This window comes from Sceloporus occidentalis, unplaced genomic scaffold (assembly GCF_023333645.1).
Source record: "Sceloporus occidentalis isolate IW3139 unplaced genomic scaffold, rSceOcc1.0.p SCAF_144, whole genome shotgun sequence".
Taxonomy (NCBI): domain Eukaryota; kingdom Metazoa; phylum Chordata; class Lepidosauria; order Squamata; family Phrynosomatidae; genus Sceloporus; species Sceloporus occidentalis.
In genome coordinates, this window is record NW_028317124.1 from 2,182,191 (window position 1) to 2,254,279 (window position 72,089).

At 43.0% G+C, this 72,089-nt stretch overlaps 1 protein-coding gene and 1 pseudogene across 6 annotated transcripts; both read right to left on the reverse strand.

Annotated features, from left to right (window-relative positions):
- Nucleotides 1–16,329: 16,329 nt before the first annotated feature.
- Nucleotides 16,330–32,856, reverse strand: LOC149280898 (SMAD family member 2-like). 6 transcript variants are annotated; one of them, XM_089499996.1, is made up of 10 exons: nucleotides 32,621–32,856; nucleotides 28,189–28,278; nucleotides 26,809–27,002; nucleotides 23,399–23,533; nucleotides 22,698–22,772; nucleotides 19,208–19,261; nucleotides 18,524–18,736; nucleotides 18,282–18,419; nucleotides 17,012–17,156; nucleotides 16,330–16,453 (listed from the first exon to the last, which is right to left on the reverse strand). In XM_089499996.1, the coding sequence occupies exons 1-10, from the start codon at nucleotides 32,854–32,856 to the stop codon at nucleotides 16,330–16,332; spliced, it is 1,404 nt and encodes a 467-aa protein (XP_089356122.1). The 6 variants fall into 6 exon arrangements, with proteins under 6 accessions (XP_089356122.1, XP_089356123.1, XP_089356124.1 ...); XM_089499997.1 differs by lacking the exon at nucleotides 28,189–28,278; XM_089499998.1 differs by lacking the exon at nucleotides 28,189–28,278 and having other exon boundaries at nucleotides 19,208–19,252; nucleotides 22,692–22,772.
- An 11,954-nt stretch (nucleotides 32,857–44,810) lies between these two features.
- Nucleotides 44,811–49,577, reverse strand: LOC149280899 (zinc finger and BTB domain-containing protein 7C pseudogene; annotated as a pseudogene).
- Nucleotides 49,578–72,089: the final 22,512 nt, after the last annotated feature.

Consider the following 72,089-nt stretch of genomic DNA (forward strand, 5'->3'; position numbering starts at 1 on the left):
TCGTGACTGATAATATTACCGTAAACCATCTTTCAGGCCCCTCGTTTGATGACAAAGTACGGCTTCCATTTCACATCCATTATTTGCTTCCACCCCTGAGGCAAACGCATCAATAACAGTCCCTCGTTCTGCGCTTCTGCCGTTCCACCCCTACGTGGAGAGAGAGAGAGAGGACGCCGCAGCTAGCTGTTGGCCATTTCACGTTTACAAGTGAACCTCATTACGGCCTACATTCTTTTTTAGAATCCTAAACATGGCCATAGCTTCTGGTAAGAGGACCGCTCTCCGCTATTTCGTGACCTTTAAATTGCCCTCCGACGGAGCTCGAAAGCCTTTCCACCGGAGTCCTTTATTCCGTCAGCACCTGCTGTCCACTTTTCTGAGGCTCCTGGGTCCTCGTCTCCGTCTCGAACGTTCCCCACTAGTCTTAAACACTCTTTAACTATCACTCCCAGCTATTCGTCTCCATACTTATTACCCTTAATTAATGAGAGAGCCACGCTCGTCTCGCTTCCATCGTGGTCCATCTAGGAAACAAATGGCCTCGTTGTTTGATTGTAGATGTAAACATTGAAAAACATCTGTTGCTATAATTTGAAGATTAATAGACTGAATCTTGCCAAGCCATATGCTCCCCGACGGAAACTCGGAGAGAGGATTCCTATAACTCAAGTATTGATGGAGTCTTTGTTTCTCCGGATGGGTATTGCTTCCTTGTCTTGTTTGCTTTTCTTACTTCTTGAAATCGGGGATTTTTAGCTCCTTTTTTTCTTTCGCTTGCATTTTTCCACCAAAAACCCCCGGTCTCGTCTTAGATTCAGGAGCCATCTGCCCAGGCCCGGACTGGCCATCGGCAAACCGGGCGTTTGCCCGGTGGGCCGGGCCGGATTGACTTAGGGGCTAATTGAGCTGCAGCTCCAGGCCCCTACCTTAAAATAGGCCCAGTCAGCACCTGCACCTTAAGCCCGCCGCAACTGCGACCGGGTCCGCCACTCTAAGGGGTCGGGAAGCCCCCACCAGGGCCGGCCTTACGGGTGTGCGGCCGCACAGGGTTTAAATTAAAACATCGGGGTTTTTTTTTTTTTACTTTATTTAACATCCTCCAGTTGCTGCTTGCTCCGGCAACAAGGTAAGTAGGGTGAGGGAGAGGGGTGCAGTGAGAAGGATCAGAGGGGGGTTAGATAGTGAGAAATGGGGAGAGGGGATAGATAGTGAGAGGGGGTACATAGTGAAAAGGGGTACATAGTGAAAAGGGGGAACAGTGAGAAGGGGCAGATAAGATGGGGAGAGGGGGTAGTGTGAATGCATATGAGAATGAATGAATGAATGAATAAATGTGTGGATGAATTGTGTGAATGCGTATGACAATTAATGAATTCATGTGGGGATGAATTGCTTGAATGATTTGTGAGACTGCATTAATGAATGTGTTAATGATTTGTGTGAATGAGTAAATGCAAAGATGGTACATGAAGGGTGGGCTTTAACAATAAATAAATATGGGCTGCTCGGGCTTAAATGCCCGGGCCTATTTTTTGTCCCAGTCCGGGCCTGCATCTGCCTATCCCCATGCATGTTTAAACCTCTATCACCTCTGCTGGGAGGCTGTTCCACTTATCTACCACCTTCTCCGTAAAGTAAAACCTACTCCAATTCCCGATAAGCCCCTGACCCTCTAGTTTTAGATTACGGTCTCTTCTGTACTTTGTTAAATCCCATTAAATATATAAATGTCTCTCTCCCATCACCTCTCTCCAAGCCGGACATATTGAGATCTCTTGGTCTTTCCCCTCTATGTACCTGGCCTGCTTAGCTTTGCCTTTGGTGGGTTGTTTAGACATACACCTGAAGGTTTTTTTTTTGTTTTTTTTTGTATTCTCTCGTTTTCTACGGAATCTTCTGGCATTCTAAAAATAAAGTCTAGTAATAAAAAGAATAAAAAGAATAATAAATATTGTTTAGTGTTGTTTACCTGACTTAAAGAACATATTATTCCCATAATATATAAATATCTATAAGTACTTCGTGGTGCGGAAGCGAATAGACATCATCGCGGCCGATGAATTCACTTGTTGAGTTCGGCTTAACAAAGCCTTGTTTCAGGACTAGCTCAGGAATCTATTCAGGAGAAGCTATTGATGGTGCGGGTTTAGCATCTGCGTTACCGACAATGCAACAACAATTAACAACAACATGTAATTAACCGGCTCGGCTCTTCTTAATTGCTAGGTTCGTAACTGTTGTGCAGCTCAACACCTGAGACGGCTCGGATCCGAACTGATGACATCACGCTGCCGGCAATGAAACCCCAGGTAAGTGCTTACAGAGAGGATCGTCTCCTCGGACGCTCTTCTTGTCGGGGATTATTGAAAATAAGCATGTAAGTAAAGTGAAGAATATAAGAATATGAGGAAAAGAGGAAAAATATAAGAAAAAAATTACAATAACAAAAGTGCTTCTAAATTAAATAAAAAAATGCGGGAGGTGGACAGAACGACAAGCTGGCCTGTAGGCTATATGTGTCTTGCAACACAGCCTGTTGTAACCGCGCCGCGCATCCTTAAGAGGCAGAGCACCGAGATATGACATCATATCCCAGCGGTAAGAAGGGGTCTAGAGTACCCCCTGACTCAAAATATGCCCCTGTCTATAGCCACAGACATTTGTTTTTCTCTCTCCTTTTTTTGGGGGGCCAAAAGTGTAGGAATTTGCATCTAAATCTCAACAGATGACTTATATAGCTTGGTTTTTTTCCCCAAGATTTCTCTCAATTTCCAAGATTCATCGTATGTGAGGGGTATGGCAAGCTGTATGTGCTTATTGAGCTAACCAGGATTGCGCATGCACTCTCTGTATTACAAAACTAGGAACTCTATCTTCTCGTGAAGCTCTGGGTATCATGGCTGGTTAAAGGCCTCTTCCACCCCAGCTGGAACATTTACGTAGACAACTGGAAACCAACTGAAGACACCTAGGAGGTCCCAAAACCTTATTTAACGTTATATCTTTTTTCTACGTTGGCCCAATAAAAGGTATCAACTCTGACTAAAGACTCAACTTTCTCTTGGGCTAATAAGGCTATATCCAACCATTAAGACGCCATACGCGTTGGGAAGGGCAGGTCAACAGCAGGGCGTATAGAATGAGCGATACGGAGAACGCGGCTTGGTGGGCTCAACTGGTCGACCTCAAAATGTTACCAACAAGTAACGGTTAGTCCACCGCGGCGCTTCGAGTATTCCATGAAAATATTCCTCTTCTTCGCTTTTGCCTGCAAAACAATAAGCGCTTAGCCACTCGTCGCGGAACATGGCGTTCTTCATAATAGAAGAGCAGGTTCCGAACTGCATGGTGTTTAAGACATAATACATACATCTAAACACCTGCGACCAAGCCCCTTACGCCAAGGAATCACCGGTCACATTCACCGCCTCGCCGACAGAAAGCCTTTCATGTTTCATTATTCCGCGGCGGACTCCGTTTCCATTTCTAAGTTGAAAGGCATCGTCTCCCGTCTGAAGACAAAAGCCAGTACCTTCCTAACAAGAGCGCTCCTCAAAAAAGAATGTTTGTTTATTGCCGGCTCTCGACGCCTACAAAAGGATTTGTGATTGATCCCTTTTTTTTTTTTTTTTTTTTTTTACATTATTATTATTATTATTTTATTTTTTATTGCCGTTTCAAGCCTTTTTTCGAGACGCCGGCGGGGTTAAATGTTGTTGTATCGCTATGAATTGAAAACGTTCCGTTCTTAAGATCTGAATTTCAATTGCAGAGCGGAGAGTCGGATATAACGGAGGAAAAAATATAATTATTTTTGGTATAAATCACATGTATTTGCCTTTTGCAATTGAAAAAAGCGAGTTATGGAAATCAGTTGTCGGTTTTGCATTCCAAAAGTAATATTTTTTTACTTGAAATTGCCATTTTTTTTTGTATTTTTCATATGTAAATGTATATTTTAGCCACCCCATTTACATTCTACAGCGGAGCTTAATAACTAAAGGATATTAGTAATAAATTCATTCCATGTGAAGAGAAGATCTCCCGGATCCAAAAATCTTAATTCATTTTATATTTTAGTCCATTTTGGCCCAATAAAAGGCCTCCTTTTTTTTCTTCCCAAAATTCTGAATTACCGGCACAATAATTTCTGTACTACAGCAACATTTGTAGCAATAACAACGAAATACAGAGAATAACTTTTTACAAATTGTTTCTTTTTTGCCAGGTATTAAAAATTGTATTTAAAAAATTGAATTTCATTCAAGATTCCAGAACGCCCAAGAGATGACTTCGCGATTCCTCAAATCAGAAACGTATTTACCTCTTTGCTGGAAGATGTAGTAGATACATGCAGTTGACTTCCTGTAGGGTTGGCAGGGGTTAATACAGTTGTGCTTATATGATTATGGATTGCAATGGACATGTATCTCTCTCAGGATCTCTATTACACTGCCTATTGATTGGCAATTAAAACACTAGCCAATATAATGATGTTTATAGAATAAAATGAACAATAAACGTGTTAAAAAGCTTTTTTTTGTGTATTCCATGGAAGCAGCCATCTTAACGCCCAGTTCGCAGAATCTGCATGATTATTCCTCCCCATTAAGTTATCTCTGCCCTGTTGTTATGTTGCTGATTGTGGTTGATTGGTTGAGGTGGGAAGAAGAGAACTCAGAGAACTCCAGGACAGGAATCTGATTGGCTAATGCTAGTCTGTCTTAATAAATGAATTAAAATATAAAAAAAATATATATATATATAATTTCAGAAATTATTTCACAAATTCTCCAGATTCTTTAAACGAATATTTCCTTTTTCTCGCTTCCAGAGGGGAGCGGGATGGTATTTGTCACAACCTTATTAATATCATGACAGCGTTATGATCGTATTTAATTTAGAAGCACGCAATGTGAACTAGTTTCGGCAAGTAACCTCTACTGTGTTATTTAAAAGGAGGAATTCGTGAAACTAGGCCATGAAATAGGGGTAATGTTGTTTGAATAATTAGCAATTATGATTGCTGAATTATTAATTGCATATTTCTATAGCAAAATTTCCCCCCGAGGCCGGCGAAGAGCGGTGCTTAGAGACTGATGGAGCCTAAAAATGGAATTGTGTAGAACTAAAAAAAAGAAAAATAGAGCCGCAACAATTGAACTCTTCGCGTTCGACTAAATTACTACAGGGATTGTTCGGAAAACCTTTAATTAGGCTTAATCAGTGTTAACGTTGATTGGTCTTTATCTCATCAATTATTAACTCATACATCCTCGTCCTTTTGGTGAAACATCGTGGGCAAATCTTTGCTAATGGAACCCCAAATATATATATATATATATGTGAGCTCTTCCTGGGAGGGTTAACCATAAGCAGGGGTGGGGCTAGTCCCCAATGAGGTCAGAAATAGATAAGATTAAGGTCAGGAATAGGCAGGACCTGGCAGGTGGGGTCAAATACCACTCCACCGCCGGTAGATTTAAAAGCTCTGGGTGAAATCAGAAGAGCATGTAAGTACGTTTGCAAGCACGTAACCAGAAATGTTAGGGTTTGCCCCTGAGTCTCAGAGTTTTAACCCTGACTACATGTTCTACTTTGATTTAATGATCATCCCAACTGGTGCTTTTCTCACTGATATATCACAGCTGAAATTTCTGCTTGAATACAGGTGAGAATTCTGTTACCTGACCCCCAGCACTCAGCTGGGCTTCCTTTACTAGAGGACCTGCTGCCCTTTTTCGCCAAGGCATAGATATTATGTACAGATACAGTAATATATATATATATATATATATATATATATATATATATATATATATATTTATTTATTTATTTATTATATATGCATATACAGTACTGTGCAAACATTTTAGGCAGGTGTGAAAAAATGTTTTAAAGTAACAATGCTTCTAAAAATAGATATGTTAATTGTTTTTTTTTTCATCATTTAACAAAATACAAAGAGAAAAGGTGAAAAATGAAATCAAATCCGAATTTTGGTGTGACCCCCCCCCCCCTCCTTTTTGCAGCATGAGTTCTTCTAGGTACCCCTGCACAAAGTCTGGGGCTTTGTAGGCAGATAGTTTGGTGTTTATTATATACCAAGCAGGTGCTAACGATCGCCAATTTAAGATGTAGGGTGAAACACAATCATTAGTTGAAAAGGAAACAGCTGTGTAGGGGGAATAAAACCGGGTGAGGAACAGACAAACCGGCTAGCAAGCTTGCTGGAGACAGTTTAATGGCAAAAGTCATACGCCGTGGTAAGACTGAGCACAGCAACAACCCACAGGGTAGTTATACCGTGTCAGGAACGTCCCTCCCAGGCAGACGAGTTTCCAGATGTTCTGCCCAAGCTCTTTTGAAGAAGCACAAAAAGACGGGCGATGTTGAGGACCGTGGGCGCAGTGGTCGGCCAATGAAGTTTAGTGCAGCAGATGAAAGACACATCACGCTTACTTCCCTTCGCAATCATAAGATGTCCCGCAGCGCCACGAGCTCAGCATTGGCAGAAAACAGTGAGACTCTGGTACACCCATCTACCGCCATGAGAAGTCTGGTCAGAAGTGCCTTCAACGTGGAAGCCAAGCGACTCAACTATACACGGAAACACAGGAACTGGGCTGCAGAAAAGTGGCACCGGGACAAAAATTTGAAATATTTGGCTTTAGCAGAAGGCAGTTTGTTCACCGAACGGCTGGAGAGCGGTACAAGAATGAGTGTGCGCAGGCAACAGGGAAGCATGGGGGAGGCTACATTTCTGCAGATGGAGTTGGGGGTTTGGTTAGAATCAATGGTCTCATCAATGCTGAGAAGTACAGGCAGATACTTATCCACCATACAACACCATCAGGGAGGCATCTGATTGGCCCCAAATATATTCTGCGGCATGATAATGACCCCAAACATACAGCCAAAGCCATAAAGAACTATATTTAGCCATAAAGAAGAAGTGATGGTGTGGCCCCCACACAGCCCTGATCTTATCATCGTTGAGTCTTGCTCTACATATACATATATATATAATATATATATAGCAATTGTTTTAGAGCTAATTAGTTTAAATGTACACCACGAAGAAGGGTGTCTCAATCGGTTCCATATCAAGAAAATATATATTTCAAACCTTTTTAGTTGTAGAAGCAAAAAAAAAAGAAATGTGCTGGTTCATAAGACCCATTCGGCCCAACCAGTGTCCAAGACTAAGCCCTTAATATATATACCTATCCCACCTTTGCTGGAAGGCTGATCTACCTTCACAATAAAGGAAAATGTCTGTAGGTTTTTTTAATGCTTATATATTGCTTATTTTATACTGGCAACATTTTTGTTTTAAGTCACAAGTTGGCAAGTAAATATAAACGTATTTAAATATTCGCTCGCTATAATCTCCATACTTTTTAGTAACAAACTGAATTTTTTCCCCTCCTCTGTTGTACCAAGAAGAAGCACTTTCGGAAAGGAGTAGGTTTAACACACTATCTTTTAAGGAAGACATAAAGCTGGTTAAAAATTAATGGCAAATGTAACAAAGCAAAATTAATATTTAATCAATGCTCTTATGCTAAGGCTTTATAACAAAACGTTGTTGTTGTTTTTTTTTTTGTTTTTTTTATAAAATATATAAATAATGTTTAACCAAATCTAGAAGTGAATGAGTTAAGCTGTCGGCAGCAAGCGACTTCTAATAAACACTTAGCTAATTCTGTAGGAAAAACACTAATTAGAAAAGCAATAATAATTGGTGTAATTGTTCTAAATTACCCTCCTAGCAGAGAAGTGTACTTATATGCAGAACACACAGCTGCTCCATGGGAAGAGACCATTCCTCTCGGGTGCCATCTAGCGGTAGATTGGTGTAATGACAGCCTGACAAAAATGATGCATTTTAGAATTCCGCAGCTGTTTCCTAGCACCCCCCGGTGTCCAGAAAAATCCATTTAACATAAGAAAAAAAAGTGAGATTAAGATTTACAAGTTCAGGTCACATCAGCAACCGCAACTAAATGTACAAATCAAAAATGGCTCATAAACCAATTGGACTGATTTCTCTCATGTATTTTCATAGGAACATATACTTTGACAGCCCATTCGGCCCCCGTCTAGTCTGCTCATTTTCCTTCTGTAAAGGCTCAAACCTTAATCAGTCGTTGGTTTTGTCTTAGACTCAGGAGCGATATGCCGATCCCATGCATGTTTAAATTCCGTCATTGGATTCACCTCTACCACTTCTGCTGGGAGGCTGTGGTTGTTTCTCTTATCTACCACCCAAACAAAAGACGTGATGGCAGGATCGTAATATGCTATTTCCACCAAGAGCATCACAGATCCAAGGAGTCCCTTCCACCGAGACTACTGTCTCTGCAACCTCCGCTCAAAAAAATGGGTAAATTATGGTAAAAAAAAAAGCAGCACATGGTAATTGTAACATGAAGATGCTTAATATTTTTAATAACAGAGATGTAGGTGCGAAGGGTCTAATCTCTGGTATGAAAAACAGAGACCGCTCTGCAATTAGATGTTATTTCACATGATATTGACCCATATCCCCCAACATTTGGTGCCTAAAGTGGGGCACATTACGGAGCCTGGTTAGAGGGGTGACAAGCACAGAAAGAACATTTTCCTGCGTCTCTTGATCTGCATGAACATAGGGACTGTTTCATATAAAAAAAGACAGCTGGGAGCTATGTTGATCTACATTCCCTAAAAAAAACCAGATATCTTATAAGTTGCCTGTAACTTCAAAAAGTGCGGGCATAAGTGCGACCGTCGGCTGGGTATGCGCGGCCGTGCATCCGGAGCACGGCTCTGTCGGCCAGCAGCCCACCAGGCATTTGCCCGGTTTGCCAGATGGCCAGTCCGGGCCCGATTAGTACATTATTCTCGGTTACCCAGGTACCGGTCGGTTGTTTTTTGTTCCGTATCCAACATATGGCTCTTAATAACACAAAGAACCAAGAGAGGCAGGAGAAATATACAAAGACAGCGAGGTGGAAATCCCCGACCGACACAACGTAGCAGATGCTGTTTGTTGCAAACCACAAGGCCACTTAGTACTTCTCATTATGTGCTAAACATCTCGTCTTAAGACCGGCACACCGGGGAATACGAGGAAGACGGAGCGGAAGGAAGTATGTTCGGATTAAATAAAAAAAATAAAAAAGATATATTTAGATTATGGACCGAAAACGATTCACTCAGTCGTCGTGGCGACTTACATTGGCTTTGGCCACCGTAAGGGCTCGAAACAACTTGGTATTACCGCAGGTATAGACTGGTTGGAGGCTCTTATAGGAAAAGTATTAAAATAAAAGGGCTTTTTGTACATTAAAGAGTTAATGACGACAAAATGTGGCCGGGGTAATTTACAGCGAATTACGATTAACATGAATACGCATTAAAATAGATATGACTACACTTTTAGTGATTTCCCATGATGCTGCATTTTCGCCATCTTAATAGCAGTCTCACTTTACGGCCTGCTGTTCGCTGGGTGGAACCCAAGTGATAATTGACAACATGATGTCATATCTTACCTGGCATCTTGTTACATCATGATTTTCACAATAGACAGTGAAGGCAGGGCGGCCCCCACATGTTGGACAAGGAGGGTTTATGGGGCCCTTATTCCTTGGGCAAGAGGGGCTCCAGCTTTCCCTTGCTCTTGCGGTCACTGCATCAGCGCTGGGTTATGAGGTCATAGAATGATGTGGCTAAATAATAATAATAAATGGCAGCACAATCTGTCACTTTACCAATTCTTACATTTGTCAGTGCTATAAACCGAAAATAACCTTGTGGGTTTACAGAAAAACCAATCCATGTACATAACAGGGAAGAGAAAGCGTGTGTGTAATTGCTTAAAATGACCAGCTTTTCACTTAGAAATCCTGTTCCATCACTGCTTATAAACCGAGTGTCTGCCCCCCCCCCCCGGGGGTATCCGTGCGTGCGTTTACCCCTTTGTGTGCCCGGGGGACAGGAACTTTAAGAACTTAAGAACGTGTTGCTGCTCTTTGGATCCAGAAAGATCCGGAAGGTAAAAGATCTTCGGGCTCACGTTAGGACACCTGCTTGTCATCTAAGAAGGTTCTCCATCCCAACGTTGGTCAACGCACCATTCGTCTCCACGCCGCGGAAAGTATTAAAATTCGCCCCCTTTAATAAATCTCACCCACAAGAGAATAACCTTGCCTCCATTCTCAATTCTAACCATTCATGGAACGTTGGTAACTGAGCTTTCTTCCATACAACAAAGCAGAACTCTAACGTAAGCTCTCCGAAACCTCATTAGGTGTCTTGTCCCCCCCCCACCACCACCATTGAATGAGATCTTTGGGTTGACTGCCTTTTGCCGTCTTGATTAGTTCTAGTCATGGGTTTCTCAAAGAAAGCCACTTTCTTTTCTCAAAGGTCTCGGGGATTTTAAGATGGCCTCGTAATTCTTGATCTGGAAGAGTGGAAAATTAATTTTGAACTAATTAGTCTGACATTGGTGAATATCCTCAGGTTACCAATGGCGCCGGTAAAAGCCGGCCGTATAGATATCCAACACTTGACACTGGAGAAAAGAAGAAACCCTCAACAATGAACTAAGGGCCAACCATTGTCTTGAGTGAAAGGTCAGTAGATTATAACAATGTTCTAATTAACAATTGATAGCCGACAACGGTCTCCTTTGTTGGACTTTATTTATTATTAGAATCTATGCTTTGAATGAACAAAAAAAAAACCCCATATTGTGTCTTATTCAAAATAATTTGTTATTCTTTTGTTGGCCAAATCCCATTTCTGTTTAATCGGAACTTGGAGGACCATTTGTTCTCGAGGTCTACCTATGAACGTAGCCTTGGCCGCCATTTCTCAACGCGCGTACGGGGTCATTCTTGTGTTTTCAGGGGTTGCTTTGGAACTGGTTAAATTTTAAACGTTGATGGTATTTTGACAGGAAATTGTGAAAAAAGGGGAATTACCAGAAAAAAAGTTGTATTATGGATTGTGGTTGGATGGCAAATGGGCCTCGGCCATCCCTCCACGGCCACCATCCTCATTGTGGAGCTCCGGGATGTGACTTTATACTCTGGTGCCTTGTGTCTTAAATAATGTAAAGGGGCTGTTTGGGGGACAAGGGGGCCACCTTAGGCCCAGGTTCAGGCCTTGTACAGAATATATTCTTGGTTGCCATGGTGATTAAAAAAAAATATATATATATATATTGTTTTTTTGAAAGTAGCCAAGTTTACGTGTAATCCTGATTGTATTTTGCCACATCTAATGCGTTCCTGGTAATATCCGATGATACTATTATCGTAATGAAGGAGTTCCAGCTGCGGGAATCTGACTGCAATATATATATACGTCCCCGAGCAAACATTTACACCCTACCTTTTATCTAATCCGATATCAATCAACATCTAATCCGATATCAACTTGCATCTTCTGAACTGCATCCCCAGACCTGTCCAGCCCCTGCTATTGGGATTCATTAAGAACAGAAGAGAGCTATTGATATATGGACCGAGAACATCATTTCGCCTAATTCGCCCCCAAGTCCATTCATGCCAAGCACAAGGGACTTGACAAGGAGAGCGACGTGTGACCATTATCTGCCCTCTCCCCCCCCCCAGCCCCTGCCTCCTCAAAGGCTATCTCTGCCCCATTAGAAAACCAGTCCCCAAAGGGAGAGCTCCCGGTAGCCAATCCTATTAAACTTAAATGTAAAGGCTGTAAATAAAAGGTTATTTAAAAAAAAAAAAAATTTAAAACGTGCTCCAAACCTCCCATTGATATCAGGGCGCAATGTCCTATACTAGAATAACTCATTGTTTATTCAGCAATGATATCCTCTAGATTGTAAGCTCTTTGAGCAGGGCCCTCCACACCTGTTGTATGTGATATATATACTACTTGTTATGCTTCATATATCCTTGTTATGTCCCGTCTACCCATTGTACAGCGCTGCGGAATATGACGGCGCTATATAAAACAATAATAATAATCCAGAGTGATACGTGTTCTTATTCAGCAATAACACACACCAAGGATTCGAAAGACTTTGGCACCCCCTAGTGGCCGACACACATATACACGCATCAGAAAACAATACTCAATATCAGAGGACTATAACAATCTAACAGGTCCAACTGTTTAAAACATAAAACTTTGGTATACACACACACAAAGAGATCGGCCCCATTCGGCCCCCGACTAGTCGCCCGTTTCTCCTGCTGTAGAGACTCAAACCTTAATCAGTCGTTGGTCTCGTCTTAGATTCAGGAGCCGTATGTCTATCCTTCAAACTTTTTAAACAGGGGGCCAGTTCACGGTCCCTCAGACCGTTGGAGGGCCGGACTATAGTTAAAAAAAAAAAAAAACTATGAACAAATACCTATGCACACTGCATATATCTTATTTTGAAGTGAAGAAACAAAACGGGAATAAATACAATATTTAAAATGAAGAACAAGTAAAGTTAAATCAACAAATATACCCTCCCCCCCTACCCACTATATACCCTCTCCCCCCTTACCCACTATATATCCCCCTCACCTTGAAGTCCAGCAACGGGAGCACGATGCTTCTTTCTTCCTGCACCGCTCGCTGGTGCCCGCTGCTTCACTGCTGAGCGCCGTAATATGACATCATATTTCTGCGCCCAGCAGTGAAGCACCGGGCACCAGCGAGCGGCTTTTAAAGGCTGTCTTCTTTTTTTTGATGCGGGGGAGAACGAGGGGTGCCAAGCGGTTGCTAGGCGCCCCTCTCTCTCCTCCGCATCAGTGTTTAAAAGCCGCTTGCTGGTGCCGGCTGTTTCACTGCTGAGCGCCGCAATATGCCGGCATATTGCGGCGCTCGGTTGCCATGGGTGCACGGATGGGACGTCAGTGATGTCGCTGCGTGCGCCTGCTCCCGGCGGTCCCCGCGTTTTTAAAGTAAACGCGTGCCGCAGGGACTTCACAGAGGCATCCTTGTGTTCCGAAAGCATCTTTCGGAACACATGGATGTCCTGAGGCAAAAACACCCGGCGGGCCAGGTAAATGCGCTCCGCGGGCCGCATGTGGCCCGCGGGCCGTAGTTTGAGGACCCCTGGTCTATCCCATGCGTATTTAAACCACCCTCTCGGTAAAGAAAAAACCTTGTGGTAAATAAGCAGATGAAACACCCTGTCCTAGTCTGCCATCTATCCATAGATACACAGGGGTCTATTCACTAAAGGGAGAGCGGGTCTGGGTATTTCAGAAACTGCTGATCTACTGGGATTTTCACCCAAACCGTCTCTAGGGTTTACAGAGAACGGTCCGAAAAAGAGAAAATATCCAGCGAGCGGGGCAGATTCTGGACTAGGGGTAAGACAATGGGGCACATAGGGCCAGCCAAGGCCAAAGGGGGTCCAACCCGGTACTAGCAACAAAGTGGCCAGTGTGTGTGTATGTGAATATATATATATATATATATATATATATATATATAATATATACACATACACACACAACTTACATACCACTTTCATATACCATATAACCAAATGTATGTGGCCATCTGACCCTCACACCTAGACATTGACCTGCTACATTAATAGAGCTTACAGCGCAGCAGGGCAGAAGTCTCACAAAGTGACTTGCGGCAAAGGCGGCATCCTATGGCAGCGCCACGTTTCAAGTTTGTGAGCTCTTCAGTACGACCCGGTGTGCGTCTATGGAAACGGGTAGAAAAGGGTGCAGCAGAAACACCTAAAATCATTAGGTGGGGTGTATGGACAGATCATCGAGCCGAGCGCCACAAGATTCTTCCTGCAGCTCGGTTTGCAACTTGGAACAAACAGATGATCTGAATTCCGCATCTCAGCAGCCCTTACTGTGAAAAATACATCTCTGCTCAAGATTTGGTGTCATAACTACTTGGTACTGTACTGGATCCTTTACATGTTCCCTAAACCCCCTTACGCTACTATTCAACGAGTAATACTTACCCCATCTTAGAGCGAAGAAACCTCTTGTCTGTTGTAAGAAGATGTGAACAAAGGCTACATGAAGATCGATTCTGGACTAGGGGGCACATCAGGCCAGTCACGATGGCGTTTGGTGTCTGCGTGACGTACATAAAGCATTAAGGGTGTAAGGATAGATAAAACTCACACTTGCCTTCATTCCTGGCGAAGAAGCTGCAATTTGCCTGCTGCAGCTTTCCAACGTTATTGTTAATTTGGGTGACATCATCATTGCTTTGACTTCCTGTCAAAGCCCGGCTTCCTGTCTTCCATTAGGAGGCAGACACTTTGCCACATCAGCAAATTGTGATGATGTCACCCAAGCGAAGGCGGAAAAGCCGCTTCTTTAGATTTCAACTGGAAACAAAGGCTGGGCCACTCAAACTTAGAAGGGTCCCAGGACAAGCCCCTCCATGACATCATACCCCAGCTCAGCAGGATGCATGGGAGAAAGGGTTGGAGATCTGCATACAAAGCTCCACCAGACTACTTGCTTGCTACTGAGGGGGCCTGGGGAATATGCCCCTTTGGGCCTGGGGAATATGCCCCTTTTACCCACCTTTAAATAGAGCCCTGAACAAAGTGGAACATCAAACAGATGAATATGGCATGCGACATGCGATAAATTCGTTTACGGACTCTTCTAATTCCCATATACAGCCGGAAGCGCGTGAAATGCGGTAAAAATACAATAATTTGTATAAATGTGGATTTTATTGAAAATCAGTGAATATAGAGAACTTTACAACAAACACCTTTTACAAATCGGGGGCAATAAAAGCTAGCGGCTTAGAAAATTCTCCCAACGGTACTTGGTCATTTAATGTGCATTTCTGTACGGCGGGACACGGGTTTGGGGCATTTTCCTGGAGAATTAAGACAGCACGCAGTGAGAATTAATTCTTTTTATTAGTGTATTCACATATTCGGCAAATGCAACACACACAAAGCTTATGTCTTTAAGTTCACGAGTTCTACCAATACACCAACCTACTGGTAAAACTAGCTCACAAATGTTAAATGCTTTGCCAAATTATGTTTTATTTCCATGGTTTTGGGTTCCCCTCCCCCCCCCCAACACTCTTCCCCCCCCCCCCCCCGTTTTGGATTTGCCTTCTATGCGCTAAAACTATACAGCATACAGAAAAAAATCCTCGGTTTTGCCAAATAATGAAATGCCATAACACTGGCCATGGTTTTTTTTTGTTTGTTCTCGGAGCCAACAGGGTTTTTCACCAGCTGTACTTACAAAGCACACGACTAGTGTAATCGAGACCATCGCAGGGATAGAGGAAGGCAAAAACCTTGGGGTCATAAAAGAACGACAGACAATGAATGAACAGAACGGTTAGTAAGATGCACGTTTTTCTTTAAAGTCAGAGTACCCTTTTTACTACACGACCTCGTCCGCCCTCCCCTCCCCCACCCCAAACCCAGACGTCTGTAGAATATAATTCTAAATATTTCCATAGGGTGCGGATGTAGTGTCCAAGGGTTCAAAAATAACACGTTTTAAAAATTAAAACCTTCTCTTATGGATCCATCGGGGGAAAAAAAGCGATTTTCTTTTTTCTAAAAATCAGCGGGGCATTTCGGGTTTAGGGCGACGACCATCTTAAAAACAAAAAGTAAAAATGGCTCTCGAATGGCAGAGGTTCCGGAAAACACCGTCCGGGAGGCGTTTCTAGGCTCGGGGATCGGTATATAGGAATAGCTAGGACAAAAAGTTATTTAAAAAAAAAAAGTACTCAAAGGAGCGGGGGAGAGGGCCAAAAACATACAGAAAGTAGCAATAATGGCAAATAACGTAAGCCAGGTTTGATTTTTGGGGCAGGTTTAACTAAAATAAGGAAGCAGGCAGAACCTGTTTAGGAAAATAAAAAATGTCCGCGTGCAAAATGCGGCCACCGACTACGACTCCGGGGATGCCGATGGCTACTAGAGCATCATGGGAGTCTCCGGCTGGAAGGCTGCTGTGGAATAACGGGACGACGTTACGGGACACGTACATACGAAGCACCCATGTTATTGTTAAACCGTTTGGACACTCGATCGCACGCCCGGTAATACACCATTAAAACGTCGCTTCCCCAGCAAGGAGTCATTTTTTATTTATTTTTTTTACACTACGATTTCATCTACTTTTGTATCAGAAACGTCATCCAACAAGGTGCTTTAGTTGATGGGACCTCAAGTGCCGTTTTCGCTTTCATTTGGATTGTAAACAGTTCATGGGGACCACACACGAAATACTACGACAGACAAGCTGTACAAGTCTGTAGCTCGGATTTCGGATTTAACCCGTAGGCTATACATTAAAGGGAAGGGGGGTGTCATTAGGACATGCTCGAGCAGCGGACTGAGGGAGAACCCATCTGAGTCAACACTTTGTCCAACCATTGCAGAGGTCCGTTCAGGTGAAGCTCGATCCAGCAAGGAGTGCTTGTAACCGTCTGCCGCCTGGGGGAATAGAATAAAAAACAAACAAACAAAAAAAAAAACGTCATTAACCGAGCAGCCAGTGAGAGCGCAGGAGGCAGGGCGCAGGAGGCAGGGCGCAGGAGGCAGGGCGCAGGAGGCAGGGCGCAGGAGGCAGGGCGCAGGAGGCAGAGCGCAGGAGGCAGGGCGCAGGAGGCAGGAGGCAGGGCGCAGGAGGCAGGGCGCAGGAGGCAGGGCGCAGGAGGCAGGGCGCAGGAGGCAGGGCGCAGGAGGCAGGGCGCAGGAGGCAGGGCGCAGGAGGCAGGGCGCAGGGCGCAGGAGGCAGGGCGCAGGAGGCAGGGCGCAGGAGGCAGGGCGCAGGAGGCAGGGCGCAGGAGGCAGGGCGCAGGAGGCAGAGCGCATTTGTTACTAAAGCCAAAGAGCTTTTGGAAATAAGATCGTGAGTGCAGGCTTTTTGCGCCTTTGCAAACGCCAACAGGACTTCAATCTCAAACAACACACAGAGCCAGGGGAACGGTAGCTGCCGACTGGCTCAGATCTGCCGCACTTGGCGTGCGTCAGCGTGAAGGTTGTCGTTACCTATATTCGGCGCCCCAGCCTTTGACGAAGCTCATTCTGATGGTGCACATTCTGGTTAACTGGTAAACCGCTTCGAAGCCTTGGTTCACAGACTGAGCGAGGAGGCCGGCAAACTCCTGGTTGTTAAAAATCTTCAGGTTGCAGCCTACGGCAAACACGTGGAAAAGCACACAATTATTGTGTTGGTTCTAGGATATATTTCAAGGAATAAAAGTACCTTAGCTTTTAGAAATTGCATGCCTAGGTGAGAATAATGGAGTTTATTCACTAAAGAGAGTAGTTGAGTTGACAGTTGAGAGGTGTGTGTGTGTGTGTGTGTGTGTGTACACACACACACACACGGCTTGCCCTGTATAGTGTATAGCTAAATTAGTGGGATTTCTTTCAGTCTCAATACACATTGAATTATGCATTATACAGGGCCAGTTCAGCCCTTCTCGCTGGAGGAGCCGACCAGCGTCAGTAGCTTGCAATTAATAGCGAAGCAAGAGTTAGAGGCACAACCATAGGCCTTAGGATAAGATTAAGACGCGTATCACACATTACTGCAAAGTCCTGGGGTTGTGAACCTGACGATATCAGAAACGGTAGAGAGAACCCGGAAAATGATGGGAAGTAAAGAAGGACCTGAAATACAGATTAAAGTAACACTCCAGCCATCATATGCACTTTAGCAGCGCGGCCCCTTTACATTTTTGTGTGGCCCATTTGGCAAATGCTCAGGGGGAATTCTGCAGAATCCCTCCAAAAGAATTTGCCCCCTCTCTCTAAACGCCATGCAGTACATGCAGAACGCGCATGATGTACTCACCTGCAGTCAGATCCAGACCTAAACGCTGCGTGTGGGGGGGTCTTTTCAGACCCCAATGTGCAGGTGTAAACTCTCCCCATTGATTTAAATGGGGGCACTTTCCTGCCACAACTTTAAACAACCATCAGTGGCAAGAAATGTCAGATCGTGGAGGAAGCCTGCAAATTCTGCTTCGGGTGAGTGCTTTCATTTCATTTCCATTTAATATATTAAAGTACTCACGGAGGGTACTCGCACGATACTACGCAGTCTGCTATATTAGGGGTTTCAGGGACATTAGACCGTCCCTGAAGTAGGAAAACATGCAATTAGTGGTGAGAGAGCTTGTCATACAGCATATCTGCAGCAAAAACTGTTCCAGAAGTACATTGAGGAAACGTGTAAATGCCCGGGGACCAGCTACACATCTGGTTATGGTGCAAGCGAGACGGCGCTCTCGGTACGTGGCGGTGCACTGACCTGGTGGGATCTTGCAGACAGTCGCCGGATGCCAACCATACCGCTGGTTACAATTTGGACTCTGAACAAAAATAGCGCTATCGCTCAGGCACTCTGCGAAAACCTCTCCTCCGATGTAATACAACCGGACTCCTCTTCCTACACACGCAACAACAACAAAAACAAACAATCGGGAAAACAATTAACTCGGACAAAATGCTTGGGTACATTAAATCTCATCACTCCACAACCCAACGGTATACCTATATGACGTCGGGTCATTTCCACCGTGGCGTTGCGGTTGACGTTGGAAAGTAAACCTAGGCAGAATCTCTCTGAATTGGATGGGTCTGTAAATCCGTCCACGGTGAGGGAAGGCTGCGAGGCGTGGAAGGTTTCTCCCACTCGCTGGTTCAGTTCATAATATGCTATCGAGCACCAAAACGCAGGCTCGGAATACGTAACAGGCTGCAGATCTACAAGAGAAAAACGTTCCGTCACGCATTTTAATATAAAGCCTGTGTTTTCATTTAACGTCTATTATTGGGACTCGCAGAGATTCGTTTTTTTGTGCAATAGACATATTTAGAAAAACGTATTTCTTTATAAACTAAATCAAAAGGCCGGGGGGCCAGCAGTAACGTTTAAAGAAACCTGACTTTTCCTGGCCCTGTCCTCAAAACAATGTTGCTTTGTGACCGTGGGGGCAGCATTGAAAGCAATGACATTAAAAAGATTTGGGAATAAACCCTAAGAAAAATTACGTTTTTTCCAATTATTGCCCCCCTTTTTTTTTTTTTTTTAATTTACATATTTGTTTTCAAGTATCGTTTCATACGTATGAACACAAATTCAAATTAAAGCACCGACTCTCCTGGAGATTATGATGATTACGAACACGCTTGTTATGTACGCCTAGAAGTAACGCAGGAGGACGATGTTCTTACCGAGTCCGTGGTTGACTGGAGATAGCGTGCTGGGAGAAAGCTCCGCTGGAGACCCTGCGTATCATGAAAAGAAGGGGTTAAATAGACAAGCCGTGGCCTGCGGTAAGATGTACACGAAGTATTGGCGGTTAAAGCCTCGTTGCATCAGATTATGCGGAGGTGACTTGTTGTCACACATGGAACGGCGGCACGAGCCATTTTACTACCAAAAGGTAAAAGTGAAATGTTACGTTTGGAAACTTTCTTGCCATCAGATGGCAATGAGATTCAAGCAGTCGTCCAACATTGACTAGTTAAACCCCCAACAGGCTAACTAGTCAATGATTGCCATGTGCGCTCCGTCAACCACACTTCGGTAGCTTTAGGGTCAGCCGAGTACCGGCCCAAGTCTAAAGCAATTAGCCAGTATCCAAGCGCATGCCGACGAGTCCCGTTTAGGTTTTGTCTAAAGGCTATCTAGTACAGCTGGGCATTTGCCCTAAAGGACCCATATATAAAGTGAATATAGAGGCAAAAATGTGAATTTTTTTGCATATGCCTACCCAGGAGCCCTTCCAGGGGTGGTAGCAAGTTAGCGGTCACTCAGCTGTTTTCTAGCTGTAACAATTCCAAAAAAGGGGTTTCTAACCATCAATTATTCTTTTAAACTTAAACTTGAATCAGCAAACACAACATGCCATTGGGACACAGGAGTGATGGGAGTGATAAAGGGCCATAGGAACGCAGGAGTGATGGGAGTGATAAAGGGCCATAGGAACGCAGGAGTGATGGGAGTGATAAAGGGCCATAGGAACCCAGGAGTGATGGGAGTGATAAAGGGCCCTTGGTACACAGGAGTGATGGGAGTGATAAAGGGCCCTTGGTACACAGGAGTGATGGGAGTGATAAAGGACCCTTGGTACACAGGAGTGATAAAGGGCCATTGGAACGCAGGAGTGATGGGAGTGATAAAGGGCCCTTGGAACGCAGGAGTGATGGGAGTGATAAAGGGCCCTTGGTACACAGGGGTGATAAAGGGCCATTGGCACACAAGAGTGATGGGAGTGATAAAGGGCCATTGGCACACAGGAGTGATGGGAGTGATAAAGGGCCATTGGCACACAGGAGTGATGGGAGTGATAAAGGGCCTCTGTACGCCTATGAAGAGATTCCATTAAAAATCCGCCGTTTCCAGCTACAATAATCATTCACAGCATTAACCCCGTCTGCGCTGGATCCATTTCATGTTATTTTAATTGCCAAAATTCGCTAATCTTTCAAAAACAAGGACATTCCCAAGTGACCCCAAACGTTTAACCCCTTCGTGACAAAGGCTGATTTTACTTTTTGTACCCTTCGTGACAATGGCCTTTTTAACATTTCTGCGCGGCTTGTGTTTAGCTGTAATTTTCTTCTTTCCCGTTTACTGAACCCACACACATTAGATATTGTTTTTTTCAGGACAAGAAGGGCTTTCTTTAGATGACATTGTTTTGATTGTATCATATTATTTACTATTAAAAAAAGTATAAAATATGGTGAAAAATTTAGAAAAAAATGACTGTTTCTAACTTTTAGTTGAAAAATCTTTTACTCATCTATAAAAGGTAATGAAAAAACCTGCTAAATGGATTCTACTATTTGTCCTGAGTTTAGAAATACCCAATGTTTTTATGTTTTTTTGCTTTTTTCTACCCATTATGGGGCAATAAGTACAGGTAGCGTTTTGCTATTTCAAAGCCATTTTTTCCAAATCTGGTAATTCTTCCCCCCATGTGCCATTTCGGGTATCTTTGAAGCCGGCCAATGCAATTTACCCCATCAAGTCATATATTTTTGAAAACTAGACAGCCCTGGGTATTTCAAATGCTAGTATTTTAACTCTTTCCATGCACCATATCTACCACCAGTCTTTGTCAAACTTTGTGGTAGTCATTTTTTTGCATTTGTTTTGTCACACATTTTACTTCAGGTATGAATTAAAAGGTTCTCGTTTATGTCACTATCACAAAACACCCCAATATGTGTTCAGCAACATCTCCTGAGTACAGCGATACCTCACATGAATGATTTTGCCTGGCCGTTTGGGGGCAAAAGGGCCACATTTGGGACATGCGCATTTCTCAATGTTGAACTTTGGCATTTGGGATCCACTGCCCATGCCCTATTTGGTACATCTTTGAGCCGGGCCATTTCAGTGTGCCCAACAAAACCATATATTTTTCAAAACTAGATACCCCAGGGTATTTTAAATGCTGGTATTTTAACTCTTTGCATGCACACATTTTACCACCAGCATGTTTTCAAAGTTTGCAGTAGTATTTTTGTGTGTGTATTTTTCCCACACACACCTACTTTATGTATGAATTTACAGCGCCTGGTATATGCCGCTGTCACACGACACCCCAATATGTGTTCAGCAACATCTCCTGAGTGCAGTGATACCCCACATGCATGGGTTTGTCATTTTTGTGGGAACTAAAAGGCCACATTTGGTACGTGTGCATTTTTCTAATTGGAAATTAGATGTGTGGCCATCCTTCCCCCGGTGTTAATTGGGACGTTGTTGAACCCGGCCAATTCAATTTACCCCATCAAATCATACCTTTTTTAAAAGTAGACACCCCACGGGCATTTAATATGCCAGTATTTTAACTCTTTCCATGCGAGAATTGTTTTAAGCTAATATGCTAATTTTAGGACTTGCTCACAAAAATATATTTTTTATATATATTTTTTTTTTGTCTTTTTAAAAAAAAAAAATTTAACATTTTTTTTCAACTTGGAGGTTCCCCTGATAGTGACATCAGTGGGAAATGATTTTTACATTTTACTAGTTTTTTACTATTTTTTTTCTAATTATTATTAATTTTATTTTATTTTTTAATTTATTTTTACTAATCACACTGTGATTAGAAAGCTGGGTTCCATTGACTTGCATGGTGAATGCAGTACCTGTATTCAACCTGCAAGTGGAGCCAAAGTTCTCTAGATGGTCTGGACCATCTAGCGAACTTTTAAAATTTGTTGGTTCCTGTTACAGGGCAGCGGCCATCTTGCTTGACGGCGAAGATCATCGGGAGCTGCGGCTGTGACCACTCTCCGGAGCGGTCACAGCCCATCGAAAGGTAAGTGTTTGGTGTCGCTGGATGCCTCCTGATTGAGGCATTCCAGCGACACCATTTAAGTTTAGGAGGCGATCGTTGATCGCCTCCTAAACGCTTTTAAAACGGGCGTCCGCCGCCATACAAAGATCGCGGCGTTGCTGAATGCCTCGAGGTCGAGGCATTCAGCAACGTTTTTGGGGTGCAGAAAGCGAAAACAGATCGCTTTCTGCACCCGTTTAAAGACGTGCCGGTCCTGGCACGTCAATTGTCGTAAAGCACATGCTTTTCCGTGTCGTGCCAGGACCGGCAATTGTCGTTAAGGGGTTAAACTGTAGAGTAAATTGCAGCGGTCGATCAGTAATTTGCGAGTGAATAATTAGGGAACATAAAAGGAAAGCGGTTACCTGTATCCATGCTTTGGTTAATTTGCTGGTCGCTTGTTTCTCCATCTTCACTTATGTATCCAGGAGGTGGCGTTTCTATGGAAAAATATAATATAATATTATATATATACCAATATACAGTATCTTTTTATTGTTTTGCGGATATTTAGTATCAGAACCAGCATTCCTTATGGGGACAAAGTGATGCAGATTCTGAGAACAGAAGTGAAATTCACCGTTCGTATCGGTAGAGACCGGTGGCTGCAAAATACATGAGGTTGGATATTTTGCTTCTACAATACATTTGTGATGTTTTATTAAGCCTACTTTACTATTCATCGTTAAGGGACATCACTAGGAAGGGCTGAGCTGGCCCTGTATAATGTATATTTCAATGGGTGAGAATGACAAACCGTACTTTACTCGGGGCAGCCAAGCTCCTCTTGCAGCAGAAGCTTGCTAGGGCTGGCCCTTCATAATGTATAATGAAGTCAAGGAGTTGAAATATAACTAAATTAAGTTTAATCACTAAAGGGGGAAAATTACTGCAGAAATTACTAATCACCGAGTAATTCGTGGCCATTTTTTTTCAAACCTCCAGATCCCAAATGATCCAAATTTGGCACCCAGACCAAAATCAGATTTAAATATAGTCAATAACATAGGCGCGCGGTATGGCGGATGAATGCGTCGGCCCCCGTAGCGTTAAGCTGTATCGTTACCAGGTATATAGCTGCTTCGGGGCTCGATCCCTGCGGGGAAGTTAGTGTTCTCCGGAATGGAATGCGTGTAGTCATCAAGAGGGGGCAACTCCGTCAAGATCTCTGTATGTCGCGGCACCAGTACGGGGGGTAGAACTAAAAAGCGGGAGAGACGAAAAGAATCAGAAATACGCTTCAAAACATTACGTGCGCAACTCGCAATATACGGTCTGAAACAAACCCGATTTAAAGAACAGCAATGGTGAATGAATGAAAACCATTACAGACTTACACTAAACGCAACGAAATGACGGGTGCAGCCGAGTAATATTCGCAGGCGGTGCTTCACTCTCTTCACTTGCGTTTACTTTTCACAAACCGCAGGCCGAGTATCCCTTATCCACAATTCCCAGCCACTGCCGTCCGCTCTGCTGTTCAGGATTCTCCTCGCTGTCCGAAAGCGATTCCCAAAGCACCTCCGCTCCCTTTCATGGACAGGGAAGCCCGAACAACGGAGCGGACAGAGGCGAGGAGACCGAGCCGGTACCCAAAATACTTCCGCTCCCAAGCACTTCAGATCAGGGATACTCCACCTGACGTTCTGACGCACATCCAAGTACTTTTTTTTTTTTTTATGGATTACATTTACGTTCCACGCTTGTACTTCACCCCGGGGAAACCTCGGTGGGCTCCGCTACACTGCCGGGGACTTGTAGGCGATTGCCTCTCGGCCTGCAGCTACATAAGGGACAAGTAGCTAGCTGACAGAGCCCACTGCCTATATCCTAATGTATCCAGCACTCTAGGGGTTAAACACAGACATCTATTTCACCCTGAAGAGAATCAACAGACTATTTAATGAACGAATGTCTAATTCAGAGAGTCCATCCAAAGACTGTTTAAATGTTTAAAAAGAATTAAAAAGTATTTTAAGATTATTTGCCTTTAACCCCTTAAGGACCGGGCTCATTTTTTCTTTTTGTACCCTGTGGGACCGAGGCTGCTTTAACACTTTTGTGGTGCTTGTGTTCAGCTGTAATTTTCTCCTCACCCATTCAGTGTACCCACACAAGTTATATATTGCCTTTTTCAAGACAAGATGGGCTTTCTTCAGATACCATTATTTTGATCATATCTTATTTACTATTAAAAAACAAAAAAACACGGTGAAAAATTGAAAAAAAACATTTTATGACTTATTGGAAAAATATTTTACTCACCTAAAAAAGCAAGTAAAAAAACTAGCTAAATAGATTCTACTACTTGTCCTGAGTTTAGAAATACCCAATGTTTTTATGTTTTTTTGCTGTTTTTTGTAAGTTATAGGGCAATAAGTACAAGCAGCGTTTTATGATTTCCAAACCTTTTTTAACAAATCCGGTCATTCTGCCTCCATCTCCTCTTTGGAAAATCTTTAAAGCCGGTTAACTCAATTTAACCCATTCAAACCATATATTTTTGAAAACTAGACACCCCAGGGTATTCCAAGTGCTGTTATTTTAACCCTTCATGCACCAATTATACAACTACACTTTGTCAAACTTTGTAATAGTAATTTTTTTTATTTTTTTTCACACAAATTGTACTTTAGTTATAGATATACAGGTCCTGGTATATGCCACTGTCAAACAACACCCCAATGTGTGTTCAGGAACATCTCCTGAGTGCAGTGATACCCGACATGCATGGGTTTGTCGTGTTGTTTGAGATTTAAAATGTCACATTTGGAAAGTGCGCTTTTTTTTCTCCATTTTGGTCAGTCTGTACTGAGCTAGGCCACTCCAATTTACCCCATCAGCCATTTTTTTTTTTTATGTTAGACACCCGTTGGGTATTTGAAGTGCTTTTATTTTGACTCTTTGTTGAGATTTTTGAGAAATTTTAGCACTTGCTCAAAATAATACTTTATTTTTTTAATTTTTTTTATATATATATTTATTTATTTTTTTTACACATTTTGCTGGTACTGGATGGTTCATCAAGTGACATCACTGCATAATTATTTTTAAATGTTAGCACATTTTTTTATTTTTTGAATATTTTACTAATCACATTGTGATTAGAAAGCTGGGCTCCATTGACTTGCATGGTTGAATGCAGTACCTGTATTCAACCTGCAAGTGGAGCCAGAGTTCTCTAGAGGGTCTGGAGACCGTCTAGCGAACTTCTAAAACTTGATTGGTTTTTTTTACAGGGCAGCTGCGGCTGTGACCGCTCTCCGGAGCGGTCACAGTCCATCCCCAGGTAAGTGTTTGGTGTCGCTGGATGCCTCCTGATCGAGGCATTCCAGCGACACCATTTTAGTTTAGGAGGTGATCGTTGATCGCCTCCTAAACGCTTTTAAATCGGGCGTCCGCCGCCATACAATGTATGGCGGCTGTTGACGCCCCGGGGAGGGGCCAGACATGGCCCCCGATGCCGATCTCGGCCTTGCTGAATGCCTCGACATCGAGGCATTACAGTAACGCCGTTTAAGCGAAGAAAGTGATTGTTGATCACTTTCTAAGCTTATTTAATTTTTTGAACCGGCAAAGGTCATTAAGGGGTTAACGTTTCTGCAAAAAGCGAGTATAATTTAAAAGGCTCCTTAATAAAAAATCCTTATTGATAGTCTGTGATGCCGCGGTACGTGCGCACCGCGCAGGCGTGTGTCTGTCCCATTCGGCCCCCTTCTAGTCGCCGTTTCTCCTGCTGTAAAGACTCAAACCTTAATCAGTCGTTGGTCTCGTCTTAGATTCAGGAGCCATGTGTCTACCCCGTGCATGTTTAATACCCTCGTGGTGTTAAAGATACGCACGATTATCCCACCACCCAATGATCTCTTACCGTAAGCTGCTAATTATTTTTGATCGGCTCAGGCAGCCGTTGTGAGAACGGAGGGAGAAGAGAGAGAAGTTCACTGCCACTATGGGGCTTATTCACTAAGGGGTGTGGGGGTGTCAGCGGAGTTTGCAGGAGAATTGTGGTTGCAGCTTCCCTGTATTATGCATATTTCAATGCGCAGGGAGACTAAAGAAATCTCACTGATTTAACATGAGGCAGGGCGAGCCCTTCTTGCGTAGAAATTTGCCACTGACAGCCCCCCTGGTGATGCATGGACTCCAGTAAGTGGAAATCGCTCCTGCCCACTCGGACTTTAGTGGATGAGGCACTCCGACAGAGCTCTCGGCTCCCAGAAAGTGGAAAAAACACGTATTTTCTAGTTAAGAAAGCTGTAACATGACAGACACACGATGCTTCAAAAAAAATGCCAATAATGGTAGATTTACTCGAAACATAGCGCTGCAGTGTATGGAATGCTACAATAGCAATCAACAGAGTATACCAATCCTATTCCTGTGGTCGCTATGGTAACAAGACCAGTTTCCACACCAAGACCACTTTTTAAACATATCCCCCCCCCATGTCCTTGCCCGTGGAAGCCGGCTTACCTGGGGTCTCCACTCTCTGGTAGTGATACGGGTTCACACAGACCTCATCCTTTTTAAGGTTAAAAGCATATTCACAATTTTCGATGGCTTTCAGCTCGTGGTGACTGTGAAGGTCGGGCCAGCGCCACAGCCGGCAGTAAATAACGTGAGGCAAGCCTTTGCGGTGGGACACTTGGAGGCGGCCGTCAAGAGACCTGGACAGCAGAAGAATTCGGATTTAAAATAAATAAAATAAAAAAAAAAAATAAATAAAAAAAAAGGTGGCTTGCTGAAATATTACCCGCCAGGTAAACAGGACACAGACATTGAAGCGAGAAGGAGAAAGAGAAAATTACAAGTCACGGAAAAAAAAAAATAGAAATAAAAACAAAACAAAAAAGCAAAGCTTTTCCCCCAACCCAAAGCACACAAGCAATCCCGCCACACAGCACCTGCTAGAAGAAAATTAGTTGAGAAAGGAAGCATAATGAGGAAAAATTCAAAGAAGATGTTCTGCGGCAGATCAGGTCGTACGGAGCGTACGGAGAGACGGCAGCAATAGCCGCTATAAGGCTGTCATGCAAACACAAAGACTGCAGCGACATTCAAGAAACAGAATACAGAAGCAAGCGAGGGAAGCAAGAACACAAACATTAAATCGCAAAGCCTGGAGTATATCGCAGCAGCGGCCCTCGTCACCAACAGGAAGAAAAAAAAAATGAATTTAAAAAAAATCTCAGCCCCCCCCTTTTTAACTAATCTCACCTGGATGCTTTGTTTGTTTGTTATTTTTTTTTTTTTTTAATTTAAACTAAAAGTGTTTTTTTTTTTTAGCGCGCTATCAGCCACGAGGCGTGATTAAGAAAGCATGAGGGGAAAAAAAAAATATTTAAAAAAAAAAAGGTTAAAACCCCCGCATTAACTAACTGTTCTATCACGGAGCCCAGCTGCAGATGTATAATAACACAAATGCAGATGTAAATGGTTGTGAGATGAGGACAAAGACTTAACACAAACCGGGAAAGTTTTCCAGGAATGGAGCGTGTCGGGGGAAATGTAACGCTGTTACCCCTCGATTAATAAAAGATATAGCGAATGGGCGTTTTCGTGCTGATAACGAGTATATTTTTTACGTATTACGTTAACGAGAGAAAGAGAGAAAAGAAAGAAAAAGAAATTTCTTTGGTCAAAACATCAGCTAGAAATAAAAAAAGTTATCAATCAGCTTTATTTATAAACGCTGGCAGACGATTTGAACATCGAGCCAATTAGTTTTAGAAGAGGCATCCTGAGAATGAAAGGTTGTCTCGCTGAAGCATCCGCCAAACCCCCCCCCTGAAATAAAACGTCTCCCCCCGCACCCCCAGAGCTCTATAATGCGACAGAGTGCAGAATATTCACCTGGTTTGTTCAGAGTAGCTGTAAAGGCCTGTGGTATCCCACTGATCTATGGTATTTGATGTACTCAGTCCCCATATTTCAGAGCAAGTGCTGTGCATAAATCGAAAAAAAAAAACAAAAAATTGATGTGAATATGGAAGCATGGTTATTTGATACACCATGATGTAAAACACGGGGGGGAGGGGGGGGTAAAAAAATAAAACGGACAGGTGACTTCCTTCACAGGTAGGACTCAAAGAGCGGCATCGTCGGTGTAAAGGAAGCAGTTTATAATGGAACATGTGACCTGGATAAGCTATGGTAATGCTGGAACAGAACCGTGATCGCATGGAGCCGGCCGGCCGCAGAGAGGGGCCGGCGTACACACAACATGGGGTTACAAAAAGGCATGTGAAGAACACGCTGGCAAAAGGCAGGCTTCGCTACACGTGTGTTTAAAGCGGGGGGGGGGGGTTATACATATCACAAAAACACGACGATGAACCGCAGCGGCCGGTTCCTTATAAACTTTAAATAAAGCGTGACGCGCAAGGAGAATCCAACGCCGATTATACCCGATCATCAGATCCCCCCTAACACACAGACGTCGCTTTAGAAGGTTGCGTGCTCATGGAGGATCCCAACGAACACGACGACAGCAAAATTCCAGTACCCCGCGCCAATCTCCACCGCAAGGTCTACCCCGGGGGCTTTAGGATCCGAAAAACTGCCCAACAGCAACCCTGCCCAACGCAGCCCCGTCCTAAACATCCACGCGGGTCGGCGACATCTCCTACAGGGCGTGGCGGTAGAGGGACGGCGGGTAAATTACTTCACAGGGGCTACCGGAAAGCAACCGGTACGTCAGAGCACAACGGGGCCCGTCGTACGATGAGATCCCGGCTCAGGTGTTTATAGCGGAGGAGCCGTCTGTAACACTGTAGCCACCGGGACAAATCCTGGCAGCTTCGGCGATACACTGTGACAAACTGCGAAACTAGGGGTTTTTTATTACATTGCACCCATGTATTTTAAAATAACCCTAGATATGTATGATCCGCTGTGCAGCGCTGCACAGTATGATGGCGCTATAAAAACCAATAAAGTTTAGCTCTTTAAAAAATCTAGACAGAAAAAAAAACAAGCAGTCTGGGCTACAACCGACGAGCCACGATCCCGACGTCTAGGCGCAGTTTGCTTAAACAATGTAACGCACGGAAAGCGGACGGACGGCGGGACTCCATCACGGTAAGCACTGAGGGATCATGGGAAATCAGCACCGCATGACATTAGCAGGGGCAGATGTGACGTCGCTTCTGGATGGCGGCTTTCAGTATCGATTCAATTCTGGTTTCAGCCCCAGTGATGCCCCTTATTCTATAATACAGATTCCGTATTTCACACACACTACTGTTCAGAAAGGTCCTTGTTGGGGGGTGGGGGGAGTTGTCCATTAAAATAACATGAAATGGATCAGAAATCCAGCGCAGACGGGGTTAATGTTGTAAATGACTATTGTAGCTGGAAACGGCTGATTTTTCATGGAATCTCTTCATAGGCGTACAGAGGCCCTTTATCACTCCCATCACTCCTGTGCCACAATGGCCTTTTATCACTCCCATCACTCCTGCGTTCCAATGGCCCTTTATTACTCCTATCACTCCTGCGTTCCAATGGCCCTTTATCACTCCCATCACTCCTGCCCTCCAATCGCCCTTTATCACTCCCATCACTCCTGCGTTCCAATGGCCCTTTATCACTCCCATCACTCCTGCGTTCCAATGGCCCTTTATCACTCCCATCACTCCTGTGTTCCAATGGCCCTTTATCACTCCCATGTTCCAATGGCCCTTTATCACTCCCATCACTCCTGTGTTCCAATGGCCCTTTATCACTCCTGTGTTCCAATGTTCCAGTATTTTAAGAAGATCCACTACATTTTAACCATTACATTCTTCCAATAAAATGAATAGCTTGAGCTATGTGTGTTTAAAAAGTTCAGTGGAAAATCATGGCAAAATCTGTATAATGAATTTACCGCACTGCTGCATTTTACAGCACACATACATACACATATATATATACACACACAGACACACATCATTTTTAGCATCTGTACCAGTGGATAAACAACGTACGATTCCACTCTAATCTTTTCTTTATGACATTTAATTTTACGATAAGCTTTCTGGAGAATCCGTCTCCCTTCATTAAGTCGAAAGCAATAAACAGAACGAATGCCAAAAGCTGGATTTGTTGCAGTGTATGGGTCAAAAACCGGAAACACTAGTCCTAAAAACGGAACGTTGGCCCATTAAACCGGTATGGTTACACACGCGCACGCACGCTTCCCTTTGATTTCTAGCCGCTGTTAGCAAAAAAACTATTGCTGGTTTATTTTTATGCCTCTGACATCACGACACAAAACGGCGCATAAAGCACTGAAATTTTGTGAAAATCATCTGGTTTTATATTTTAAATTGCTTGTTATTTATTTTCAAATATTTGCGCAGCCACAAAAGATCGTTTAATAGACGTGATTACCCGACCCGCAATACAAGCGGAGACGGTAAATAAGACTTCATTTACAGGCCAGATGCCGAATGAAAGCGATTGCCGCACTCGCGCTGCCTTAGTTGTATTTTTTTGCCCGTTATATTCATTTAACGGATTAACCGCCATTATTCGGGATTACCTATAAATCAGGAAACCGAGAACGAAAGGACCGGCGTACGTCACGGGCGGGGAAAACCAACAGACGCCCGAAAACACCAAAACCATCAACTTAGTGTATTTCTATTTAAAAGGGGGATTTTAAATATATATATATTTCATATAGAAAGTTGCCATACCAGACACTAGTAGTATATATATATATATATATTTTTTTATTATTATTATGTTCTTTCTTCTCTGACTTTAGTATGATGGTGTGCTGCTGCTGCTTATAATAATGTGTTTGCTCTGCCTTTCAGAAGTTGTACTTGTAGAGAATGAGGACATCATCTAAAACTAGAGGGTCAGGAAGCAAGGACGTTTCACTGTGGGGGGGCAGATAAGTGGATCAGCCTCCCAGCAGAAGTGGTAGAGGGTAATACAGCGAGGGGATTTAAACATGCATGGGACGGACATACGGCTCCTGAATCTAAGACGAGACCAACGACTGATTAAGGTTTATAGTTTGGTTAGTAAGTGTAGAGATGTTCTCCCTCTGACAAAAAACCCCACCACGGGGTATTAATCACTGACGGGGTGCAGTCCTAACCTCGGATGTGGAACATAAGTATAACTCTCTTATTTATAAAGTGCTGGCCATTCCCACGGCGCTCCTTCCAGTCCCTACATTTAAAGGCTCTGACAAAACTACAAGCGATGAACCGATGCATACATAATAATAATGTAATATAAAACGTCTCCGATATCATTAACAACGTCTGTGCGACCGGGCCATCAACTTCATTAACTTCCCTCTACGTCAGGACTTTTGGGTAACGTTAAGCCATTGAGTCAATTCTTCTATTTCTTTGTGTTCTATGCATCTAACCCCCTAACAACAAGTCCCTTAAAACAGGGAGGTGAGGATTGTATGAAGCGCTGCGTAAATTGTTGGCGCTATATAAATAAGATAATAATAATAATAATAATAAGGTGTATACCTGCATACACACGCGTGATTCAGAGCGTTTGGCATCGAGGCGAGTAACACATACCTCAGGGATGGGAGTTTCCTGCACAGCAAAGGGGTTCATCCTCTGAAACTACATCGTCCAGACGCAACGTCAGGGACAGCGGGTCATTAAAAGGGCCAGAACCAGACATTATCCTGTCCTTAGTATGTTCTCTTACTAAGCATAAATATTACAATTCGGTGTTTATCTCTGTGCGAAAGTAACGGTCATTTTAAAGTATTAGTACTCACTATTAACGCCAGTTACACGAGGAAGGAGAAATCGAGCCGTGTCGCCTACACGCGCTCCTCTCGTATGCGCGAGACACAATCGCTGGTCTTCGGAACACGCGTAAGCTACACGGGATCACGCCAAATAAAACGCAAAGCCCTCGGAAATACCCGCGAGCGATAACCTGGTCCAAACACACCGATGAACAACAGCCGGATACCCACACGGCAACCAGACCACGAGTTCACAGTTAACACTGACGTGTTGACCAAGGAAATTATAAAGTAAAATGATTGTTAATTAGGACCCCTGAACCAAAAAAAAAAAAAAAAAGTCAACATTTAAAGAATACACTTCACACACATTATGGGTGCGGAACAAAGCAGAACGCATTTTGCGGCTATGATGTCAGAGTCGTCTACGTGCTTCACAGATGCCAGGCGTCACTTGGAACACTGGGGTTAATTTTGTTGAGTGATTAAAGAAAAAAAAAAAAAGGCTTTAATTATGTTTTGGGCGACACCATCAGCCACTATTAAAGCCCAGACACGTACCTCGGGATGGTCACGCATTTCGTGTTGCAGTTCTGCGTAGTGATGGCTTTCTCGAGCTCGTCTAACTGGCCTGTTTTCTTCAGCTTTTTCACCAAGCTTTTTACGGCTTTCTCGCACCATTTTTCTTCCTGACCGTTCTGTTCGCCGCCGCCCGCTCCGCCGGTACCGCTGGCCGATTTCTTCCACCCCAAAAGGCGCTTTACGACAGGCGGGGTGAAGGGTAGGATGGAGGACATGCTGGCAGCGCTCGCTGAAAGAATCCGGTCCACGTCTTATCTGAATTTTAAAGACAAAAGTGGCGAGAATAATGAATTATTGTCATTGCATTTATTTCCCAGGTTCCATAAAGTAACGCAGGGTGTAGTAAATAGTCAATTAACACGTACTTTGGTAAAAAAAAAAAAAATTATATATATATATATATATATATACACACACAAACATATACATACACATACATACACACACACACACTACCATTCCATTGTAATTCCAATAATAATGTAAAGAGGGCCCGGGTATAAAACGGCTCCAATATCATTAACAACGTCTGTGCGACCGGGCCATCAACTTCATTAACTTCCCTCTACGTCAGGACTTTTGGGTAACGTTAAGCCCAAGAAGAAAAAAAGTTTGGGGTCAATGAGCTGTTTTTATGGAAAACAAGGAAATTTCTCTCTGTAACATAATTGCACATGGGTTTTCTAACCATCAATGAGCCACTGGAACCCAGGAGTGATGGGAGTGATAAAGGGCCATAGGAACGCAGGAGTGATGGGAGTGATAAAGGGCCATTGGAACGCAGGAGTGATGGGAGTGATAAAGGGCCATTGGAACGCAGGAGTGATGGGAGTGATAAAGGGCCATTGGAATGCAGGAGTGATGGGAGTGATAAAGGGCCATTGGAACACAGGAGTGACGGGAGTGATAAAGGGCCATTGGAACACAGGAGTGATGGGAGTGATAAAGGACCATTGGAACACAGGAGTGATGGGAGTGAAAGGAGGATTGGAACACAGGAGTGATGGGAGTGAAAGGAGGATTGGAACACAGGAGTGATGGGAGTGAAAGGAGGATTGGAACACAGGAGTGATGGGAGTGATAAAGGGCCTCTATAAGTCTAGAGATTCCATTAAAAAATGTTCAGCTACAATAGTCATTTACAACTGCGCTGGGTTTCTGATCCATTTCACATGGACAAAACAAGGAAATTTGTAAGGAAATTTGTAAGCGAGCCCAAACTTGCGAACGGTAAGGTACAGATCATTGTGCATCACTGCGGAATTAAAGGGGGCATTTGCATAAGAGCTTTAGAAAAAGTAAGTTAACTGAAACATCCAGTAAGGCCATTCAACAGGTGAGTGGACTCTACGATACATTATACAGGGCCAGCCAAGCTCTCCCTGGCGCTCGACCTTCATAATGTATAGCGAAGCCTAGGAGCTAGCACTCCAACTCAGTCTTTAGGTGACAAAATCCTGGTGTTACTCACTTTATTGCTCGCGCGGTTTGGTGAGAACATCCAACACAATAGAAATGATCTCGGGAGACGTATTATTTTTTTTTCTGGCTGGCAGCTACCTATATAGTTGTTGGATGCCACAGCTACCTACGGCCGCCATATTGCCATCACACAACATTATACGGCACACAACACACAGCAGCAGCTTCCAGGCTCAGGGAGGGAAGAAAGGGCCCAGTAGATGATGGCTGCTGTAATAGGATTGGGGTTAGAGAATGAAGGCATTAGGGCTGGGAATACTGAACGGCGTTATAGATCAGAGCGCGGGATTGTGCCGTTTAGATTTGTGTTGGTCGTATGGTTTATGTCATAAGTCAGAGAAGAAGGGCTCCTAGAAAAGCTACAACCTGAATCCTGACATATCTGTGCGTTTTATATGAATACGGGGGGGGGGTTGCCTCAAACACCGGGATTTAGCCACTAAAGACTGAGTTGGAGTGCTAGCTCCTAGTCTTCGCTATACATTATGAAGGTCGAGCGGCAGGCCCTGTATAATGTATAGTATAGTCTTCTCACCTGTTGAGAGGCCGGCTGAGCCTAACCGGAGAGACCCGCCAGCGTTGGCCCTTCATAATGAAGAGAGTTTAAAAAAAACAAAAAAAAATTCTGGCACACTGGTTACAGGTTATGGTGAAATCCTTTATTTTCACATTTTCTCTCCTAGGTATTAATGGAAGAAATGACTGCCCCGTTCCGCGCTTTGATGTAAAACACCGCCAGCCGCTCTGAGCCTGCGCAGAAATCAGACTGCGGCAAACACAGAACGCTATCCCGGACGGGCGCCCAAAAGGAGTAAAAAAACTTCCCCATCGATGAACAAGATGACGGCCTTTTTAGTGATCTTAGTGATATTTAGCAAGCATTTTTGAGATCTTTTATCTTGGACATCAGCGGGTGGCCAGAGGTGCAGTTTTAGGAAGAGTTTCTCCCGGTACCAAAGCTACGCGGAGGAGACACCACGGCTTCCACGTGTATACAGTCAGGGGAACCCGGGAACGAGCGGGCAACACACCATATACATACACACACACATATATATATATATATATATATATATATATATATATATACACACACACACACATCCCTTAGTCAGGGGGGACCCGGGTAACGAGCAGGCAACACACACATATACATATATATTATACACACACATATACACACACACACACACACACACACATCCCTTAGTCAGGGGGGACCCGGTAACGAGCAGGCAACACACCATAGATGAGGACCAAATATAGGTTGAGGTAAATAGGCAGCCTGGACGGGCCGAACGCACCCTCCAACGCTGCGATCAATCAACAGCGAACAACACAGCTCCAAAAACTCCTGGCGGCTCCAGAAACATCTGAAGAGATAAACACACGGCGGAAACACGCGCTAAAAAGGTACACGCAAGCAGCTCTTCAAGCTGCCGTTCCACCTACTCTTCAGAACGCAGCAAACGGCCAAACCCTTCCCCAGGAGTCATTCTTTAGCCCACTAAAAAAACTTTCCTTTGGTTCTGTTTATTTTGCTTGGAAAAAAACTTAATTGTCCCAAAATTCCTTTAAGTTTTTAACAGATAAAGGGAGAGAATGACAGATCTGCTAAGGTTTCTTTAACAATAACCAGCGAGCGTAACCAAGGGTTTATTTTCTACGTGTAACGGCATCTCTAACTCCAGTGCTTCTAGGAAAAGCCATTGAAAAGCATTTTATCAGAATTATCGTATATTTATATAGTGCTAATAGTTACATAGTTCATAAGGTTGAAGAAAGACCTAAGTCCATCAAGTTCAACCCTTCTACCAAACCTTCCTATTCTTGATCCAAAAGAAGGCAAAAAAAAAAAAAAAACCCCTAATTAAGCTCCATCCAATTCTGCCATCAGGGGAAAAAATTCCTTCTTGACTCCAAGAGGCAATCGGATTTCTCCTTGGATCCAGAAGCTCTAAAATATTAATTCTATTTATACCCCTGTATATCGTGCCTTTCTAAGAAAATATCGAGGCCCCTTTTGAAGGCATCTAATGTATTGGATAACACTACCTCCTTTGGAAGTGGATTCCATACCTTAATTGTCCTCACTGTGAAGAATCCCTTCCTTTGTCGTCTATGAAACCTGCGCTCTTCCAGTCTCAGAGAGCGACCTCTTTAATAATTCCTGTAATTCTTCTTACAGTCCCTACACTCAGCTCTGACAACCAGAACCAACACACTGACACCAACTCATACATTACGGTACAGAGGGTCCGACTCGCATACAATATATATGTTTTTACACGGCGCGCACACGAACAGAATAAATACCCAGTCATATTCTGTAACACACCATACTGCCCAAAAGTTTGGGGTCACTTAGAAATTTCCTTGTTTTTGATCAGTGATTTTTGCCCATTACAACATGAAATGGATCAGAAATCCAGCGCAGACGGGGTTAATGTTGTAAATAACTATTGTAGCTGGAAACGTCTGATTTTTAATGGAATCTCTTCATAGGCGTACAGAGACCCTTTATCACTCCCATCACTCCTGCGTTCCAATGGCCCTTTATCACTCCCATCACTCCTGTGTTCCAGTGGCCCTTTATCACTCCCATCACTCCTGTGTTCCAGTGGCCCTTTATCACTCCCATCACTCCTGTGTCCCAATGGCCCTTTATCACTCCCATCACTCCTGTGCGCCAATGGCCCTTTATCACTCCCATCACTCCTGTGTCCCAATGGCCCTTTATCACTCCCATCACTCCTGCGTTCCAATGGCCCTTTATCACTCCCATCACTCCTGTGCTCCAATGGCCCTTTATCACTCCCATCACCCCTGTGCTCCAATGGCCCTTTATCACTCCCATCACTCCTGTGCTCCAATGGCACGTTGTGTTCGCTGATCCAAGTTTAAGCTTAAAAGGCTAATTGATGGTTAGAAAACCCTTTTGTAATTATGTTACAGCCAGAGACTTCCTTGTTTTCCATGAAACCAGCTGAGTGACCCCAAACTTTGGATACAATATTAAAAAAAAATCTTTGACCGTATTACTCGGGGGAAATAACGCATGAAAAGACCTCAGCGCTCCCCAGAAAACACTCCGTCTGGTAACATCTCCAGTCCCTTTTCTTTTGTACTAAAAACTAAGACAATATATTGTTAAATATGTAACGTCAGCATCGCCAAATACATGACACAAAACCCCATATAGAGTCAAGGCGGGGAGCAATGGGTTAACGGGCAACAAGCTTATCACACCAAACTTTCAGCATGGAGCACCAGCATTGATTTAACCCTTCCCACGCCAGCTACAGAAACTAGCCAGCTGCACAAAGACAAGCAACAAAATAAATAAAGAGCTTTACAGACTGATGATCGGAGTTCGTAAAAACATCTCAACGAGGAAAACAAAAGCTCGGCGTCTTTACATTTACTGGCAGTAAGGGCCACAAACCAGGGGGGGAGGGGGGGACTAAGAATGTAAACACTGCTGGGGGAGGGGAGATACAAGTTATAATCAGGAAGGATGGGGGCTTAAAACCGTGCTCATATAGCTTTCACTATATGGTCAGCCATCAACACCTTACACAGCAGTATATATAAATACATATATATATATATACACACACATATTCAGTCATAATATATATACATACACACACAAATATACATACATACACACAAATATATACATATATATATATATATATATATATATATATATAATGTGTGTATATACAAATGTATATTTATTTGCGTGTGTGTGTATGTATATATATTATGACTGAATATATGTATACATATATATATATATATATATATATATATATATATATATATACACATACACACTTTATATTAAAATTTATATAAAAAATTATATTTCAAATTATTGTTTATCCCATAGAAAATCATGAGTATATATGGAGATATATATATATATATAGTGTGTGTACATATGTTACATATATAGTGTGAATATACGTTTATATATACATATAGTGTGTATATGTATGCATGTATGAGCTGTGAAGATGACATAAGGCTTTAGTAAAGTTTCATAACTTTTTGCCTTTTTGGATTGTTGGGATTATGCTGGGAAGGAGTATATGGGGGAATCATACTGTTGCTTCACAGAAGCTATTCTTCAGCAAGAAAATTATTTTGGGTGTAAAGTGTTTTTTGCTAAACGTGAGTGCTGGGCAACAGAGCTTGCACTCTAATAGAAGTGTCTCTGTATGTAGTGGTTGGGATGAGAGTGATGAGATGATTAGGAAGAGGGCGTCTGCAGCCATGCACGGAGAAGTTAGTGGGGTGTTATAAGTATTGCAGGGTGAGTGGAGAGTGCTAGGCCCCAGGCCGGGGTAGTCGTTACCTGGATGGGGGGGCTGAGGTGAGAAGGTCCGCTAGCTGGGGGGCCTCTCCTGTCCACCCCGGGGTGAGAGGCCGATGGTGAGGAGCCGGCCCGGGGACTGCGGCCGATGGAGGGACCTACTGCTTTAACCCCCCTGTCTAGGCCGCGTTGCAGGCGGGATAGTCGGTCCGGTGAGGCCTACGGCTGGGGATGCAACAACGACCCCGATTCAAAATGGAGGATGGGGGAAGACCCCGCTCATACAGGAAAGCCAGGCGGAGACGCTGCCGCTATAACGCTCTTATTACGGAAAATATTTCAATTATTATTTGTGTTGTTTTTATTTTCCTGTCGCCGAAAGCTCCTCGCAGACCCCCGCCGCGCACGCAAGCGGCCAACCTCAGCCTCGCCAGAGCTCCTGGCCCCGCCCCTCTGAGGGAAGCTTTTGGCTCCATTGGCAGAGGTGAAACCAGGACGGGAGCGGATAGGTCTATATGCTTGTCAGTCAAATCTTTAGGCACCGCCCATGTCTTCGCCTTTTACGTCAAGCCATTTTTTTGTCGGTTTGGAAGGAGGAGAGGGTTTGGCGGACGCTCCTCCCACATCAGTGGCTGCTGATGGAGGCGTGGCCTGGTCTCAGAGAGACAATGAGCAGGGCGTCTCGACCCTGGTTTTACAACGAAGATGTCAATCATTTTCCCAGGCCTCGCCCCCTTCTGACGCAAAAGACGTTCGTGGCTCGCGCGTTCTTGGAATGGGATGCGCTTGATTGACAGTTAAGGAAGACGGAGGGAAAAAAAAAAGTTCTGTGCGCAAGCGTAGAGCTTTGTAGTGGGGGTTCTACTGGTATGGTCATTTAAAGGGAAAGTCAACTCAACATTTTTTTATTATTATTTATTTTCATTATTTTTATAATAATTGAGGCTCCCTTTTCCTAGCTCCCCAGCTGACATGAACTAATGACTGCATTAACTCCATTGTACGACGCTGAGGAATATGTTGGCTGTACTCGGGTTAGACAACATTAAGCCCTGGGGAGGAATAAGAGGGAAATAGATGAATGGAGTTAATGCTTCTTTAGTCAATAAAGTTCTGGAAAATTCCGGGCTTCCCAGTTTGCATTCCCCTAAAATGCCCTTACCCTAGAAAAATAGAATTCTCCAGCAGATCGACCCCGTTTGGCCCCCGTCTAGTCTGCCAGCTTCTCCTGCAGTAAAGACTCAAACCTTAATTAGTCGTTGGTCTCATCTTAGCTTCAGGAGCCATATGCCTATCCCATGCATGTTTAAATCCCCTCAATGTATTACCCTCTACCACTTCTGCTGGGTGGCTGTTCCATTGATCTGCCACTCTCTCATTTGGCCTGGTGGGCACTGAAAGGGTACATGGCGCAGCAAGGAGAGAAAAGCTGCGAATGACACGACCTGCAGAAATGTGTATTACGCCCTCGCCGTCTGCTGAGGATGTGATGAGGGATTAAAGGCTTTCGATCTGCAGGAAGGAAAGGAAGATCGATGGCGGCTTCTGGAAACACCGTAATCCGAGTTACAGAAAACGTGCATCGCATTTCGGGAGAAAACAGAGAAAATGATGAATCCTCTCGTTTTTATAAACAAAAGTTACTCTTTTACCTGAAGACGGCGAAGATATTTAAAGGGGAACCGTTCGTCTCATTAACTTATAAATGCTGCCGGTTCCACTCACCACCTTAACCACAGGTGGCGGGAACCCCATACCAGAGAACTCTCAGGGGATGTTTTGCCCCAGTCTCAGGCTTGTTGCCCCAGTCTCAAGGTGAAGGGGCAGATTCTCCAGGGTCACACAGTCTCCAGTTGACTTCTTCCTATGCTCCCCCTGCTGTAATCATATATAAGATTCCTGATTGGTGCTTTTGCCCCCAGTATGTTATGGCTGATTTCCCTGCTTGAATTCAGGTGACTCAATTTCGTGTATCTCTGAATAATGATAAGTCAAGGTTCTCGAGGGCCGGCATTAGAGCCATTCGGTTACTGCATTCAGCGTAGGATCTGTATGACAGGCTATTAAAGGGTTAATAGTTAAAGAGTCTCATGGTCCGCTCATTTAGAAAGGTATGGCGATAACGTAATGGGGAGGAATAATCACGTAGACGCCGAGAACGGGAAGTGAAAATGGCTGTTCTCGCGGTGTATACGTATGGAGGGGTTAAAGCTGATATTAATCTATACACCTTTAGGACACAGGTTGGGGGGGGGGAGGGGGTACCGTCAGGGGAAGTTTCGGAAAATGATTTCAAATAAATTCCATTTTGTGACCAGAGGAGGAAAAATACTCTCAGAAACGCTTTGTAGCCGCCAGTGGATGTCGGGTGTGTTGGGTTGTACTGCTCACTGCCCAGTGAATCCTTCATGAAAAGGAGCAGCCGCCCCCCGTGGGGTTCCTGATCACCCAACTTCTACCCCCCCCAAATACCTCTGTCCTGAAAGGCGGTAGAAGGGCAATTTAGAGCACCCTGCCGGTATCGGTACATTAAAAATACCGGCAATGCAATGGGCAGACCGGCAGGGTGATTGGCAGGAGGGGGAGCACCCATTAGAGCGCTCCCCCTCCCGCCGCTGTGTCTTTAGCGCCGCGACGGCGTGATTGGCGGAGGCTGAGCGCTGGGGGGAAGTGATGTTTCATTTCATGACGTCACTTCCCCCAGCGCTCTGGAGTCTGTGGCAAGCCTTATGTCCCTACTCCTGCCTGCACTGATAAAACTGAACTGTGGTAGGTGCACATTATGTTTCTGTGACAGGAAATATTGGGGGGGTGCACATTATGTTTCTGTGACAGGAAATATTGGGGGGGTGCACATTATGTTTCTGTGACAGGAAATATTGGGGGGGGAGGTAGGTGCACATTATGTTTCTGTGACAGGAAATATTGGGGGGGTGCACATTATGTTTCTGTGACAGGAAATATTGGGGGGGTGGACATTATGTTTCTGTGACAGGAAATATTGGGGGGGTGCACATTATGTTTCTGTGACAGGAAATATTGGGGGGGTGCACATTATGTTTCTGTGACAGGAAATATTGGGGGGGTGCACATTATGTTTCTGTGACAGGAAATATTGGGGGGTGCACATTATGTTTCTGTGACAGGAAATATTGGGGGGGTAGGTGCACATTATGTTTCTGTGACAGGAAATATTGGGGGGGTGCACATTATGTTTCTGTGACAGGAAATATTGGGGGGGTGCACATTATGTTTCTGTGACAGGAAATATTGGGGGGGTAAGTGCACATTATGTTTCTGTGACAGGAAATATTGGGGGGAAGGTAGGTGCACATTATGTTTCTGTGACAGGAAATATTGGGGGGGTAGGGGCACATTATGTTTCTGGAAATATAATGTGCACCTACCCCCCCCCCAAAAAAAAATATTTCCTGTCACAGAAACATAATGTGCACCTACCCCCCAAAAAATGTTTCTGTGACAGGAAATATTGGGGGGGTAGGTGCACATTATGTTTCTGTGATGTCATGCATATATAATTAATTATGCAAATTAGCATGGCTGGTATTTTTTGGTAAGAAAGTTGGCAACCCTAGCAAAACAGGACAGTTGGGAGGCATGCAAATCAGTGATGTCATCTCAACTATGTGTGACCCCAGGCCAAAAAATACCTTCCTTGTGTATTACTGGGCTGTATAGCTCTACCATAGTAGCTGACAATCCCAAATCAGCCAGGGCAGTCCTGGCTGCGTCCCGCAGGGATGGCCCACATTTTCCCAGGTATGCCTATGATGTCATATTGCCACATAATGACATGGTAAATGTTACCCCAAAGCTGTCTCCAACTGGAGTTCATGAAATTACCGTAATTAACCCTTTCAACCTTTAAGGCAAACTTCTTTATTTATATATATTTTTATTTACAGAGCGAAAACATGTAAAAACGATCATAAATAGAAAAATAATTTGGAACGGTTTCCGTCATGTCAGCGATTCCAACATCGGTTCAAGTTCTATGACATCATACAGTACTTTCCATCTTTGGATCTATTAAAAGTACTCAGAAAACACAGAAAAACCACAAACAAGTACAACAAATATCCTAAAGCGCATAAAAATAACTGTCCGGGGGGCCCGGCGGTCCCGCTTATTTCTCCCGTTTCACGAGCTGGGGGATTCTGGGTCATTGAAGACCCTTTTTTTAAGGGGGGCAAGTCCATCTTAGTGGCCCAATAACATACAAAAAAAAAAAAATCAGAAAGCTTTTTTGGCTGCTGACTTGCTGAAAGCGGCCCTTCCAGTCCCGTCTAAAACAGGAGTGACGATAAAGCTCATAGAAGGATCCAGTCATCACATAAAGGATCCAGTCATCTTATAGAAAGCTGTCCGTGTAGTTTTGACGCGTAAAAAAGGAAAATGCGTTGTTAAGATTGGTAAAGTCACGTGATTCAATGCTCTGGCTATAGAATGCATGTTTTTTAATGGACCTGCCCTGGCCACACCTCTAACCACACCCAACCCTGCCTCCAACCACGCCCCCAAACTGCCCATTAGGTGAAAATATATTATTATGGAATGTCTTCAAGTGGTAGTAGATGAGTTGAGCAGCCTCCCAGCAGAAGTGGTAGAGGGTAATACAGTGAGGGAATTAAACATGCATGGGATAGACATCCGGCTCCTGAATCTAAGACGAGACCAACGACTGATTAAGGTTTCTAGATGGGGCCGATCTGCCACTGGAGAGAACCCTCTTAAATCTCACGTAAAGTGTATAAAACACCATTTTTGTCTGCCTCTTATTCAAGTTCTACTCCAGGTACTTATTATTATTTCTGAACTTGAAACCACGCCATGATGTAATGTTATTGTGAAAGTGGTTGATAAATGGAACAGCTTCCCAGCAGAAGCGGCAGAGGCTAATACAATGAGGGCATTTCAACATGCACGGAATAGACGTAAAGCTATCATATCTCTATGGGACCTGACCAAGGGGTTTGAGTCCCTTACATCAGGAAAAACGGGGAACTCTTACCCGTTATTCCAATTTCCAATTATATACCCCAATGAAGGAGCTGGATAATTCATTCTACCCTCACTAACCCCCCCCCCCCCAGCTGCACCCCAAAATTCTGACAATAACAGTAAAAAATGAATCATAAAATGAGCAAACGGGCGACTCCACATTGATCCAGTTAATAATTCCCACTGGGTTAGTTGATTAGGAATGAAATACATTCAGATTACATTCAAAGAACAGACCTCTGAGCTCTCGCGCTCTCTCCTGTAAGCAGGGCTGAGCCAGCCCTGTATCATGTATACTTTAAGCGGGGCACACTCTTTAAAGCCACGTCTCTGGTTTAGTTGTATGTTATGCAGGAGGAGCTCTTTGGAGTTGGTCCATCAAAGAGACGTTGATGAGTTACAATGTTTATAATAGTTTAGTGGATAAACTCCTAAAACGGCAGGATAGGATAACGTAACGTCTTCTATGCATAGGCGGCTCGCGGCTTAGTGAATAAACCCCTAATTGCCCTTCACCCCGTACAGAAAGATAAGGACCTCACCATTAACTTATTCTGATGTAAAGTTTGGAAACAAATAACCCCCAATATGCAGAAGAAGGGGGCATTGTGAACGGGGGAGGGGTCATTATTATATCCCCACTCCAATGCGTCACGCGGGACCCTAAAGAAGGACCTTCCTCTGGGATTTCGGGGTGTATTTTGGTTTTGTGCTGCCCTAGGCAAGACTAAACTCATGCACCCCCCTAATAAAAAACGGGCCCACCCCTTCCTTTCAAGACCACACCCCTTCCTGATTAAGACCCGCCGCTTCCTCTGTAAACTCCACCTGCATGCGGGGGACAATCCGTCGGCAAACGCAGTGACTTTCAATCGGATCCTGCGGCCCCCGCCCACAAGAAATGGCGCCATTGGCTGGAACACTTGCATTCGATGGGCGTTTGGGGGCAGCGTTTTTTGCCGCCCCCCCCCCCTAAAATGTGCATTGTTTGCCTGTGTATCCGTGTGTTGCCTGCGCAGAACACGGAAGGGGAGCCATGTGGTACAGCGTGTGGTTCGTAACATACATGCGCAGAAGCTTAACAAAAGCCTATTGTCCAAAAAAAAAGCCGTGTTCCGGAGCGTCTAAACTAGAACCCCAGGTCCTCCCCAATTAGAGCATAAATTATCACCGAAATCATACATGCTTATTTGAGTTTAACTACAGACGTGACAATTATTTCTTTGGAATGAATCTGCAACCGGAAGTTACAATATATATATATCGGGTTTTTTTAGATTTTACATAAAAAAAGCAAATCCACAAAAGAAAAAAAAAAATTATTCTCATGAAACGAATAGTTTAATCGGCCGCCTCTGCAATCGACGTCTGATTTAAAGCAACGCTCCACGAGTCTGATCCAGTGTAGAACGGACTTGGGGCGACGGCGTCGGTCTGGGCCAAGCCAAAATTAAAGTGGCCCCTGCTCCTCGCTGGCTCCAGGTCCGCCCCGGCCAGCAGCTTGATCTGGGACCCCTCAAAACGCTTTTCCAAGTCTTGTAGGTTAATGATGTTTCGGGGCTCGTCGATAAAATGGTTACGAGCGGGACCCGGGAGGTACACGGCTCCGCCGGAACGATGGCCGGCTCTGTCCGCCATCATGGAGAAATTGTCCTCTTCTTGGCGGCCGTTGTGGGCAAAGAGCAGGCTGGCCGTCCTCCAAGCCGCCGGCTTTCTGCCTCTCCTGGGCCGAGAAACCCGACAGCTCTGTCTCTTGATATGGCGGTGGAGGTGATCGCTCCGCGTGAAGCTCTTGTAACAGAACTCGCACTGGTACGGCCGGACCCCCGTGTGGATGCGCATGTGGTTCTTCAGATCGTAGTTGTGCACGAATTTGGCGTTGCAGTGGATGCAGAGATAGGGCCTCTCTCCGGTGTGCTTCCGCATGTGAATCTTCAGCTTGTCCTGCCTAAAAACAAATTTACAAAAATGGTTAATTTAAGCGTTTCTGATTTTTTGGGGGAATGATGTCATATATTGGTTTATCGCAATAATCACTCGACTCCGCACATCCTTTGTGATTATGGCGAGTTGGTTACATGTTTACACTTTGGTGGAATCTTCATTGGTTGTCTCACAACAGCTTCGATTAGATACATTTGTATCAAATATATACATATTATAAATATTATTATCTTTTATTTATATAGCGCCAACAATTTATGCAGCGCTTCTTAAAATACATATATTTAAAGGGGTCTGACAAGATGAGAATTGACAAACCGATAGATTAGGTGGAGAGGCTCGGCTCACAAGCTTACTATCTATCTATCTAAGTCGCTTATCATATAAGAGTCTATTCTTTACCCTTTACATTTTTGGGGCCATGACTACTAAGCAGTGGTGTGCACTATTTATTTATTTATTACTTTAAATATTGGGCAGGGACGGGGAGCAAAAGTTAAACAAATCTAGTAGATAGTAGCATTTGGTATTACTGTTTCTTTATAATACCGTAATTAGGTTTTGTTTTTAAAGATAAAAAAAGTGGTTTTTTTGCATAAAATTATGCTTGTTTATTATTTTTTTATCTCATATGAACGTACAATGGATTTTTTTTTTGAGGCTCCAGAAATTTTAAGCTTTTTTTAATAGTGTATATTTATTTCATCATTTTTAATCCCTATATCTTTTTCAACTTATAAAATGTGTATTTGATATTTTTTTAAAGTAGTATATATTTCATATTTCTTAAACTTTCTTAAATAGGGTATTTTTTTTGATTTCAGATTTATGCCTTAAATGTGTTTGAAAAAAATACTTTTTTTTGTCTTTTAGAACATAACATATCCCATTCACTAGTCAGATTTTTTTAAGGGATAATTACTACAAGCTAAATAAAGACTGAATTAATTTACTGTTGTTTGAAATTTAAATATAATTTAATATATATATTTATTCCCTCTAATTGTGTCGTGGGGTTGTTTCCCATGATGCTGCATTTTCACAATTCTAATAGCAGGTCTCACTTTACAGCCTGCTGTTCGCTGGGCGGATCCGAGTGACAAAATGATGTAATAAGTCCCCCCCCAACACCTTCTCAGTTGTCACGTTGGCCTTTCTTCTGTCCATTCGTCTTTCTAATATCTTAAATCTTTGGTGTCCCCAAGCAATGTCGCCCCCGATTACCAGCTGCCTGACTCAAGAAAACTATTCCTTAAGCTCCATTATTATAATCTAATGTCTTTAACATATGGGGTATGATATGACAAGGGGACGAGTTATTAGCGGAGATGTTAGAATGTTTTGGTAAAATCTAAATAGTTTATTTTTTTGTAGCGGCTCCCCTTTAAAGAGATTTACAGAAATGACCTGAATTTGCATTATTGCGAAGAAGTATTTCTATTGAAAAAAAAAAAACAACAGGCAGCGTACAGTATTAATATAAAATTGTAGCCTTGAGAAGAAAGTAAGCAAGCAAATTTGGTAAAGACAATAATTTTATTGGGTAACTGAAATATAATAGATTGCTTCACTGGTAATAGTGTCATCTTCACCAAATCTCATCTAAATGAGGCATTATCTTTTACTTTTTATTAACTGTAGTTTGGGGTAGCCGTATTAGTCCAGTGTATAAGAATGCAAAAAAACAGAATGTTGCAGAATCTTGTAATACCTTTTTTATTGGACTAACAGTATTTAAAATAATAGACGAGCTTTCGGGAGTCCTCCCTTTATCAAGTCAAAAGCTTTTGACTTGATAAAGGGAGGACTCCCGAAAGCTCGTCTATTATTTTAAATACTGTTAGTCCAATAAAAAAGGTATTACAAGATTCTGCAACATTCTGTTTTTTTGCACTTTTTATTAAGTAGCACTGCCTATTTTAGCCACCAGATGGCAGCAAGTTTATTTTTTTTCCGCTTGCTTGCAGTGTTAGTAAATATAATATTTGTAAGTATAAATGATTGTAAATATAAATATTTTACTTGGTTCTGAGATGTCTAAGTACTCATCCAATGGTATTTTGTCACATTTTAAATTGATAGTGAATCATGCGTTTACCAGGAATACACAATAACACTCCATTTTCATATATATATATAATATATATATATATTATATATATATATATGAAAATGGAGTGTTATATTATATATATATATATGTGTGTGTATATATATATAATATGTCAATGACAAGACCCTATACTCGATGCATCATGTTTCATTTCACAGATATATGTAAAATGTTCGGTGTTGCTGAATTTTGAAGCTGTTGGGGCAGTTCCGCAGGACAGTGCCCTAAAAGAGGGATTGTCCCACTTAAAACAGGACATTCCGAGTACTCTGTGGAGCAGGGCCAGCCCTAGACCAAATGGCACCCGCGGCAAGAATATTGTTTCAAGCTCTTCCCTCCACAGGGTTTTCCCCCCATTTTAGATGCTAGATTAGCTGACATTTTTGCGATTTGTTTAAGGCTGTAGAACGCTGTGATACATTCATGCACACAAAACATTCTGAGCTCTTACAAAGTAGGGATGAAGTCTAAGTAGGGCCAGGAACAGAGGTGCAGGAATTTGGGGTCCGATAGGGGCCGAGGAGCTGCCACTACTTTAGCCCTTTCTCCCTAAAGAGAGTATGCCACTGGGGGCTGATTCAGTTGCCCCAGTCTGGTGCCTGGGGTACCTGGTGCTTAAAGCATCCCCGATGGAGAGGTTCAACATTCTATAACAATTGTTTTATGTGAGTTATAATTGCTCCATTTGATAAGTGCTTCTAAGTGTAGGATTAGATTACCGCCCATTAGTCGTTAAATTAGAGTTTATTTTCTGGTGTCACTTGGAGAGAAGATATTCATTATTATTATTATATAGCATTATATATATTATTATTTATTATATTTTCTGATAGAAAACATTGCAAATATATAAACTGATTCAACAAAGTATATTTATTTCCAGACACTGACCTGGTGAATCGGACCTCGCAGATGTTACACATGTATGGCTTTTCTCCCGTATGAGTCCTCATGTGTCTTGGAAGTTTCCCGGCCCCCATGATCACTTTATGGCAGATGGGACATTGTTGAGAAGCCTTTGGTTTGATCTTTCGTTCTTCTTCCAAAGGCCATGGAGGAAACATACCCAAGTGAGCCGCGCTAAGAAAGCTGAGATAAGCGCTGTAGTCCATCTCTGCCTTAATGGGTCCAAAGTGATCGGATGAATGGTTGAGAAATGTTTCCTTGAAAAAGTCGTTGGGGAAGGGGATGGCTGGTAAGTCATCGTGTTCCTCCACCTTAATTTTCCTGTTCTTTATCACAAGGTCTAGGGGGACATTGTCTGCTTGCTGGTCTTTGAGTTGGGAGAAAGCCCCCAGGTCTCCGTTCCAAAGATGGGGAAAATAACCAGGTATAAAATGTGAAATGGCCGGCCTCCGGTCAACGACGTTATTTTTGGGATACAAGTTTTCACTTAGTAATGACTCTATTGAGAAATCCTTTATGGCACTTTGGTGGCCAGAAGAATGGGAGGTGGTTGAGCAATGAGTTGAAAAGTCCTTTCGTGTTTCGTGGTAGGAGTCTTCTGCATGATCTGAATTAGTAGGACTTTGGTGGCAGCTGCTTTCCTGAATGTTCATTTGGTTTTCCTGGGTCATGAAATCTTTTGCTTCATCGTCTCCGTCATCATCATCGTCCTCCTCCTCCTCTTTGTCATCCTCTTCTCCGTCTCGAGGTGTCTCCAGGATCTCGAGGCATACATTAATAATACACTGGATCTCCAGCATCTCCGCTGCATCCAGGATGTGTTTCACGTTTGACGTCGTTATGGTGAGAGTTGACGTGTAGGCAAATTCCAGTATGGCGGAGAACGCGTCGGGCTTGACAAAGTCAATCTCGTAAATGTAAGGCTGCTCTACTAATGAGCCCGTGGTGAAAAGCTTTTTGAAATATTTGCTGCAGGCAGCCAGTACGGATTTGTGAGTCCTGTATTCCTGGTCCTGCACAATAAGGATAACATCGCAGAGCAGACCATCGTGTCTTTGTTCATTGAGTCCGCAAAGAACGTCGCTGCTGTGGTTCGGGAACGGAATGCCAATCAGATCGTCATCTCCACTGGCCATATTCTCATGTATAGACCTAGAAACGAAGACGATGGAAAGAAAATTAATTAATGAAGCAAAGGAAACTATGGCTTTTTGTCTACTTCTAGATCGAAGAATATAAATACAACTATTAAGATTGTGTATGGTTCTTTTTAATGAATTATGGAAGTTATGGCAGTAGGTCTATTTTTTAATAACTCGGAATGTGGCAGAAATGTCAGAATTTTGTATTTTTACGTCCGATGTGTTTAACAAGACACAACGGGGTAGCGTTGCCTTGGTTAGAACGAGAGCTTATTCTCTGGAGTCAGAGAGCAAAGTTCAGCTGCTGAGACTTAGAAGGCATCCTCCTAAACAAGGTCTGCAGACCTCCCAACGGTCCCAGATTTTAAGGGACAATCTTTACTTTATGGGCACTCTCCTGCTTTTAAGGGAAGTGGGGACCATTGCTATGCTGCAAAATCCGGCACCCACGTTGTATAGTGATGACGGTAGAGCATTATTTATAAAAATCATAAAATTGGCACTTATGATTCAATTCTCAGAAAGAAGATCTGGTGGAACTTGAAGGGTTACGACTCCAAGTCTGGGAGAGCTTTCACAGAAGACGTCAGATAATCTGGCGGTTTAGGGGTTAAGCATTCAAGTAAAAAAATAAATTCATGCTGGGATGGCTTCCTTTAGACCAGGAAGAGATCAGTCCATGGAAGACCAAGCCGGTAACTCTGCCCGCCTCTTCCACCCACACAGCAGAATGGCAATACTAGAATGATCAGCGTGTTGGCGGAGAAGGTCTAGGGCCATGGGAAAAGAGACATCTGTAAATACCGCAGCGCTCCAGCTGCCACGGGACCACCTACATCACAAGGACTTTAAAGCGCTTCTCCCATTATCTCGTCAACCTTCCCTCATCTCAGTTCCATTGCTTGTTTTGAGTTCTAATCATGCGCAGGCCTTTTAAAGATAACGGTCCACATCCTTAACCCAAAAACTAAATGCAGTATAAGAAACATAATTTCTTAATGCAGGCATTCTTTAGTTATTGGAGTTAGAAAATGAGGCCTCCCCCAGTTGCTTCTGATGACAGCAGGAAGAGTACATGAGTACACTTCCTGTCCGTATACTTCCTGTCCTGGGAAAATGGAAACAATATGCATAAATAAAACAGAAGGATTAGACTGCCCCTTGAAAGAGAATTATTATGAAAACTTTGTGTATGAATACTATAGAATGTAGAATAGAGAAATTCATATTTATTTTTATTAACATATATTGCTATTTTAAAATATGTTATCTGTGATGAGATAATGTTTAAATAAGAGGGCATAGACCTGAAAAAAATATCACTTCACCCTGAATAACCCTTTTCTATGTACTCCCTTTCCATCATTTCAGATATTCGGTGTCTGCAGTCTGCAAGGAGAACCAATAACTTTATACAATTAGTTTGACCATAAACCCTAGCGCTGTATACAGAAATACAGAAATAACCCCCAACGCTGTATAAAGTGATAACCCCCAGCGCTGTATACAGTAAGAACCCCCCAGCGCTGTATACAGTAATAATGATAAGGAGTCGCGGTGTTTGTTCTGTAGATCGGGGGTGAGAGCGAGAATCATACAAATAGTTGATATGCAACTGCCTGAAAACATTATATTATGGGGCAAAAACTACAGCTGTTCTAAAAAAGAAAAAAACAGCTCAATATTTGGAAAATGTATCTGAATCTGATAAATCTAAAGTAATAATCAAACTATCGGCAGGAGATCGCTTCACATTGTCAGTACCCAGTACCGTACACTAGGGGGCAGAGCTGCAGCTACTCCTCACCTGATAGACAGGACAACAACATCCATTATTTCCCCAAATCTGTTTAGACTACAGAAAACAATGACCTCCTTATAATACAATACATCCAGAAGGGCTTGGAGCTGTTAGGAGGATCTGCCACCTCCTTTTGTTCACATAAATTAATCATTTTTATTACTATTAATTATATTGTACGTATTCTTTGTTTACAATATGGAACTGTTCACGCCATCCTTTCTTAACCCCCGATGTCATCACCAATTAGTTTGAGCAGAACACAAAGGATGAGACAATAACATTAGCAGACATACCAGCTAAAAAAAATGCTTAATTCTTCTTTAACCAAAAAACATAAAAAAAAAATATTGTCGCATAAAAAAAAGGACGTCACTGTATCGTGCTCGGTGTGATATTAAAGCAAAGGCTTTATTATAAAAGGGAAATTATTGTAGAGAAAAATCTAACATAGAAACATAGAAGCTGCCGGCAGATCGGCCCCGTTCGGCCCCTGTCTAGTCGCCCGTTTTTTCCTGCTGTAAAGACTCAAACCTTAATCAGTCGTTGGTCTCATCTCAGGAGCCGTATGTCTGTCCCATGCATGTTTAAATCCCCTCATCGTATTACCCTCTACCACTTCTGCTGGGAGGCTGTTCCACTTATCTACCACCCTCTCGGTAAAGTAAAACTTTACTTTCCATCTAAGCCTCTGACCCTCTAGTTTTAGATTATAGCCTCCCGTTCTAACATTTCATATCATATAAAGCATCACGGACAGATCAAGTTTGAAAATATTATTCTTGTATGGTACGGCCTCTTACTCTTAAAAAAGATGCACAAAGTCATATTTATATTAAAAAAAATATATTTTCATCTGAAATCTTCTCTAATGAGATTTAATAAGCTGAGGCTTCTCGCCAACAGATCCCCTTAATATTTACGTTAAAATACTAAAATGGTATTGTATGTTAATATTATTAATAATAATATTTTATAATTATTATTTTTTATATAGCGCAGCGCTTCTTACAGTCCCCACATTCAAAGGGTCTGACAAAACTAGGACAGACTGAGACTAGCCGATACATTTGGTAAAGAGGGCTCGGCTCGCAAGCTTACACTCTAAAAAACACAAAAAATATTCGCCTCGTGTGTTTTCGTAGCTGCATTATCACCACAGCTAATAGAAAATATAACATAAAACCAGTTAGAATTACGCAGAAGAAGCTGCTGACAAGTATGATGTGCAGTCCTCTGGCACTCGGGGAGTTAAAATAATAAGTTAATAAAAATAAAATTTAGGAGCATTTAACGCCCCCATACACTAAGGCAACCAGATGTCGCCTGCCTACGCTTATAGAAAATGCATCATACAGGGCAGCAGTGATTAAGGGTTAACCCTGTTGTAAGGTTGTTGTTTTTTTTACTCACCACTCACACTACTCTGAGCCAAGAGGCCCAATAGACTTACGTTAAATGCCTAGGAAGTCGCTGGCCCCATCAGAGCGGATTGTGGAGCTCCTTGCTTTTCGCGTCTTCTGCGTGAGACGTCTAACCCAAACCACAGCTGCCAAGACACCCGAGGGTTAGCTTGTGTTCCAGAGACGGCCGAGTGTTTTTGGCTTGCAGTCTCGTCACACCACCTACTGTAATATTTTACCACGGCCGCCCCCTCCCCTCGCCCCGCGGCATACAACATCGGCACGTCGGTTCACAAGGTAAAGACCAACCCTTGTGTCTTCATTCAGCACACGGAACACGGGCCAAGACTGTCATTATAAACCTGCCCTAATAACCGCGCCCGAGACGATATTCACGGAGCCGCAGCCAAACCCCGGCCCTCGCCTCCAAAAAATTCCTCTTCCCTTCAACTTATTAACCCTTCAAAACACTTAACAATCAGCCGACACTTTTAGGGTTAACGCTGGTGACCCGAGGAGAGGATCGGAAACGTTCTCATGGTACTCAACAGGTTAATGGTGAGGGGCATCATGCCAACTCAGCCTGGTATGAATTTAAACCGATGAATCAATGTGATTCTCCTACGGCCGGAGCAGAGCCTTGTAGAAAAGAAAGAGGTTCTGCAGCAGGAGCGGCTGCTCGGCTCCATAAGGGCTCCTCGCCTATGGGCGCTGCAGCCCCGACTCTTTATATCTGGAAATACGTGATCTTCTAAAACAGAAACTGTAGAGAGGTTCTTGGAAAGAACCCAAATTTACTCAACATTCCATGTCCAGAAAACCCTTAAAACCACCGAGGATGTCAACAGGATCCTCGCTGCAGGTTACTGGAACATAGACAGTGCTTACTGGTCTTATTGGATAAGCCCCTCGCAAGCCCCCGTCTGACATTTGATTGCGTAGGGAATGAGTAATAAACGTAACACACGGGCAAGGATTGGACTCTCCGGGCTAATGCCCGATCGGCCACCCTTTCCATGGTCGTTGCTGGTCGCCTGGCCGACGTGATGCAGAAACGTACAATTAGAAGGTAGATAAGAACCATTTGGCCCCCGTGGACCAGCTGCCCAGACACAGGGTAGATTAGTGAATAGCTTGTGGCTTCCCGTGAACACTAATACCTGTTAACTCACTTAAACTTTTTTTATGATACAGCGCTACAGAATATGATGGCGCTATATAAAACAATAAATAATAATAATGGCCATGGAAACATTTTTTACGTGAAATGTTCCACAGGGCGGAAAACGACATTTTTGGAATGTGGGGGAATCTTTTGTGTCCCCTCTACCTGCGGTATAACGGATCATGTTGCCATGATATAAACCACATGCATGATACACGCCAATGGGGGGGGGGGCAGAATGAATTGAGAAAGAATGAAGATTATATTCTTAAACTGGATGTAAATTAGCGATAAATGCAGTTCTCCTGTAAATAAGGGGCGCCTGAGACACACTTTAAGGTGATGGAGCTTCCTTATATCTTTTACCAACAGTCAGAATAGCCAGAAACGCCTTTAAACGCCTTAAAAACGCAGATGTTTGTGACATTTCTCTAGAAGATGCAGAAAGCCGGCCGTCCCAGGTCTGGATTCTGAACGTCGCGTCTCAGGGATAATCTGTTATTAAAACCACCCACCCTAATACCAGGAGTTCCCCCCGAGGCCAGGAGGTGGTACGGCACCTGCCACCCAGCCGAGGCGTGATATACATCCGTCCACAGAGCCTTTCCTGCAAATACTTCTGGTATTGGTGATTGTTACATACGTGACCCTCTCGCTTGGGGGGGGGGGCAGGATATCACAAAGGGATCCCACCACCCGAGACCCCCAGATTAAGACTATGGAAAAGTATCGCAAAATAGGAGACACGACGTCCCTTCATGGTGGAGTGCCGGTGCTACTCGGTGCAGTAAGCATTCCGTTGTCCTTACAGGGGATCTCCCACCAAACTTTTTTAATACATGTTTTCAAAATATTGTGTAGTTTTTGTCCCATAATATGATGTTTTTCAGGGTCCTCGTTCTGTAATCTGAGCCGAATCTACTAGACAAATACCGCGACTCCTTATCATACTGCCCGTGGGGAACAATAGAATGGCTCAGTCTTAATTACCCAGCCGGACACTCTGACTAATGAAAGTCTATAGAGAACAGCTCAGTGTGGTATTAGAGAAGGGGAAGTCACCCAAAGTATCACATGACCGACAACAATGGCGGCCTCCTGTATACAGCTCTGGGTTTTAGGAGAAAAATTATATTTTTTTTAGAGGGACTCAATACAAGTCCAGGCCGGCTGACAGATTGATGGGAAACACGGAACCCGCCAGCGGGCACGTAAGGTTCTCTCTGTATTATATATTTGCAGAGAACATACATGTCCGGCCATGCAGGGCCGGCCTTAGGGGTGTGCGACCTGTGCGACCGCACAGGGCGCCATGGTTGCAGGGGCGCCTGACCGGGACTTAGATTAAAGCATCGTTTTTTTTTTTTGTGTTTTTTTTTAAAACTTTATTTAACATCATTCATGTTAAATAAAGTTTTAAAAAAAAAACGATGCTTAAATCTAAGTCCCGGGCAGGGGCGCCGAGCGGTTGCTCGTGAAGTTCTCGGCAACCGCTCGGCGCCCCTTACTCTCCGTGACTCCGTCGCTGTGCCGGCATCTTATGTTGAGCGCCGGACTATTCCGGCTCTCAACATGAAATTTCAGCACCGCGGCAGAGCGAGAAGACGGATGCCTCCCGCTCTCACCGCAGGACTCCGGCAATAAGGTAAGTGGGGGGGGTGTAGTTTGAAGGGGCAGAGGGGGGGGTGTAGTTTGAAGGGGCATGGGGGGGGTAGTTTGAAGGGGCAGAGAGGGCGGGTAGTTTGAAGGGGCAGAGAGGGGGGGTAGTGAGGGGGGGCGCCAGAGGAGTAGTCCGCACAGGGCGCCACAACGCCTAAGGCCGGCTCTGCGGCCATGTATTCCTTACGATGCCAGAGGACTCTTACAGAAAGACTTGGCCTGCTCATTATGCCGGTTTGATGCAGTACGAAGCTGGCGTTCATTTTTTATTCATGTCTCAGTCTGGTCCTGCAGACATCAGAAGCTTTCTTGGGAAAATTCCCATATGATATAAAGTATTAAAGACACCGCAAATGCATGCTTCCAAAACGGTGAAAAAATATAACATTTCGTCAATATGCTCAATAAAGTGTCATGGTATCTACTAGGATTGGATGTCGCAAGCACCTGTCAAAGGATAGAATTAATGGAATAATATTAAAAATAATGATAATAATAGTAGTAGGTCTAGTAATAGAAATAATAATAATAATCGAAAATCAAGAATCAAAATATTTTTTTTTCTTTTAAAAATAGTATTTTTTATTATTTTAGCAATAAAGTTTTTTTTTATTCTTCTTTATATTAAATAATTGTATTTATAATTACATTTATTTTTAGAATTTTTCCTAAATATACTAAATATACTGAAATGGTAATAATGTTACTAATAATAAGCCCCATTTTTTTTTTACTTAATCACGGGAAGGTCCGGATTTTAGAGCCTAACCAAACTGAACCGTTCACTTGGGTGTTGATTTGCAATTAAAGTCTTAGCTTTCATAAGATTAGCCGTATTCACTATCGTCAATCCAACCAATTGTCTAACGTCAAAACAACAATAGTTGTGGTTTAGTTACATTTGACATTAACTGCACAAATTAAGTTTCTGAAATGTCTAATTGGGGCATATTTTTTTAAAACGTGCCACCTGTGTCTTCAAATATTGACAGGTCCATGTAGGTCTTGGAAGCCTATAAAAACACGAATATACATACATACATATACAATATATATGCAGAGAAAAGAAATGATAGACAAGGAATGACAATGGGTAGCACTCCGGCATACACAGAACCTCTTCATTGGTGCTTGCTTAGCTATTTGAAGGCTGAGCATTGTGGGAGTTATTGATTAATAATATTTGGGGAGGCACCTGTTGGACAGACAGAGGTGCTCTATAATTTAACATCAATTTTATTTTGGGTAGCTCCTTTGATCCTTAGATACTCGCGTAACCACAGGGGGCATCGGGGGATTTAGTTGAGAGGTATACCAGACACTGCATTCCCTACGGACCACGATCCCGGTGGTCTACTGAGTAGCAGGGAAACTTATAGCTTCCCGTCTTCTCCAGCCCCCAAATGAAGCCTGGGCACTGGGTTATGACATCATAGTTTGAGGGCCCTTATGCATCTGTCTATGTATCTTATCCAAGGGACAGGGCCACAGAAATATTAACGCTGACGCTCTATAATTGATATTGTTTTCCTCCATGATCCATTATGGGAACTGTAGTCAAGTAACATACCTCCCAAGCGTCTATTTTTAAGAGGGACAGGCGCCCTTTGGATACCAAATCCCCCTTTCCCTCTTTCCTCCCCTGATGCCCCTCTTTTCTAGGAGCTCAGAATGTTACCTGCAGGGTCTACACTCTTATAACAGGTTTCTTAAGGAAAACTAAAATGATTAAACAGAGCTTACAATCTAATTCTACGCTACTCTGAAGACCTTGCGATATGTTAGGCCAGTATCCACACGTGGGAACACCCTGGGCTGGACATGGGGTCTCTGGGTGAGGCCCTGATTCCTCCAGTCTCCGGGTCAGTTTATTCTTTCCTTGGTCAGGTAACCAGCTCTCCACCCACTTCCCTCCCAGCCCAATAATGGCTGTATGTAGCTAGCCCTCCGCATTAAGTACCCACCCCCACAGAAGCAGAAAAGCACCTTATAGCCCACCCTTGAGGATCTCGGGTATGCCAGTGTCTCCCAAAACCAGGTGACCATAATCAGCCATTTTTTTTAGGACATGTATGCAATTCACATGTTGTAAACCCACACATGTATAGGGCTGCCCCGCAGTATGTGGACTGAATAACATTAATTTAAGCCATCCCACATGCTGCAAGGGGCAGCCCTTTACATGTGCTGGTCAGCAACCATGTGAAATGTACATGTGTCCCGGAAGAATGGCTGAATGTGGTCACCCTACCCAACAGCGGTTTCCCAGTTGTTGCTTTTCTCATACGTGTTCTTTATCAGAGAAAATTACAGAGGATGTTAAAGGAGGAGGCACAGATTAGAATATAACGCAGATCAGCTGCTTCAAACCTCAAATACACCCAGAGCACGACAAGCAGAAACATATTACATACAAATCAGGCATCTGACATCAGATACACGGGTAATCATTTGTACAGCGCTATATCGCTACATGGTTCATGCAGCTGAAAAATACAAGAGGTCCGGCGAATTTAAAGGGACAGTCTGATGTCCGTGACATCCCAAGGAAGAATGCATATTAAATTACTAAAGACTTTAAAAAAATAAATAAAATAAATGTAAAAAATAAATAAAAATCCACATCAGAGCTTTATGGACTCCCTGATTTTTTTTCTCCCCCTTTGTATAGTTGAGTATATTATATATATATATATACTATATTACTATATGATTATATTATAAGACCTATCTATACCGAGCATACACAGGCAAAGATAAAGTTGGAAGATAAGCGGCACCGATACCAATGTATATGAGTTATTGGGTGTTAAGGTTCCTTTAAGGTCAGCAACCTCTCGCCCTTTCAAGAAATGCTTTGAAGAGAAAAAAATATATATGTAAAGTATGTGACACATAATGTATTATTCAGTACATTTTTAATTTACGTGTCAGAACAAATTTAACTCTTTAAGTGGCAGATGATGCAGCAGCCCAAAAAAGAGGTTTTGCCCCCATTTTATCAAACCCTAAAATATTGTTTAGGGATCATCCCCAATAATTAAAATATTTGGGTTTTTTTTTTATCTACATTAAATATGGCAAATATATTTTATGGCAGTAACAAAAAAAAAAATCTAATTTACCTTTAGAGGGTTTTTAGGGATCGTCTCCGGTGACATAAGTCTCAAATCAGGGCAGGGGACTGTTCTCTAAAAACAGAGACAGCTGGTATCTTTGATAACTCACTCTGCCCAGGATGTGTCGTTTATTTTGGGAGTTTTGTGTGAGTGGGTGTGAATGTGAACACAGTCCCAGCTCCGCATACCCTGACATCACACGCTAACACTGACAGTAAGGGAAACCCAACCCAAACATTGATAAATTCCTCCAGAACTGTTTATAGTCATGTTAGAGGACCTAGAGAAAAACATTTTACATGGGCGCCTAATCACATGACCTTGCATTCATCCATCATTCATCCTTTCATTCATTCATCCTTTCATTCATCCATTGTACAAAACTTAAGACCATCTGTGCCACAAAGCGTTAAGAAAGGCACCAGAAATATTTCAACAACAAATAACAAATTCAGACACCGACAATGAAAATAGAATAATAATTTATGCTTATCTGCCATTATATATTACATTATGTTTATTTATACTGTATAGCGCCAGCACATACCGTAGCCCTTCCATTATAGTATACTATAAAGTCTTACTATAAAAAAGCCAATAGTGTAGAATGTAACTCTGGTACTCATACAGTTAAAAGAACGTTATACTAAAAAATACTCACATGCATGTAAAAAATTGGGCACATTAAAATATAACATTCCTTATGAAAATAAGAGTCAAGGTTTTAGCATTTGTTCATAGAACAGAAAGTAGACTCAAGCCTGACCTCTGAGTCTTGGGAGGTTTATGAGATTTTACATCTTGGTAAAGATGGTAAAGGGACAGGGATGATGTATGTTGATCCCTGTCTATCAGCTAAATAAGTTGTGTTTCAGTTCCACTGGGTATTGTACATATGCATGCGCAGTGTTGGGTATGTGCATCCAGGGCCGGCCTTTGGGGTGTGCGACCTGTGCGACCGCATAAGGCGCCACACTCCAGGGGGCGAACCCGGCTTAAAATCACTCAAGGGAGCCGGAGGTCTGTTAAAGACCTCCGATACCGCTCCCTTGTGATCCGCGCGGCAACAGCTGCTGTGCGCCGGGGTTTGATGCTAGATCCCAGCGCACAACACTGAAGCCGCGCCCACCGCTGTCCGTGCCCTCTGACCCGGAAGAAGACAGAAGAACTGAAGAAGAGGAGCGAAGAGAAGGAAAAGGAGCTGTAAGGAGAAAAGAGGAAAGGTAGGAAAGCATTCAGTGAGAGTGGGTTGGTATATATGTGGATTGGTGTGTGTGTGGATTGGTATATGTGTGGATTGGTGTGTGTGTGGATTGGTATATGTGTGGATTGGTGTGTGTGTGGATTGGTGTGTGTGTGTGGATTGGTGTGTGTGTGGATTGGTATATGTGCGGATTGGTATATGTGCGGATTGGTAAGTGTGTGAGAGTGATGGGTGTTATGCTGTACCATTTCCAATGTCTTTTTCATGATCTAATTATGCTCTAAAAGTACATCATAACTCCCATCATTCTATACTGTTCCATACAGTGGGAGAGCTGGGAGGCAGAGGCCTTGCACCCCCACCGCAGGACTCCTGAAAGGTAAGTGAACTTCAAAGAGGGAGAGCGTAGATAGTTAGGAGGGGGTAGATAGGGAGAAGAGAGTGAGACAGGGGAAAGGGGGGTAGATAGGGAGAAGGGAGTGAGAAGGGGTAAATAGGGCAGAAGAGAGTGAGAAGGGGTAGATAGGGCAATCATACTCCTATCATGCCAAGTCTGCGAGTACATCCTGGAATCTGGGTATGCCTGGGCATGATAGGAATGTGATTGCTGTTAATCATATATATATATATATATATATATATATATATATATATAATATTGTTATTTAATTGTTTTGTCCTATTTTGGTGTGTTACTTACTTTAAATAAAAGTGTTAGATTTTTTTATGGTGTGGGGGGGGTCATATTCGGTTCTGGCCAGGTAAATGCTGCACTTTCGGTTTCAGTCCAGAATTCGTTTCGGTGCATCCCTACTACTAAGCCAGACAATGAAGTGGTAGGCCTAGACCACATCAATGTTTGGCGTAGTATATAGTGATTGGGATTTTGTTACAAGTTTGTATTCCTTTCTTTTTTTGGGATGGGGGGGCGCCAGAGGAGTAGTCCGCACAGGGCGCCAGAACACCTAAGGCCGGCTGTGTGTGCATCAATGCATTCTCCCCAAGCTGAGAGGTAGGATGGAATCTTGTCACGACCTCTCCATGTTATTGACATGCTAGACAGATTAATGTGCCGGTACAGAAAAGACGAGGGGCTTTAAGTGCCCCGCAGAGTGTTTTCCATGGAAATACACAGAAAAAGATAGACGGAACATGCGTCATGATAGTCCCTTTAAATTTGTCTTCTTCGGGACCAATTTAGACCAACATTTACATATTTTATGTGTTTTTACTTAAAATATCAAATGTATTCTAGAGAAGAGAATCACAATTAAAAAAAAAAAAAAATTAAATAACTAAATAAAATAATAGAAAAGAAACAAAATTTCAGAAATGTGGAATCCTATGGGAAGACATTGTTTAAAAAAATTGTGTAGGGTCACATTGTAACACTTATTGTGTAACATTTGTAGAAATGTAAAAAAAAACCATCAAAAAAGCTTCTGAAATTGTTTCCGGAAAATGCCGCCAGACCTGACTAATGTTATCAAATGGCTTTAATTAATGATTACATCGCCATTAGCTTACAAGGGCTCTTCTTCAAGGGCCCTTTCATTATGAACTGTCATTGTAACATTCTGTATTAATAAATCCAGAAGCTTTCTGGGACTTTTCTGGATTCTGTGCTTGGATTTTAGATGCAGTTCCACTTACTTTGCAGAATTTAACACTTTTGTAACTAAATGCAGAATTTTTTAAAAAAAAAAACAGCATTATGAGTAGTGTTAAAAGCCTAAAAACTTCTCAGAAATGAATCTTTAATCCTGAAACATTCTGTCTTATTCTCAGCTTTGGAGAGGAACGCCATGTGACACAAAAGTAGTTTGTAGGTTGTTTCATAAAAGTTATATATATAAGAGTTATATTTATGTGAATAAAGCTTCGGAGGAAAGAATAAAATGTTAGGTGTTTATGGTATATTTGCTTAACACGGGCGTGCAATTCATTTTTATTACGTTTTATATAAGAGAAAAAGCACTTTATTTAAAGCTTTTACCATCATTGGATTCTGCAGAGAATTGATTATCATCACCACCAAAAGAAGGGGGATTTAGCAAAAAGTTAGGAGTAATTTAATTAACCCGTGATATACAAATCCCGCCAGTGCTATATTCAAAAGGTGGGGTTCTAATGCATGTATCCGTCTTATGTTACCATTAAATACGTTAATAAAGTAAAATGTAGACTTTGGGAGGTCTATTTTAAGCATTCCCCCCCCCCCAAGGAAAATAAAGGGAAAATTGGTTTGCTAGAAATGGGTGGGCAATGCACGTTACCACGTGGCGCCATCTGCAGGTGAACAGCTGCCGTGCAGAATAAATCATTTGTAGTTTAAAGACATTTGAATTTAATTATCTAATACCAAAACATTAATACTCATTTATTACTTTTAACAACATAATGGAGAGAGAGAGGGGTTTCTGGATTTCTCTGTAATATATACAATCGTAGTAACATAGAATTTATTGGCAGATCGGCTCCATTCGGCCCCATCTAGTCGCCTGCTCTAAAGACTCAAACCTTAATGAATCTTTGGTCTTGTCTTAGATTGAGACAATTAAATTCACTCACTGTATTACCCTCTACCACTCCTGCTGGGAGGCTGTTCCACTTATCTACCACTCTCTTAGTAAAGTAGAACTTCCATACATCACGAGTCCAGCTTGGGGCTTAACCATCAGTTGGCAGTCATTTTTGGCGAATATCTCCTACCGGGAACACTGTCCCTATGATTACCATCACTCTTGCGGTAACACCACCGCACTTTGCTCCTCTCATAATTTAAATGTTTAAGGTAAGATCACTGGAGGCAGAGGCTCCTCAAGCCCCAAGCGCAAGTTCATACCGAACACCGGCGCCTTGTGGACCACGATGGAATGACCCTACTGCCCTCACTACTTTCACCTCTTTCCACCAGAACCTCATTGGGTTCCTCCTGCATTTAAATGCCCCCCCAAACCACAGGATCTCCAACGTCTCCGATGCAACGTCTTTAAGCTTTGGTGGATGGGATGGTTTTGAACCAGAATTTAGGATATCGTTGTGACGTCTCTGCCATGAAATAGGGCACCAAACGTGAAAAACGTTCTCCAGGAAAAATAAGTGGAAAAAAAATATGCAATATTTTTATTCCTTTAGAACTTTCTGTTCAGGTGGATCCAGGAAGCATCCCTCCTACCCCTTAAAATAAACCAGAGGAAAATAAAATAGAATGAATGGATACAGTTACGGGGCTCAGCCTACATTGGGTGGAACGTTTCCTGTCTGAAATCAGAAATAAGTGGAGATACTTTGCTCAGCCAAACAGCTGATTTGCCACAGATCTGTGGGATCTAAAGCCGGACAGGAAAACAGATAAATGCCAAGCGTGTTACATTTAAAACACATTTTATACCTAAAAAAAAGTATTATAGGGAACTTCTAGAACTGCTTCAAAGAGCCTGGTCGATCCTTGGCCAGCCAAGGAGACGCGTCTAACCTGACATTGGCTGAGCGTCTTGAGAGTTGCTGTCCACAACAGCAGCTGTGCTAAAAATTTTTTTTCCAATCTACGGGTCATGCGTGCCAAACGAAAACATGAACCCAGGAGTTAAAAAGAAGAGCCTGGTACTTTGCAAATAAAATGAGAACCAGATGCTCTTGGAAATCCTAGGCAGTCTCTGCTACTGAGTCACTCGCAGAATGGGTGCGGACGGCCGGGCAAAAGATAGGTTTATTCTTAGCGTTGGGTGTGGGGGGGAAGGGTGTACACAACAGAGCAAACACAAACTGTCATAATGTTTGATCAGGGTGAGCGCGTAGCAGGTACAGACAGGCTGGGCTTAGTATCCAGCGCAAAAGCGGGGAGGAGGATTTTCGGTATGGGTGTGCGGATTAGGCGCTCTTGGCAAGCGTCCGGGGGACGATGTATGTTCACTGGAGATCTGTGTTGGCAAGCTTCCCAAAGACACGGTAGAGCTGGGCTGGCCGGCGGACTTGATTTGAAAGCTAGAATTAACAGCGTTCTGTGAATGTAAAGAACAATTAAAGAATAGAGTTTTCTCAACGTTCCGAGCGGAACCCTCTGTAGACGTCTCAAGGAGCTTGGGAAACGAACATAACCAAAAACCTCTATGAGATGCTGCATGGAGTCAGGCAGAACATGTTTGTTCCAAACAGGCATCCTGAAAATCTATAAGAAAATGTGGGTTTTTTTTTTTCTAATTTAAGGCGCTGCTCAGACCTGGGAACTTTCTAAATGAGCTGATCACGAGACTCATCCGAAATAAAATAAAATGTAACCTTTAAGAGGCAAATATGTTACCCAAATGGCTCTAATACCGGTCCTCAGGGAAACCTTGACTTGTCATTTTTTAAAGATACACTTAATTGAGTCACCTGTATTCAAGCAGGGATATCAGCCATAATATTCTGGGAGCAAAAGCAAGAACTGGAGTCTTATATACGATCACAGTGGGGAGAATACGAAGGAGTCGGCTTCTGTTCTGGTTGGAACATGCCAAGGTATTTCTAGAATGTAGTATACGATGGAAACATCATAAGAGTAGAAGACCTCCCCATATAGAAAAACAAAAGGGGGCCACATTTAAGTAAATGCACGCAGAAGAGGGAACCCGAGGCGTAGTCTGCCCAGGGTGGTAGGAATAGGAACCATGCGATGGTCTCCCCGACCCAACGTACCACTTAACATCAACATCAACACTCAGATCAGTTTAGTCATTAAAATGTAGAGCGGGGTGAAAACCTTTGCCCATGTTTTCTAAATGGTGGAAATTTCTATTGTTTTCCGCGCAGAAACTTTTCCACTCGAGGTGTCCGCAGCCACTCGCATCACTTTCATCATATCACTTTACTTCAAGTGCAATAACGTTTACATAGCGAGGCATGCAACATCTCAGGAAGCCTAAATACATTTGTCAAGTGCCTTGGCAATATCTTTGAGTGAGTATTCAAAGCTTCTGGTCAGTGGGTGGTGGATAAGTGGAACAGACGCTCAGCAGAAGTGGTAGAGGGTAATACAGTGAGGGGATTTAAACATGCAAGGGATCGGCATATGACTCCTGACGAGACCAACGACTGATATGAGCCAGCATTGGAACTTTACATCTGCATTTACTTATATAATAATAATTTATTATTATTATTATTGTTATCATTATCATTATTATTCATAAATAAAATAAAAATAATAATAATAATAATAATAAAAAATGATCCAAAACATAGATCTCACTTTAGTGGTTAAAATGTATTGGAAGAAAAAACATGTGATTATTAATATTGACTTAAGAGAAAAAATACATACATGATTTTATTAAGTATAGATGTATCAGATGTATTTTCACCGTTGGATGCGTACGCTACGTGTGGACGTTTGTTAAACGCATCCGTACGTCTCGGTGCAAAACATGTTGAATCGCGACCAAGATAAGTGGGCATACCGTGAAATGTACCAGGCTAGCCAAGCCCCCGGGCGCCACCTTTGATGCGACAGCCAAGATAACCCAAGCCGAAAAAATAATCCGCGTTTCTAAAGAGGAAGAAAAGAGAACTAAACCAACCCCCCCCCCCCCCCCCCGCGCTTTAATTCGGTGTTATAAAGCATGACGCTGCCAGGTGAATATTTCACGGGTTAAACTGTATTATAAGCCAAAACCTTTCACATGCTAGATACATTAAAAGCAACATAGACACAAAAAACAACTCAAAACACTGGATTTTATGTACAGAGAGCGACTCGGCAACAAACGGAATGTTCATGGAGGAATTAGCATTAACATTCTGTCGGTTGCTATAGTGATTGCACTGCTGATACCAAAAATGGGCTTTCAGTTATTCTTAAGGTATTTTATGTAGCGCTGAATCCAGTCCGATGGCTTTCATTATTATTCATTATTTATTATTTTTATTATCATTATTATTATTTATTTACCTCTCCTTCCCCGATACATGTTCTGTAGATATAGAATGCATGGATGTGACATTTTGTGCATGAATGAAACCACGGGGTGGGAGAATGAAAAGACGTAAAAAGACACCATACGAAGGCTAAAAATCGTCAAGGAAGATTTAAGGATCTCAATATGTCCGGCTTGGGGGAGAGGGGGATGGGAGAGAGACATTTAAATACATAAAGGGGATTCATCCAATTACAGCAAAGGAGGATAAATGTTACAACAAGAGATCGTAATCTAAAACTAGATGTAATGTAAAGTAGTTTTGCTTACTGAGAGGGTGGTAGATAAGTGGAACAGCTTCCCAGCAGAAGCGATAGAGGGTAATACAGTGAGGGTATTAAACATGCCTGGGGTAGACATACGGCTCCTGAATCTAAGACGAGACCAACGACTGATTAAGGTTTGAGTCTTTACAGCAGGAGAAACAGGCGACTAGATGGGGGCCGAATGGGGCCGATCTGGGGCTAATAAGGTCTTTATAGTTAAATATACGTTTCGGTCTGATGTATAAATGCAACGTGTTTTTGATCGCATTCTGTATCGCTGATATATAATTGAAAGGGGTTATCAGGGTAACGATATCAACTCAATTCAAGTATTTTATGGCATTTAATGGAACAAAAGTCTGAATCCAGAGTCTTGCTGGGTTTTTTTTTTTATCTGCGTTAGTCTCCTCTCTGGAACACAAAGGGTTAAAAGGGCCAGATAAGTAGCAGGATTGTGTGTGCTGTGCCGTGATTCATTTCCCTGGCCGAAGTCGCCTCTCCCAGCTGCGAGGAGCCGGCCCAGGGTGGGTGTCTAATCCCGGCCAGATAAGCCTCCGATAGAATGAACGGCACCGCTTCATATCCCGAGCCCGGGGAGTGACGCGCGATCCTAGACACGGATTTTATTTAAACCCGTTTCACAAATTGCGTTAATCCCCAGCACCTGCCTAGGTAACCGCGCCTGGGTCTCGCCAGATGTTCCACTTTAGGGACGGCTATGAACAATAATAATCGAATAAAACTTTATTGCACCCCCAAAAAGTGTGATCCACAAGAATTGTTGGGAATATCCGCTACGGTCTCTTTAGGTCTTGGTTCACAAACTCAATCTCACGTCACTCCAAAAAGTTTGACCTGATCTCAAGTTACATCACGGCAGACTCAGACTTACATCAGCGCTCTTTACATTATCGTTTAACAGGTAACCAGCGGATTTTAACGAACCAAAGGTTTTAAGATTTAAATAATTACTTAAAAAACATACTGTGATATTTGTGTGAATTATTTTCCTCTCTATCTCTCTTTTCTCTCCTCTCTCTTTATCTGTCTTTTTTCTCCTCTCTCTCTCTCTATATCTCTCTTTTCTCCTCTCTCTCTTTATCTCTCTTTTTTCTCCTCTCTATCTCTCTTTTTTCTCCTCTCTCTCTTTTCTCCTCTCTCATTATCTCTCTTTTGTCTCTCCTCTCTTTCTCTATCTCTCTTTTTCCTCTCTCTCTCTCTCTGGATCTCTATTGTTCCCTCTCTTTCTCTCATATATAATTTAATATGTATATAATATATTTCCCCGTCCCTGATTGGCTGCCCAGTTGCATTTTTCTTTAAAAAAAAAGAGTTCTTTTAAAACTGGTGCAGGACTCAGGGTATGGAAAGAGGGCTAGAAGTTTTAGGATTAGAAGTCAAGTTATCGTTAAAGCGCCTTTTACGGATGGCAGGTCCACCCTAAGGTGTGATAATAAGACTTTATTTAAGATTTGAGATAAGTCGTGAAGCAGGAATGGTTATAGTTTATCTCTCCCCTGCGGATAAGGCATGCGCGACGTGTCTTATTAACCCTGATTCCGGCTCATGGGCGGCAGAACCTAATGGATACCCCGAGGCATCCCAAAAACCATCAGGATTGTATTGATTCTATCCAATGATGAATACGTGCTATAAATTAGGCAAAAATATTTGTATTTTATGTTATATGAGGGGCGGGGCCAGAGCCAGGCAGGGGGGAGTCAGGGCAAGATCACCCGCCCACCTTACTCAAAGAGCCAAGTGGTGCTCACCTACAGAGCGTCCCAAGGAAGGTGGGGGCTGCAATGGCAGCAGAGGACCCCCCAACCACCCCATGATCCCCAATGACTGCTAAACCGGGGCAGTATGATAGGGCCCAAAAATCATGACTGCCCCGTGAAAAACAGGACACTTGGGAGGAATCCGTAGAGTATTTAATGCAAAGTAATTGCAGTTCAGTAGATTGTGCCAAAACAAGCAGGTTTAGGGGGTATTCGCCATTATTTTACTGTATGCCGTTAACACGTAAACAAGACCAACCACTGGTTAAGGTTTGAGTCCTTACAGCAGGAGAAGCAGGCGACTAGATGGGGGGCCGAATGGGGCCGACGTTTGAGGGCATTGCAGTGTAAAGCTTGCTGGAGATATCCGCTTCTCCTGTAAGACTTCAGGATTTCAGTTTATGGAATTAGCCTTTGTGACTAAGCTTGATGGGAGTTGGAGTGCACGATAGCTTTAGATCCAGGAGCTGACTATCCGTATTCGCCCGGCGTGGCACATTATAGCCGCGGCCCCGGAACCCTTTCCCGGTCCGCCTCTCTTCTAAGATTTCACGATGGAATCAGACTCCACAATGTCTCGTTTGTTAACCGTCTTCCGAAGTGAACAATAAGGCAGGTCCTGCGTATTCATCACCGGCTGCTGATTGCCGAGTTCATGTGAGGTTCTGCGGGTGATTTATCGGCGGCCCTTCCCTCCGGTGGTGAGCAGAACCGCATCAAAACAATCAACACGGCCCTTCTGTACTCAAAACACACCTGTACGAGGAAAGAGACAGCACAGAGCCGGGTGCCGGCGGGAGCCGTCCGGAAACCCGCCGTGTATTTATCGGGTGGGGAGCCAGAGGCTGGGATAATTGGTTTCACGGCGGAGATTGGATCACAGCTCTCATTACACTCAGCCAAACGCAGGGAAATGGAAATGGTGGCTGCGCGCTACTTAGTTTTTTAAACTATAAAGGATTTTGTATTCCTTGTAACATAAGGACGTTTTTAGTGGTAGTTAAGTGGAACAGCTTCCCAGCAAAGGTGGTAGAGACTAATACAGTGATTAGGGTTTGAGTCCTTACAGCAGTAAAACGGGCAGACTAGATGGGCCGAACGAGGTCAATCTGCTGGCATAATCTGTGTTTAATGACATCGCTTATGACATCATATTTACAAGCCTTTTTAGATCCCATTGGGACCAATTTCTGGCTTTCCATAAAAAAGAATAATGTGTTTTATTTGAACAATTTACTTTATTAAACCATTTCCTGCTGTTAATATACACATTATCGGGGCTTTTAGGGCTGTAGGACTCTGCCCATTTTCCTGTTGTAACGAAATACCAAGATCCGACCCCTAGAATCATCGCCACGGTGATTCAGACCATTGTGCGGTTTTAGGGTAAACCAACTCTTTTCCATTCTCAGCAGATGGGTCGGTACAAGATAAACATAATGCGGTTATAAAAACTATAATAAATAATAAATAATTAGAATAAAAAATATTATTAAAAAAAACATGAATAATAATTCAATTTTCATAATTGTAGGTCAATTAAATTGTTCGTATTAAAAAGATTTTTAAAAAACATTAAAATATTCCGTATATTTACATGACAATGCTCTTAATATATACCGTATATATTATTATATTTACGCAGCGCTTCTTACAGTAAATACATTCAAAGACAAAACCAGAACCGACAAAATTCATTTGATAATTGTGCCTTAGCACCATTCATAGTGGTGTTTTTAATATTCCTGCTTGAGTACAGGTGATCTATTTGGAAGGGAAAAAAAAATATTTTTCTCCTTGAGCATAAACCCCAGTGTTGTGTATATATGATGTACCCTCGATGTCCAGGCCGGGCCCACCCAACCAATTTAACTACCCAATAATTAACACAACGCCAAGAGTGGGGTTGAAAAGACCACAGCCGATATATATATTCATCCGAGCCATTGCCACGCGGCCTAAATCAAAACCAGGCGCGTTACCAGGGCAACGGCTACCAAACTGGAGACAATAACTAAATAATAAACCATAAACATAATTAAAATTAATAAATAACAAAAAACGAAAATAGCCCTAAGCTTACCAGATACCTCCAACGCAGGGCAAACCTGGATACCCAACCCCAGACCCGAGGCTCCGAGCTCCAATAGCCAGGAATCTCTGCACCAAATGCCCCCCCCCCCCCGACTGTTCACCCCCTAGATGCCTGGTAAACTCCCCCCCCTCCGACTGTGGTAGGGTGACACACAAAATACCCCCTATCCTAATGACACCTGCCCTTAAATAACCTCCCAAAACGCCAAAAAATGCTGTCAGGCCTGGCCCTACTCAGCATCCCAGTCCCAGCGGGCATCACTAACAACCCCCCGACTCTGTTATATAGTAATTTACCCCCAGTGCTGTAGAACGTAATGTGACAAAAACCTGCTTTTATCTCATTTTCCCCCAAAACCCCTTTTATCTACAGACCTGGAGGCGGCCATTGCTGTCGGTCATGTGATATTTTGGGTGACTTTCCCGGCTCAAACACCACACTGAGCTGATGCTTTATGACAATGCTAATGAAGTCCGTTCCTCCATAGACTTTCATTAGTTAGAGAGTCAGGCTGGGTGATTAAGACAGAGCCATTCTTTTGTTCCCCACAGGCAGTATGATAAGGAGTCGGGGGGGTTTAGTAGATTGGGGGTCAGATAACAGAGCGAGAATCATACAAACGGCTGATATGCAGCTGCCTGAAAACCTTATATTATGGGGCAAAAACTACAACCGATTAAAAAAAAAAAAGGAAAAACAGCTTAATATTTTTAAAAACATATTTTTAATCTGATACCAGAAATAATAAAAGATGTTGAGAGATCCCTTTTAGTATATTACATAATCTGACAAGTGGAAGCTTCTAGATCAGCGCTCGGCCCCTTTGGCTACCAAAGTCAGCCACCCGTTTCACCGCAAAACAATCAAATATCGAAATGTAAAAAAAATGTGAATCTTCCGCCCTCTTTTACTTTTTCTAGGTTGGGCATTTTAAAGGGCCGGCTCCACGACAGAATATTTTTAAATTACATTTTATGCCTTATTTGCAGAGTAAAAGAATTTTGGGAAATCGCAGCGCCCAGAAATGAATAAAAAATAAAAAAATCTTTTTTTTTTTCTCTTCTTCCAGAAACCAAGCGACTTTTTTCTTGACGTTCTGTTCAGCTGCTTGTAAAAAAAACCCAGAAAAAACCTTTGACTTATCTGGAGGAGCTTGGCACTTGGCACATCCAGCCCTCTCCCGCGACCTCTCCCTCTATTCATATTTACAGCTCCCAGCCCGAGAATAATAATCCGCAGCTCTATCTCTAACCGAACCTGCGCCGTGGCACGGCTAGCTGAACAAATCCCCAAGAAACAGAATACGAGACACCTGCGTGAGCCGCACCATAAACAACGCGCAAATCTGTCCGGAAGGGTCGGGGCGTTCCGGTTCCTACAAAAATTCTATGATTTTTTCTATGATTCCCAAAGTACTAAAATTACCATGAGATCAGTCATAATAAAGAAATAATTCTTGCCAATAATTGATGCCAAAATAATCCAATAATTGGCATTTTAAAAAATAAATAAAAACCAGTATGGGGTTGTTTCACGGTCAGGTTGCTCCATATTTGCAGACTCGGCAAAAAAGTGTGGATTTAAGACAAAATCACCTGGATAGGAATTTAGGAAGGAGGATTATTTGTGGCTTCTATCCCTACGTGCCCAAGGATGAGGGGAGAGAGGAGAAAGGGGGGGTGGATTTAAAGAGTGGGCAAATCAGCTGGTGGAAACATAGAATCTGCCAGCAGATCGGCCCCATCCGGCCCCCGTCTAGTCGCCGTTTCTCCTGCTGTAACGACTCAAACCTTAATCAGTCGTTGGTCTCGTATTAGATTCAGGAGCCGTATGCCGATCCCACGTGAGTTTAAGTTCTCTCACTGTTTCCCAGAAATAATTCTTTAATCGCATAAAATTTTGATCATTCACACTTTTTGCCGGGAACGCTTAAATTGTCATGTGATGCAAAAAACCAGGTACCGATAGGGCGTTGCCTTAAAATCCGGAAAAAATCTTTATGTGATAAGACCTTCATAGGAAAGAATTAAAGGACTGTTTGCTTAATATACTAGAGAGGGCAATT

Coding starts and splice junctions, on each gene's coding strand:
- LOC149280898 (XM_089499996.1), bottom strand. CDS start 32,856: ATGTCCTCCATCCTACCCTTCACCCCGCCTGTCGTAAAGCGCCTTTTG. Junction 27,003..28,188: donor AGCTACTCTGAACAAACCAG/GTGAATATTCTG, acceptor TCTGCTGTCCAG/GTCTCTTGACGGCCGCCTCC. Junction 18,420..18,523: donor AATGACCCGACGTCATATAG/GTATACCGTTGG, acceptor TTGCGTGTGTAG/GAAGAGGAGTCCGGTTGTAT.